The sequence below is a fragment of the Bos javanicus genome, chromosome 19 (assembly GCF_032452875.1).
Source record: "Bos javanicus breed banteng chromosome 19, ARS-OSU_banteng_1.0, whole genome shotgun sequence".
Classification (NCBI taxonomy): domain Eukaryota; kingdom Metazoa; phylum Chordata; class Mammalia; order Artiodactyla; family Bovidae; genus Bos; species Bos javanicus.
In genome coordinates, this window is record NC_083886.1 from 40,145,247 (window position 1) to 40,215,930 (window position 70,684).

The 70,684-nt window shown below is 47.4% G+C and overlaps 2 protein-coding genes and 1 pseudogene across 6 annotated transcripts; 1 reads left to right on the forward strand and 2 right to left on the reverse strand.

Annotated features, from left to right (window-relative positions):
- Positions 1-3,963: 3,963 nt before the first annotated feature.
- On the reverse strand, positions 3,964-21,614 carry TBKBP1 (TBK1 binding protein 1). 5 transcript variants are annotated; one of them, XM_061391546.1, is made up of 10 exons: positions 21,484-21,614; positions 19,341-19,600; positions 18,836-18,958; positions 18,494-18,598; positions 17,292-17,472; positions 16,120-16,295; positions 15,864-15,925; positions 7,427-7,545; positions 6,517-7,244; positions 3,964-5,511 (listed from the first exon to the last, which is right to left on the reverse strand). In XM_061391546.1, exons 2-10 carry the CDS (start codon positions 19,563-19,565, stop codon positions 5,383-5,385), a joined length of 1,848 nt encoding a protein of 615 aa, XP_061247530.1. In that variant the 5' UTR covers positions 19,566-19,600; positions 21,484-21,614; the 3' UTR covers positions 3,964-5,382. The 5 variants fall into 5 exon arrangements, with proteins under 5 accessions (XP_061247530.1, XP_061247532.1, XP_061247531.1 ...); XM_061391548.1 differs by lacking the exon at positions 21,484-21,614 and adding an exon at positions 20,942-21,019; XM_061391547.1 differs by lacking the exon at positions 21,484-21,614 and adding an exon at positions 19,988-20,895.
- Positions 21,615-29,476: 7,862 nt separating this feature from the next.
- On the reverse strand, positions 29,477-51,785 carry KPNB1 (karyopherin subunit beta 1). The gene is made up of 22 exons (XM_061391543.1): positions 51,699-51,785; positions 51,537-51,595; positions 49,292-49,474; positions 46,832-47,032; positions 45,624-45,776; positions 43,940-43,999; positions 43,290-43,379; positions 42,830-42,940; positions 41,740-41,841; positions 39,986-40,210; positions 38,905-39,096; positions 38,004-38,134; positions 37,310-37,457; positions 36,909-36,980; positions 35,573-35,717; positions 34,262-34,344; positions 33,670-33,777; positions 33,160-33,303; positions 32,943-33,048; positions 32,274-32,388; positions 31,613-31,774; positions 29,477-30,678 (listed from the first exon to the last, which is right to left on the reverse strand). Coding segments are annotated over exons 1-22 (2,631 nt in total). The 5' UTR covers positions 51,739-51,785; the 3' UTR covers positions 29,477-30,677.
- A 15,096-nt stretch (positions 51,786-66,881) lies between these two features.
- Positions 66,882-68,081, forward strand: LOC133232310 (large ribosomal subunit protein uL11-like; annotated as a pseudogene).
- Positions 68,082-70,684: the final 2,603 nt, after the last annotated feature.

Consider the following 70,684-nt stretch of genomic DNA (forward strand, 5'->3'; position numbering starts at 1 on the left):
GCCCCCTGCACTGCATATATTCTCTCCCTCCAAAATAGCATCTCTGGAGGGGGAGTGGGGGTAGTTCTCAGCTCATCCTTCACTCCTTCTCGCGGTGTGTTCACAGCTCTTGCGGCTGTCTCTCGCGACCTGGTTTCCCTGCCAGGCCCTTCTGTTCTGCTTCCACCCTCACTGTGGGCTCTTCCAGGTCCCAGGACCCTTTGGCGGAGGGTCCCATATCCCTCTACTTGGCCCGTCCGTTCACCGTTCACCATCTCCCGCCTCCAAGCTGTGACTGCCGCATCCTTCCCTGCCCTCTCCGGGACAGAAGTAAATTCATTGCATGTCAACTGGGCACCAAGTGTGTTCGTGGGGGGTCTGTGTGGTAGACCCTGGGGCAGTGGAGAAGTAAGTCAAAATAACAGTCCTGGCCCTTTTCTCCAAGGATCGCAGAGGACAGAGAGCTGACAATTGGCAATACCTCCAAGTAAAGGTGGACAGAGGCCTCTTCCAATGGAGCTGGGTGTGCTCGCTCCCTCCCACCTTATGACCCTAGGGCCAGGGTAACACCTCTGGTCTACCTCTCACCATTTCTAGAATCTACTCACAAGCTCCCTTGCTAGTGTTGGGATTATTTCTCAGGCAGAATGTTCTCTCGAGGTTGGCAGGAGACGTCTGGGCCCTGCTCTGGGAAACGCCTAGTCTGAGAGGGGAGGCAGGACGGACTGAAGAGAACAACGCAGCTGGGCAGAGCTGGGGTCAGCACAGCTGTGTGAGGGGCTCCAGGGAGAGGGTTCTCAGAGGAAAGGAGGGAGGTGGTGTGGGCTCCCAAGAAAGGGGCCAGGCTGGGGTGCTTGGGGCCAAGGGAGGGGGGTGGCTGGGACGGGGTGACTGCCCAATCTGCGGAGGGAGCAGCAAATATAAGTACATTTCCCCACCAGGGGCCGGCGAATGATGGGAGGGGGTGGCTGCCCTCTTGCCCTCAGCACTGGGAGTGTTGGAGCAAGGAAAGAGAACCTCAAAGGTCCCCCCAGGGAATCACCTTCCCCCTTGTTATTTCTGGCTCCATTTTCTTGGTCAAGAAGGGTGTCAGTGGTAATGCAAATGAGGAGGTGTTGGAGGTGCTGGCCGACACCCATCCTGTCCCCCTCCCAGCCCTCCTCTGCCCTCCCTTCCCCTAGGCCTGCACTCACAGCGGATTGGAACACAGGCCGGGCACGCCTGGGGCCTTTGCCCTCAGCTGAGTCGGCATGGAGGGGCAGGGTGACGCTGCGGGTTCTAGGGGCCTCTGCCTCTGCCACAAGGACAGGGAAGCTACCACGAGGGCCTTCAGCGGATGCCCACAGGCCTTCCCCTACCCCAACCCCTCCCGCCCTCAGTCCTGCCAGGCCCCCTTGGGTTATTAACATCTGCATAGACAGTCAATGCCTCAAACCAGGCTGCCAATAGGAAGGGCACAGCCCGGAGTCCTGTCCGCAGCACCCCCTTAACCAGGGCCCTCTGCAGAGGTCCATTAGATTTCAAAAGGCACTGAGGCAACCAGGAGGCACAGCTCTGAGTGCCAGAAATTTCTCTGGACTGAATCAACAGAGAGATTAGAGGAGGGGCAGGAACAGGATCATACTGGATCTCTCACGGTTCCCCTGAATGCGGTCTCTGCCCAGACTCCTGGTTCAACCCCTTCTCAGTAAGGACCGCCTCGCCCCGGGTGGTTCATCGCTGTGTCTAACCTCCATTCTTCCTGCAGTAGCCAAAGTGGCTCTGTTCTTTGCCCTGGCTAAGGGAGAAATGGGACTGGGGGAGCAAGCAACCCTGTCAAGATATCACTGACTGAAACCCCCACCCCTCTCTGTTCCTCCTCATTAGTCCTAATCAGCGGGGTGTGGTGTTTCTCATTAACACGGCTGACTCACCCACACACCCCTCCCATTTGCTAGCGATCAGCTTCCCACCCCCCCAACCCCCCCATCCCCCGCCTCTCACATACACACACACCAGCAGCAGCAGCAGCTTCTGATAGAAGCTCTTAATTCCTCAGCTGATCGCCTGGCACAGCTTCTACAGGGACCCAGGAGAGGGGCAGGGTGGCTGTAGGCTGGTAGCTCTGGCAGAGGAAATCAAAGATGAGGCCGGGAGGCCCACAGGGCAGCTGGTGGATGAAGGAGAGACAGAGGGCAGTGGGGCTGAAGCTGGGATGTTGGGTGCCGGCCTTTCCTCGGGCACTTGGAGGTGAGGCCACAGATGGCTTGGAGTCTGTGACTCCTCCCTGCCACCGACCCCCTCCTCCCCAAGTCCAGCTCCCCGTCTGTGCTGGTGAAAGTGAGTGGGTTCCCAGGTGTCATCTCCAGCCTCCATAGGGTCTTCCCCCGCTTTGCTCCTGTGCAAGTTGTCCCACCCTCCTCACCTCTCCAGGAGCCCAGAGATCCAGACCCCTCTGCCTCCCACTCTCTCAGGCCCTGGGGTCCCTGAATTACTCCCATAGAGTAACGAGCGTCCTCATGTCTGATCGCAGCCCAGATCCCATTGGGAAGAGAAGTATGAGTGTTGGCAGGGCTCCCCAGCCCCTAGTCCTCTCCTTTGGGCAGCCATTAAGTTAAAGGCTGCACGTCTAGAGGAACTGGGCTGGGGAAACACTAGCTTTTTCTTCCTTCCTCCCCTTCCCTTCCAGCCTCAAGCAGCTTCCCGTCCTGCATCTGAGCCCTTTCCCACGTCCCTAGAGATGGAGGAGACATGTTGCTGGAATCCGCACCTGACGTTGCCATACTCACCCCCCGCCCCGTGACAGGAGTGTCCAGGTTGTGGGTAGCTGGGTTTCCTCACCCCTTCAGACATATGCCCAAGGACCAGGTGAGGTTACACAAGCCATGCCCCACACAGCTCATTTCCAGGTCATCCTTTGCCCTTCTTTTCAATGGCTGGCATTTCTCTTTGCTTTGTGTCTTTTTACCACCCCTAATTTTCTCGTGTCCTTCTAGCAAATGCTTCCAGGGATCCAAACAAAACCCAGATACCTGGGTGCTGCCTTCATCCATGGCAGAAAGAAAACCTCTTCCATGAAGTGGGAGAAATCAGGGGAACTCATGTGCCAGAGATTCCAGAACCCTCTCTCACAGGGCTTGTAAGAAGCCATGTCCCATGGGGATGTCTATTCTTGCCTTCCCTGGCAGTCAGGACTTGGCTGCAGATGAAATCAGGGTTGGATAAGCTTTTAGCAGCTATAGTTGTCAACTGCAACAGAGGAGCAGGGAAGTCTCCCTGTGGGGGCTGCACATTGGCACGGAACGGGGAGGGATGTAAACCCCAGGTCTGGAGCTGGACCTTGGGTCTTCAGTGAGCAATGGCTCCTGCCTTTTGCTTTCAAGTGAATCCTTGGCCAAAAAGTGTCACATGGAAATGAAAGGCACCAAGATTTGATGAGTAAGTAGCTCAGGCCCTTTCCGCAGACAAGAGGGCATGGCCCAAGCTGGGGCAGAAGTCACGGGTTCACGACCTGGCTCTGACCTCCCAGGCTATGGTACTTTTCAAGGCAGCCACTGAGCCGCTCCCCGCTCTCTGACCCACAAGGACATGGAACCCAAATAAATGTTCCTTCCTTTTTGAGGCTCCAGTCTGGTTCCTGGCATGAGAAATCATTTGATGAAAAAGAAAAAAACAGTGCTACGGGTAAACGAATCCTCAGGCTACAGAACCTCTACCTGCCAGACCTGCTGGGAGGGAAAATTCACGAGTCCCTGACACCTGCTCAGGGCTGGTCACGAAGACGCCCTCTGCTGCTCCCCATCTGTTCCAAATAAAGTCCACATCACAAGTCACCTGTAGCCACTCGCATGCCTGCGTCTCCAGAACCACCTGGGAACATGAGGGCCCTAAGCATCCCCTACTTGCCCTCCTGTGGTTGTGGTTACTTGAGACAGTTTCCAAGACCTTCCGCCTATAAGGGTTCGTTCTCTCCCTCCCCCAGCCACAGAGAGCACAGACCAAGAGCAGATGGAACAGGTAAGTTTTATTTGGACTTTCAACTTGTTCAGAGAGCTCAGGGGCCCCACCTCCCCTTTCCAGTCCCCCTTCCCTGTTTCCCCTCCCTAGGGGGACACTCAAGGTACAATGCCATGTGTCCCTGGAGTCCTCGACCCCTTGCCCGCCCCGACACACCCCCACCCTCCCCTGCACTGAGGAGGAGGGGAGGGGTGTGAGGAGGTGGGGGACCTGGAAGCGTTGGATCAGAATGGTACATGCACTGACAGCAGCACCCACTGCCCCCGCCCGGGCTGAGGCCTGGGAGAGGCTTGCAGTGGAGGAGAGTGGATTCATCGTGGGGCAGCAGGCTCTTGCCTGGGAAGCTCCCCACCTCAGCCCTGGGGACCCCCTGGCCTCCTGCTTACCCATCCTTCTGAGGGTACGACTCTGAGGTAGATTTCACAGAGGGAATGTGGGTCGCTGGGGTGTGGGAAGGGGGTTAGCTCTTTTGAAGTTGATCTCCACAGCACCCTGGGCCCATCCTCAGGTTCTGGCCTGGGAGGCTGGGCTGATGACATCCACCCAGCTATCAGAGGCTGAGTCACACCTGGGCTCCAGGGCACCTGTGGTGTCGGGGCTTGAGTGGGGTCAGGTTGGGGGGACGCATCTGCCTTAACAACCTGCGCCTTGATGCTGGGGGCTCCAGAAGAAGGGCATGGGCCTGGGAGGCAGACACAGATGGTTCACCGGCCTGAGGGTCATGGTGCCTCAGGGCAGACTCTTGGGGCCAGATGCTCCGAGTCCTTTAGGGTCCTCCCTCTCCTCTCCCACCCTTCCTATTCCCCAGGGTGGGCTGAGGGGGAAAACAGGGCTGGCCTGCAGGGAACGGCAAGAAACAAGATGCCTCCTTCCCCCATTGGGGGGGCCCATGCCACGAGCTCCAACCTGGCCAGGGGATGGAGGAACCGGCATCAGTGTGCAGGGCAGGCTCTGGGACCCCACAGGGAGGCACTCCCGGGACAGAGCACAGCCTGAGAAAGGTGGCCATCTGGGTAGGGGCTGGGGGAGCTTCTGGAGTCTTCTGATACCCTCCTCTCTCCCAGGCCCAAGCACTAGACACCTTCTTGGATTCAACTGTTTGAGAACAGAAAGGCAGAAGGAGAGGCTGGGTAGGATACGCCCCTCCCCATCCCAGCCCTTCCCACCTCCCCAGCAGTAGCCAGGGAGCTGGGGAGAGCCTTGGCTGACCTCCCAGGAAGAGTCAGGGCTGAGTGGTGCCTGGACCAGGGAAGACGGCACACACATTGACTCAGTAGCTAGTGGAGGTATCTGGGGGTCGCAAGGGGCAGGGGCCCCCCACGAGATTCATGCAGCATTCAAAGTGAGTGAGTGTTTGGGGGTGATGGGAGAAGGAGGAGAAACTGCCAGTGGGTGGGGGGAGGCACCCTAGATCTTGCTGTTCTCCAGGTGGGAGTCAATGTGTTTGATGAGGGCATCATCTGGGTACCCGACTGGGAAACCCAGCTGGCAGAGGGGGCAGCTGAGAATATCGGAGCCCACTGTCTCCATCAGCAGCTGTGGGGAGAGAAAGGAGTTGTTTATGGTCCACATCCATCCTTCACAGTCCCCACTTTCCAGCTTGCCCTTTCCTAGGACTCAAGACAGGGAGCGCTGTGGCATGAGAAGGCGTCTGGGCACTTCTCCTACATCACCCCCTTCCTCCCCCTCCCTAATCACTTTCCACCAGTTAAGCACCCACTTTCCCAATCCTGGGCATGGTGTCCCCAGGTGGTGCTGAACAGGGAGGTAGGTATGCTCAGCCTGCCAGGATATCTGCAGCAATGAGGGGAGCCAAGACCCAGACATGCCCTCAGAATTACTCGGACACAGCTCCCTGGTAACTCAGAGCAACGGATAACCCTAACAATGTACAGCCCCGAAATAATTTTGTCTGACTCTGGAATGTATTTTGGTCCTTCCAGGTGGCAAGGGTTGGCTCTGACATCCAGGAAACTCACTATTTCTGTGAAACGATACAGCCCTGAGAAACGGTTGTCTTCTAGACAGACAGAAAAGGGCAGGGGCTCTGAGGCCTGATAAACAGAACTGAATGAGCAGGGCTGTCCCTGTCGGGACCCAAGACCAGTGTCAGCATGGCCTCCACCACCAATTAATAGATGTTTACTATTGGGCCAGGCACTGTGCAGAGTGCTTTGGGTTCACCGCCTCCCTCTTGAGAATTCTCTAATGGAATCAGATAATAAGTCATTGTCCTCATTTTCCAGATGAGAAAACTGAGGGCCGAAGAAGATAAAGAAGCTGCCCGAGGTCCCAAAGCTATTAAGTGTTGAAGTCCAGAATCAAAGCAAGGACTGTTGCTCTGAAGACTGGATCTTTAACCATGAAACTGAACAAGTTTTAGAGTGCGGTCCCAATTCAAGCCAAGAAAACGCCACTGGAGAGAGAGGGGGACGCGCCGTCCGGGGGAGGAGCGTGGAGTCAAAGGAAGGTAGCCCCGCCCATCATTCGGTGCGAAGCCGAGGGCGGGGCTCCCGGGTCGACTGGCCAGAGTGCACTTACGTTAATGGACGGCCAGGACTGCGCGTGCTCGGCGTGGGCATAGGCGGTGGCGGCCGGTGACTCGGGGACCGGGAAGCCCGCGCAGAACGAGGCGCAGCGGATGGCGCCGGCCTCCGGGCTGGGCGGACTGGCGGGCACGGCCCACTCCTCCTCCTCCGACGGCTGCTTCTCGAAGCGCAGGCGGATGCCCTCGAAGGCGCGCCGCGGACTGAGGGGCCGGCCGGGGCCGTAGAGCTCGCCGCCGTAGGCCCGCGGCTTGGGCAGCGTGGCCGCCTCGGCTTGCAGCCAGGGCGGGGAGGCGCCCGCGTAGCCCGCGCCCTCCGCCATCTCTGAGTAGCTGCGCCGGCCCTGGAAGCCAGCCTTCACGTGGTGGCTGGGCGGCTTGGCATAGGCTCGCTCGGCCAGCGTCCTCTCCCCGGGCGGCGGGGGCGGCGGAGGCCGGGGCTGCGGGGCCGGGCAGGTGGGGGGCCCGGGGGAGCGGCGCTGCGGGCTGGGGGACTGACACGGCGGCGGCACCGGCGAGCGCCGCTGCGGGACGGGCGACGGACAGGAGGGCGAGGCCGGAGAGCGGCGCTGCTGGGGCGAGGGGCAGGGGGGCCCAGGAGACCGGCGCTGGGGGACAGGGGACTGGCACGGGGGGCATGGGGGCGCCGCGCGGGCCGGCGGGGAGTGCGAGGGGCACTGGGGGGCCGGGGAGTGGCGCTGCGACAGCGGCGAGTGCCTCTGGCCTAGAAGAGAAGCGGAACACGTCAGGTGACAGGGGTGAGGATAGAGGACGTCAGGACTGGGGAGCCCGGGCCTTGCCAGCCACCAGTGCCCACCCACTCTCCTCCCGAGTGGAACAGGCCGGGGCACCGGGGAAGGAAGTGGAGGGTGGCCACTGCTGCCCTCTGCCCTCTGGTCCTCTCACCGCCACTCCGGGCCTGCTCCTGCAGCAGCGTCCTCAGAATCCTCCCCTGCAGCGAACTCAGCTCCCGAAGCCGGCCCAGCTCCTCTGTCAGCTCCGTGTAAGCCAGCGCCAAATTCACCCTGAAGGACACCCAGTCACCCGGGTCAAGGCTTGACCACAGCCTGCCCTGACCCTGAGGTCAGAGGGCAGAGAGTGGGTAAGAGGAGAAGGGAAGTGGGTTTACTGTCACAGCTGTGGAGGAAGAACGGCCTCTGCCCTGGCATCTGGCCCTCCCCTCCCAGACCCTCCTACCCCCACTGCAGAAATTCTCTTGGGCATTAAGGGCCACCTCAAAGGAGAACCTCTTCCAGGGGGTTCCCTACACCTTACCTGGGGCTAGGTCAGTGGTTCCCAAGACAATGGGTGGGGGCTGGAGCGCTCAGTGATTTCAAGGGCTCCCTGAATCTGTGTATTCACTGAGCACTGTCTGTGGCCTGAACACATCTCATACAGGTATGTGTGAATGTGTTTCTAATCTGTGCAGAAACTGTGGTGACAAAACACAGATTCATCCAAAAGCTGCACTGAATTTATAGTAGCTTTTGTTGCTATGAGTTTTCTCAAAGTACTCATACTAATAGTGAAGTACAATCTGCGTATGGGGGCGGGGGCCAGAGGAGTTCTCACCTTTGGAAGATTAGAGACCGCTGTTGCACAGCCTATGAAGAGCCCCATTCTGTAAGTGAAGACATGGCCTCCTGGCTTGGCAGAGGTGCCGACTGATACACTTGAACCCAAGTACGCCTAGGTCCACTGCTTTGCTCCTTTCAGCCTTGCAACTCCCAGGACCACCAGGGAGCCCTTTACCTGGAGATCTCTGTGAACAGCTATTGTGCCCAGCACACCTCCAGGGGGCACCACTCACGTTAAGCACCTAACAAGTTGCCTTCTTCTGGAACTTCACTTGGAGTTCCTCAGACACAGAGATTATCATCACTGTGTTCGTATTCCCAGCATCTTGTCCAGGATCTGGTACCCGGTAGCTGTTCAGTAAGTCAATATTGAATTGAGCCTCTTTTATCATTTTTCTTTCTTGTTCCCTTTTTTTTTTCCTCTTTTTTGCCAGGCCATGCAGCATACAAGATCTTAGTTCCCTGGCCAAGAATTGAACCTGTGCCTCTTACTGTGGAAGTGTGGAATCTTAACCACTGGACCACCAGGGAAGTCCCTCTTCCCTTTTTTCCCTCCCACTTCCTGCTCAGGCCTCCAGGGCACCCACCCTCATGGAGCTGGAACAGACTCAGCAAAGACTTCAACCACTTCCTTTTCTCTCCCTTTCTCTTTGGGTCCCTTTGACCCAGAATTGCTGAATGAAAGTTACCATTCTCAGCACTGCCCCTCCTCTCTCTCCCACCCTAGCCTGCACACCTCCAGGGAGCCCATCCTGACATCACAGGAGACTGTGCCATGGCCTTGGGTCACCGCCTTCATCTCTGATCTGGGCCTGGACAGAGCCTGGGAGGCAGGGGATATTGTTTCCCCAGATCTTGCCCCCTCACCCAATCCAGAAGGGACTCTGAACTTTGTGGAAGTTGGAGCTGGAGGGGAAATGGCAGAGAGAAGCTTGGCCACTCCAGAGGGATTTTGTCTCGGGGAGGCGGGGGGCGGGGGGGTTGCCCCAGTAGCTGGGAAGCAAGGAGAGGGCCGTGCTCTCATCTCATGGTAACGGGACATGTAAGAGAGGATACATGTGAATGGGAGGGAGCAAAGGGAGGTGTGAGACCAGTGTGATGAGTGAGGAACAGGGTGAGTGAGTGAGTGAGTGGGTGTGTGTGAGTGTGTGTGTGTGTGTCTGACCAACCCCGGAGAAGAGGACGGGAAGTCGTGAGGTTAGGGCTTCAGAGGGCAGGAAAAGCCGAGGTGCAGCGGATAGATGGTGACTGAACTCCCTCGCTCTCGCCTTGTTCTCTTACTAATCCTGGGGCAGAGCTGGGTGGAGGGGGAGCCCTCCCACAACAAAGCTATTTTTAACTCATCTGGGCCAAAGCCAAATTACTAAAAACAGGCTGGGATTCTGGGGAACAACCCCATTTCTTAGGGAGGGAGAGTGCCCTCTACCAGTCTGATGGTGGACAGGAACAGAGGGAAGGAGTCCTTTGGGGAGCCTTTGCCAAGGTGCTGCAGCCTCTGTCCCATCTTATCTCAGCCCTTGGGTGTCCTATGTCCCCCACCCTCCTCCTCTAGCACAGGTCTACGGGAAGGAATGGTATCACCTTCATCAGACTGAAAGGTCCAGTCTATGGCCCATAGTAAATTGGGGACTTCCCAGTGGAAGGCTCCCCACTTCAAACCAAGGGGATCTGAGGGTAAGAGCTGCATCTCTTCCCTCAGACTGGGGGCCTTCCAGACAATCATGCTAACCCCCCAGTGGTGAGGGCAGGAGGGGGCTCTGGGTAGGGCACAGATGGAACATCCCCTCTGACCGAGCAGCCAGTTTCTCTCCCCATCTGCTTTCACTGCGTATCTCAGGTGACAGATACAGGTCGTCGCCTTCACACCCTGCCTCAGAGATCTCACCTGCCACACTCAGTTGCCAGGCCCCATCTCTCCTCTTCCTGCCTTCCTCCTCTTGTCAGGAGCTACCCCAGTTTCCAGCCCCGAGTTCCTGGCACCCTCCTCGCAGCAAAATAGACAAGGCAGCAGGAAATGGAAGGGAGAAGGCTCTAGCCCAGGACGCCCAGCCCCTCCTCCAGCTCTGCCCCCGCCCCTGCCCCGCTGCCCCGTGTCCTGCAGGAGCTCCAGGCAGCCCTCGAAACTGCCTCTGAGACCCTGGGCAAGGTTAGGGGGACCAGACCTGATGCTCCAAGGCGCTGTGAGACCTTCTTCCTGCATTGGGTGACTACCTACCTCAAGATTCGCAGGCCCGGGCTGCTAAGTACGCTAACGACCCGAATGACTCACGTTAGAAAACACTGCCAATTCAGTGGAAAAAAAATCTCAACTTCACAACACAACCAACAGTTGCACGCGTGCACCTGAATATACATTCCGCTTCCTGGCCCACACCTGAGTGCTTTTTTCCACCATCACGGCTGTTTGGGAAGGCTGGGTCAGGTGAACAGCAGCAGATGCCTGCATCTGGGTGCTTCCTCATTGCTTAAATTATGGAGGAGAAGTTCCGTCTGAGTCTCTCAGAACTTGGGAAGCATCCAGAAAAGAATCATAATCTGTATGAGCCCTTATCAGAGGCCAGGCATTGTGCTAAGAACTTAATCTTCAGGACAACCCTGCAGTGTTGGCCGGCTTGTTACCTCCATGTTACAGATGAGAAAACCGAAGCTTACAGAGGTTAAGTCAGTTGACCAAAGTCATAAAACCTAGTAATAGTGGAGTTGCTGGAACGGGAGCTCTGGTCTCCAGGACGCTGAAGTCGAGGCTACTGACTACTCAGCTATCAACTGCCTTCCAAAAGGATCAGGGAAGGGGGAAAGGATAGGTGGGAAGGCAGCAGAAGGCTAAGAGGAGGAGAAAGAGGCTGGGGACGTCCAAAGTGGCCTGGGATCCCTGAGCATCACCAGCCCTGCCCGGGGAGGGGAGAGCAAGGTGCTCGTCACGTGTGGAAGTGGAAGAACAGAGTTTATATTAAGAGGCCAGCTCAAGGTCACAGAGCAGCAGTGGCACAAAGCAGAGACTCAAACAGGCTCTTGGCACCTCAGCCTGCTGAGCTGGCACCTTTGGAGAAGCCAGAGTGCAAATGGCAGTGCTGGCAGGCAAGAGGGCTCCGAGCCCCTGTACACGATTCCACCCTCTGTTGGCTTATCCTTTCATTCTTTCTTTCCACAAATAATTCAGGGAGTTCAAAAACTCATGTGGAAACAATCATCTTCACTGTTATTAATAAAGCAACAGAGATGAGAAAGGTTAGAGACCTAAGCATCTGCCTCTGTAGAAGGCCTCTTTCTGCCCCAAACCAGCTGGGAGACACACGGGCTTCTGAGTGCAGTGTCTTCCTGGTTCACTGCGTGCCCTGTGATGCGCTGGAGCCTCCATGAGGATGCAGATGTGGCAGGGTCAAGATTCAGGCTAGCACCGGGTCATGGGATTAGAACTAGGGACGGGCTCGAGGTCAGGATTAAGGCTGGAGTCAGGGTCTGATAAGATCATCTTCCGTCAGGACTAGAGACTGAGTTGGGGTCAGGATGAGGGATAGGGGTTACAGGCAGGGATGGGATCAGGATCAGAGCTGGTCATGTGATCAGAATCCCTGACTGACACAATCAGGAGGAAAACAGAAATTCAGCATTCCCAGCTCCTCCATCCTTGCCCATAGCTGCCCCCGCTGCCCCCCAGCCACCTCACCCTTGCGGGGGCATTTAAGGACCAAACTTTCCACTACCCACAGGCACACCCAGCACTAGTCTTCCCGCCCGGCCTGACCCTCAGGGAGGGGACCACAGGCACCGGGCCGTGGAGCGGACTTGAGGTTGCGGGCTGGGGGGAGGAGGAAGTCGCTTGCAACAACCCAGCGATCTACCACTTCCTTTCAGGCGCCTTGAGCCCCTTCACTCTCCTCGACCAGCTATGACTTGCGGTCCACAGAGCCCGGCTCTTCATGGCAGCCCCTGCCACGCTTCCAGCTCAGCCAGATCTTTGTGTCTAGAAAGCCTCCCCAGATGCAGCTAATGGAGCAGTTTCACAGCAGGGTTGGAATCAGAGTCCTCCTCCAGGCTGGGGGCCCACAGATCCCAGTTTGCCCAGGGCTGTCCTGGTTGACAGGAGTCACCTGGCAGAATTATTAATAGGCCCTCCTTTCACTTTCAAAAGTGATCAGTCAACAAATCGGGCTGCTCCTCGTGTAAGGACCTCCGACCTGTACAAGAATTTGAACCATAAAAATACCACAGAAGTGCTATTACCCCATCGTTTCAGGACCTGCTTGGTATTTGCACTTAGTTTCTCTGATTTGCTCAGGGGACAGCACTGTCACATGGTTTTTGGTGAGACTCAAATGAGATTTTACAGGTAAACTGCCTCGCACGGTGTCTGCTGGAATGAGGACTCGGGGAAACGCCTTGGAGATGGGAGGTGAAAAGGGGAAACCAGTTTTGATCCATTTAAGGAGATACCAGCTCAATGAGTTTGGTTTGAATGAGGGGAGGATGTGGTGTTCCTCATCGAGGGAGAGAGCGTGGGTAAGAGCTGCTCTCTGCCTCCGTGGCAAGGAGAGGGTCAGAGGTGGTTCAAAGCCCACCAACCCCTCAGACCACAGTTAGGTGGGCGTGGTGGGCCCCCGGCCTTCAGAACCCCTCCCCACCCTTGGGGAGCCCCGAGGCTGCAAGCGCTCAGGGCTTCAGTCCTGTGGGCCGGGCGTCCGGGCTGAAGGAAATTTGAAAGAAAGGAAGTAGGGAGGGTGAGAAGCGTGAAGGGGGAGGCCCTGGGCCCGCTGGCTCTGGGGCATGAGACTGAGCTCAGGGTACACGGGGGTCTCCGACTTCCGTCCTGACCCCCCTACACTGCCCTTGACCTCTGTGCAGAGTTTCCATCCTCTCTCTCTGAGTTCACACTTCTCCCCTACCACTAACCGCAAGCCCACGCAGAGGCTTGTGGGCGGAGAGAGGGGTGGGGGGGGGGTGGGCGGAAAAGCACCCAGGCTGCAAGCTTGAGCCCCCCATGTTGGGAAAAAGGCCTGTAGTTTCCCCCCTCATCGCTCATACTGAACCCCCATCTTCTCACAGGTGCTCCCCTCGTGGATGAGCCCCCTCCTTCACTGGTCCTGCACCCCCTCACTAAGCCCCTTCTAGAAGCCCCCTCTCCACAGTCGCCCTTCCACCCTCAGTGCTAGCCACACCCCCAAGAAGGCCGCACTTAGGATCTGAGACCCTGAGTAGGCCAGAGGAGGGGGCCATGGGTCTGCACTTCTCGCTTGGCTGGGACCCTTCTGGTCTCCACTCCCATCTCTTCCTTCATTATTGCCTTTAGCCCGTGGTCACTGAAGGTGGGTCACCTTCAGTGGCCCTTCCCCTGGGCACTGACCACCAGACGCTGCGCTGACCAAATGGCCGGGAAATCTTGCCCCGAGGTCAGATTTGGAGGGTGGCGATCTGGTCTGGGTGCCCATTGTCAGAGGAACACTGACGATGGTCTTGTGAACCAGGGGTTGGGATAGGGGAGACTGGAAACCTTGGGGCTGGGCCTGCCTCCAGGCCTGGCCCCTCAGCACCGGGTGGCCTCACAGAGGGGAGCTAATAGAGGCAGCGGCAGTGCGGGGAAGGCTATGTGAACAGCCAGGACTCCCACGGTAAACGTGACGACCACCCTGGAGGCATCTACGCCAAGGAGGGGAGCACCTCTTGGGATACAATGAGTTCCCACGGAGGCGTGGGCTGGACTCAGGAACCTTGGTGGCCCTCTCTTCCACCTTCACACCTCCATCCAGATAACCCACCTCGGCTATCCTCTCCTGGAAGGCCCACATGTAAAATTCCCACGCACCTGAAGGGTCAGGCAGAAGTAGAAGGAGGGGCTGGCGCGGGGAAAGGAGCTCAGAGCACGTGACAGAGGCCTCCCCAGGTGGGAGGACAGGGGAGGGAGCACTCGGGAAGCAGCTTATTACTAAAAGGAGCTGAGCTTATAAGAAAATAAAACTACCGGGGGAGTGAGGACTTCCTCTGAGAATTAACTCTTGCCAAGCTGGGGCTGTCCAGAGATGCTTGGCCTGAAAGGAACTGTCAAGCTGGGCAGGCAGGGCCTGGCTGGCTCCAGGGGCAGACGTCCGGGAGGCCGTGAGGCAGAGTCCAAACCATGGAGACCCGGGGGAGGAGCTGGAGGTCACCTCTGGTAGGACCAGCCCAGAGCAGAGCCCAGCTCCCTCTGGCTAAGGGACAGGGTGAGCATAGGTGCCCTGTAGGGGGGAGGAACAGGGGCTGTTCTGGCCAGGATGAGTGGCATGGATGGCACGACCTCCAGAGGCATCTGTGGGAGGGAGTCTCTCTTTCCCACTCACTTGGCCCCTGGGGACGTGCCACCTCTTCTCGGCCTCCCCCACATCACCTTCCTCTCACATTCCTCAGCAGTGATGGACCGCTGAGCCTGTGAGGGAAACCTGGGGCCAGCGAGGTGAAATCAGCAGAGCTGAGCCACTCAGCATCCCAGGAGGGGTCCCTGAGATCCGAAGCCTGGAGTTCAGACTCCAGCCAAAAAAAAAATCCTCTCTCTGGGTTCAACCTATTGAGGGAGGCTTCTCTACTGGTCTTCTGGGAGGGAGGTGGATTCAGTGAGCCATAAAGGGAGCTACAGTGTGACTTTAGGGGCAAGCTAGGATTCTAGAACATGTGTGTGTATGTGTGTTTTCCGGGTCTGGGCATACAGGCTAGGACAGGCTCTGAGCGCCAGCCACAAGCTAGGGTGGACCCTCTCTGCAGAGGCCCCTAACAGTGAGGAGTCCCACCCATTAGTCCCACAAACTAGGTTCTCACTCCCCAGCTATCACAGCTCCACCCAGGTCCTCACCCCAGGGTGCAGGGGGAGGTGAGCGTACCCCTGACTGACCAGAAGCAGGGAGGAAGGTGAGGAGGCCCAGGGGGTCCCAGAGCCGGGTGTGTGTGTGCTGGAGGGTCGGCTCCTGCCCTCTCCAGGCCTCAGTCTTCCCCACCAATGAAAGGAGGGAGTCTGCATCATACTCCTCATCTTGTAGGGGGAAGGCTTAGGCGGAAGGAGGTTTGTGCTCTATTTCTCAGAAAGTGGGAGAGGAGGAGTTCGGGTGCGGATGTGAGAGGCACCAGGCTCACTGCTGCCAGGCTGCGTGCACCCTCTCCCTGGCTGCCCAGTGCTGCCCCAGAGGCCCCGCTACTCGGCGCCCTGCTGACACAGCGCCCTTCCCACCTACTGCTGCTTCTCTTTAATGGCAGGATCCCCAAGGATCACCCCAGCCTAATATGTTCTAATTCCTGAGTTGCTGCTGCAGGAACTCAAGGAAGTCTGTCCTCTCCTAAGTCTTAGCTTTTTCTCTCCTGAGGTAGGAAACAAGATACCACAATCCTGAAGGAGACCATCATCTCCTTCCTCCTCGTCAGGGAGGAGCTGGTTAACCCAACTGGCTGGGCCTTGTTACTGGGATAGCAAATGAGTCCCAGAGAGACCCAAAACTCACCAGAGGACACAACACAGCAGCAAAGCTGCCGAGAAAGTCTCTCTCAACCCGACACCTCGACAAGACACAGGCCTGGGTGCCAGAGAAAGCAAAGGGAACCTCCTAGAACCTGAGCATGCCAGAACCTCGCCTCCTTCCCTGTGAAAGACGCAGAGCCACACAAGCAACCCAAAACACAGCCCTGACTGCTTGGAAGAGAGGTTCCCCCAAACAATGTGGAGGGGGAGGAGTGAACCAAAGAGGGAACCTGGAAAATGCCACCCCCTGGGTTGCAGAGGTTAAGAGGAAGAGGATTACAAAGTGACTTACTGATCATCCCCAACTCTTTTCACCCACGCCATGTCCCGCTCCGACTGGTTGGAGGCTAGATCCTAAGGGAAAGATGGAGCAGTCAGACCCCAACCTCACTGGCCTGGACCTCCCTTTTTTACCATTCCCAGGGCGGGTCTGTACTCAGTGAGAAAACCCCAGATCTCTGTAAGAGTTCTTTCCAGCAGCTCCCAGCACTCCACAGAGCTCCACAGGTGCCAGAGCAGGGGCCTGGGGTTGGTGCCCCCGCTTTTACCTGGGCCCGGGTCTCCTGCAGCTGCTTCAGCTCCCCCTGCAGCCGCTCACACTCGGCCTGGAGCTGCTCCTCCCGAAGCTGAGCCCCTCGGGCCTCTCCCTGGGCAGCCTCCAGAGCCTCTTCCAGCCGCCGCCGCTCCAGCTCACTCATACTCGGCGTGGCGCCTGGCCAGCCTGCTGCAGAGGAAAGGACAATGTCACGCTGGAACCAGCTGCTGGGTACCCTCCACCCACTCCCAGATTAACACAAAGTGAAACAGATGAAAACTGCAGCATGAGGGTTCCAAGAGAGACAGCCAGACGGCAGCCACCCCAGGATGACAGATAAACCTCTACTGAGAGCAGAGGGCAACGATGGGCTGAGTTGCATTTTCTAACCTTCCTGGAGGTCAGGGGAGAGACAAAATGGGCTTTGGAAGAGTTTCCCTGGTCGGACTCTCGTCCGCAAGCATCCTTAGGGGCCTCTCCTAATCGCAACCAAAGACAAGCAGGGGGACTCTGGGTGGGGCCGCCCTCTGCTGGCATATATAGGAATTGCAGGAGGAGGCTGTGAATGAAGGATTTAAGGGCGAGATGTCAGTTGGGAGAAGCTGGAGTAATAACGTGAGGTGAGGGCACAGTTGGTTAAGGAGGGATGAGGTGATTATGGGAGAAATTTAAGACAGTATAAGTTGAGCGCCGAAGAACTGATGCTTTTGAACTGTGGCGTTGGAGAAGATTCTTGAGAGAGTCCCTTGGACTCCAAGGAGCTCAAACCAGTCAATCTTAAAGGAAATCAGTCCTGAATATTCACTGGAAGGACTGATGCTGAAGCTGAAGCTCTAATACTTTGGCCACCTGATGCAAGAACGATTCATTGGAAAAGCCCCTCATGCTAGGAAAGACAGAAGGCAGGAGAAGAAGGGGACAACAAGAGGATGAGATGGTTGGATGGCATCACCGACTCGAAGGACATGAGTCTGAGCAAGCTCTGGGAGACGGTGAAGGACAGGGAAGCCTGGCATACTGTAGTCCATGGGGTCACAAAGAGTCGGACACAACTGAGTAACTGAACTGAATTGAATGCGGGGTTGACTAACAATCTGAAACCCTGGAGGTGTCCAATAGGGTTGAAATGGGGGGCTGGCTGGGGGGACTTTGGAGTATGGAAATCAGGGGTCACTGAGAGCTCACCGTGACTCAAGCTGGATCCCCCTCTCAGTGCCAAGTAGTGAAGGTCCAGATCAGCACAGGGCGGGGCAGGGGCGGGCGGGGGGCTCAGGCTGGGAAAGTCTACATCCCGGAGGCCTTGCTGCTGCCGCAGCTGCTGCTCCAAACCACAGATCTGCCGCAGGTGAGTCTCCACCAGGGCCCGCTATAGCGGGAGAAAAGAGGGTGAGGGTCTGCACCAGGCCAGGGCACCCCAATGGGCTCCCTAAACCCAGGACTTCCCCACGTCTGGGTATCCATCACCCCTCTAAACTGAGCAGAGGCCCCAGGTCACATATCCCAACTCCACTCTCCAAGTGGCCATGAGTACAAGGTCCCTCCCATCAACTGCAATGCAGATGTTTCTGCCCCTTGCAAGGTCACAGTTAATGCCTCTTCCCTGTCTCTAACACAGAGAAACACTTCTAAAAACACTCAGCCCCCTGTCTGTACACTGCCACCCCCTCAAGAGCATAAAAGCTTCCATTTGTATATGTGACGTAACTACTCTGGGCTTTGTGTACCTCATCTGTAATATGGGGCTAACCACACCTACCTCTGAGGTCAGTTTGTTACAAGGATTAAAATCAGTAAATATACCTGAAGAGATAAGAATTATGCCTGGCACACAGGTAAGTGCCATGTAAATACGGTTAAGTCAAAGCATTTTTACATGAATGTCCCATAACAGCTCAGCAAGGTTGTTATTATTTGCCCCACTTCTCAGAGGCAGGACAGAGGCTAAGTGACTTGACCCAGGTCATAGCTAGGAGTCAGTAAGAGACCACGTCTCCTGATTGACACCTGCCCACTTGCTCACCTGCATGGCCATACTGTGACGTAGAATCACACACAGGCCAAGGCCCATCCCAGCAGTCACAAACACCTCCAGTCCCCTCTGCCCTCACCCATACAGCCTTCCAGCACAGTGCTATAGGCAGAGGGTCAACCCAGCATGAGACCCAAACATACACACAGACTCACAGTGTTCTACAGGGCTACTCACATAGTCATCTTCTGTCACTGCATAGTCAGGATGTACACAGAGCTGCTCACAACTTGCATGACACCCACAACCCCACTCACCAGACGTGGACACTCACAGACAGACATGAACACGCGGAGTGCATACCACAAGCACACAGCCAAGGTCACACCCTCAAGCACCCAGGCTCCTTGGACCTCACCATCTCCCCCAGCTCCGTCTCCAGGTCACTCTTCTCTACGCAGAGCTTCTCGTAAGCCTGGATCATCTCCCCAAGCTGTTCTTCCTGCTCCTTGTTTTTCTGCAACTGGATGAGGCACAGAGAGGGTAGAGGGCAGCCAGAGTCAGGCCTACCTTGACTTGAGGGCAGAGCAGCACCCTGTGCCTCCCACCCCCACTGCCAGCACCCAGTGGAGGGGCAGGCGGACTTGAAGCTGGTACTGTGGAGGACCATGGCCATCTATGATCAAAGAGACGGAAGGCCAGAGGCTGGGGTTGGGGATTATCAGAGGTGGATTGGAACAAAGACTCGGGGAGGGCTCACCTCATGCTGGAACTGGTTGAGCCGTTGCTGCAGGCTGACTTTCTCCACCTCCAGCAGGGAACCATCCTTGATTTCATATAGAGAGAAACCGTGCTCCTCCCCAAAGTCACTGATCAGTGGGTACTGCAAATGAGGTAGGCCCTCAGAAGAGCTTCAGCCTAGCTGTGTCCCCATCCCATAACCTGACTCAGAGTTCTAGCCTCTCCCTCCCAGTTCCAGTGGGATCTGTTCATCCTAATTCCCATGGCCCAGGAAGCGGTTCCCACCAACCAGATCTTTTTTAGATCTAAGGTCTAGCGCTCCTAAGAGGATCCCTCCCGATCCCTTCCTGATTGGTGCTGGGCTCTCCGGAGTCCCCATCCATCTAGAGCAGCCACAACCCTCACGAGGGATCCTCGAGTGCCCAAGACCCCTCTTTCAGATCCCTGGAGTCTCTGCTGGATCTCCAGCAGCCCCCTCCCCTGCCACACACACAGTCAGACCCCCATCACACCCAGGTTCTGACCTTAATCTCGTAGACTTTGAGGCGGCGGCGGAGGGTGGCATTCTCCCTCTCCAGGCCCCCCAGCCTCTCCTTGATGTCTCCGTAGGCTGTGATCAGGGCAAAGTGGGAGGCAGAGCACATGTCCTCTCCCAGCGAGGGGTCTCCAGGGGCATCCAGCCACACCTCACTGGGCCCCAGGGCCTCCTGGGTCAGGATGCTGATGTCATCCTCAAACATGGACTCCATGGCAAGGGCCTGGGCCACAGCCCGCCCTGGGCCTCCTGGGAGAGCAGGAGCAACGGTGGGGAGGGGGCCTAGAGCTTGTCCCAACACCCCTTGTCCTGGCCTGAGGAGCTCTATGGCCAGCTGAGATGCAGCCTGGTCCTGCCCCTGTGTCTCACAGCTCCCTCCCAGACCCATCTTCTCTTCTCTGCTGCCCTGGGGAAGGGGCTGGGACCAGAAGCAAGTAAGACTTGCGGGGGACAGAGGGAGCGGTGACAAATAGGGACAAGTAAGCGAAGCCAGAAGCAGAGAAGGACTCTTTCTGGAACTCAGGGAGACCTGTGGACAGGAGAGCGCTGCCTTCCCAGCACAGGGGGCCCAGATGAGGCCTGCCTTGACTTGCTCCTCAGCCCCCTCCCCACCCCAGGCCTCACTTCCCCAAATACCTCTCTGACAAGCTCCTCATGCCAGGCCTCAGGCACCCCTGGCTCCTCCCTAAGGAAGGCCCGGTGCTTCTGGGAGGGTCAGCCCCACCACTGTCAGCACATCCTCTGCTGGGCCCCCGCCCAACTTCCTCCTGTAGGATCCCAGAGTTCAGGAAAAGGAAGCGCCTCCCCAACTCACACTGGGTTTGTGGCAACCCTCCAGGCCCTCCTCACCCCTGACCAGGGACCCACAGGAAGTCCTCGGCTGTGTCTGAGGGAACACAGAGGGGAAAGGGGCTCTGGGAGAGGCCTCGGGGCTCAGGTGAAGAGGGCAGACAAAGAACTCCTAAGCCCAGCCTGTGTGCCTGCACACAGGGAAGTGGGGAGCCCTGGGAGGGGACAGGAATGACTCAGGGCTCCCGAAAGAGTAGGCGAGGGGGGGCGTGTGTACTTCTCCTGGCCCTGTTTATGAATGTGTGTCTGTGGCTGGCATGTGTGGGGGGAGTGTGTGTGTCTGTGAATGAGTGTAGGTGTGTCATAGTCAATGAGCGCCTTAAGCGGGGATGCAGGCGGGGGTCGGATGTTGGGAGAAGTGACCGGGAGGCCGTGAGTGTTTGTGTGTGCACGCGTGCGTGAGCGTGTGTGAAGGGTGGGCACGTTCGGGGCCGTGTGTCACGTGAGGCACTATGGGAATGTCCGAGGTGTGCGCGCGCGCCGGAGCATGTGTGCGCGTAAGACAGGGGGCTCCCGAGGTGTGAATTGAGGCAGTGGGGTCCGCGACCTCCCAAAGCCGGGCAGCAAAAGCCTTGGATGGAGAGGGCTCGGGCCCAGGCCCCAACACCGCCCCGCATTAAGTGCCAGGGAAACGCGTGTGACCGGGTCTGAGTAAGAAGTGTGTGCGCGTGTTTGTAGGGCTGGCCCCACCTTTAACCCTCTCCTCTCCAAGCCTATCCCCTCTCCCCCAGCTCCGCTCACCAGCGCTCACCACACCCCCGACCCCCGGCCGGCCACCTCGAGCCCAACCCCACGAGCTGGGGCTCTGCCGCCTGGGCGATCGCGACCCGCGTTTGCTTCCTCTGCATTCTCTCCCTTCGGCCCAGCGGCCCCGCGCGAGCGCGACGACAGGCGGATGGGGAAGGGGTGCCTCCTCGGCCCGGGCCCCTTCTGCGGCCCCTTTAAGAGCCGCCCTTTAAACCCCTTTTGCTCGGCCGACAGAAATTGTCGCCCCTCCCCTCTCAGAGGCCGAGACCAGGCAGCCCCCTCCCCCACTGCCGCCGAGCCCCGGGCCCCTAGTCCACCTCCCGGGGCCGGGGAAGGGGCTCCGGAAGCGGTGCGGCCTGAGAAGCGGCAGAGGAGGGGGGAAAAAGAGAATGCGAACGGCCGACGCCGGACCCTTCCCCTCCCTGCTACCCTGGACCAGCTGCGGGCCAACCTCCTCTCCAGCCCACCCCGCGACCCCCGGGGGCCGACCCTAGGCGCCGCTCCCCTCCCCCCCGCCCAGCCCTGCCGGGACTCACAGCTGCTGCCGGTTCCTGCTGGTAATCGCAGCTTACCCCCTCCGCCTGCTCCCTCCCCAGACGGGCACCGGTGCCCCCACCCCCCTGGCACCGCGCTCCGCTCTCGCCCTGTCGCCGCCGCCGGGTCTCTCCCCACCCCCCACCCCTCCCCCCAGCCCCCCCTCCCTCGCTCCCGCCCCGCTCCTCCTCCGCCGCCGCCGCCGCCGCCGCCGCCGCCGCCTCCTCCTCCCCGGCTGCTCCGGGTTTCTCTGGCTGGGAAGGCGCCACGGACCCCGCCGCGGCCACCACCACGTGGCGAGGGGCGGCCGGCCCCCGCCGTGCGGCCCAGCCTGGCTGCGCGCCCGGCGCCCACCGGCTCCCTGCCGCGCGGCCCGCGCTCCGCGCCCCCTCCCCGACGCCTCCCCACGCAGTGTGGCGTGGCGGGTGTGTGGGGGCGTCTGCGGACAGCGTAGGGACTCGGGTGGTGCGTTGGGATTTGCTTTGAGGATGTATATTTTATGGGAAAGTGAGATTCTTTATTGGATTGTTTTGGTCTTTGCTCTTTTGAGAAGGAAAACATTAGACCTACTCTTCATTGCTCTTCGGGGAGGGGGCATTGTTCTGATAATAAATACAGTAACCGTAGGGTTCAGTCAGATTAGAGTTAAATCAGTAACTTTGGAAATGAGAATGAACTGAAGAGAGAAGTTTATTAGGAAGGAGAACAGCTTCCCTCTCTCACACACAACCCCCTCCCCCAACACACAGAGGCACCCACAGGCCAGCGAAATGAACAAACAGATTTCACCCTTTCCACAAAGAGTACTTGAGCACCTGCCAAACTGCTGGGCAGGAGTCACAAGTTTTTGTCCCTTCCCCACTGTGTGACCTTAGGCAAGTTACTTAACCCCTCTGAATTAAATTGGCGATAATTCCTGACCTGGACAACTGTAGAAGAGGAATGGGGATAGGAACTAAAGGTGATCTGTGACTTGTCTCCTCTCGAGTGTTAAAATCTTTTTGGTTATTCCCTGATGGATTTAAAAAACGTGGGCAGAGGCATGATCAGCCTGGCTGCAGTAGGGAATGATCTGGGAAATTCTGGAGGACTCTGGCTAACTCCTGACAAGCCAACCCTGGAAGCAGGGTATAGGGTAAGTCAGGGGCTTTGGATGGGTTCAGTATTTAGCTTGAAGCCTCACATCTGGAGAGAAGGTTCAGGCTGCTGGGAACCTGAGCCTACGTTTTTGGCTACTGGAGGAAGAGGTGGTGAATGTGGAAAGGACAGGAAAAAAGGTTTCTTGCTTGCTGTGAGCTTTGAGAAGCAGCAGCAGCAGCTCCCATTTTGCCCCACTGTAGGGAGAAGAGTGGACTGAAGGGTGAACTCCTCCCAGAAGAGCCAGCAGAGGCTCTGTACTCCTTCCTTTCAAAGAAAGGGATTCTGACTGGCTTTCTACCTCCTTTTCCTGCTGTTTTCCCTTCCAGTCTCTCCTGCTAGGCTTTTACAGTCCAGAACACTGGCTCTTTTCTGAGCCATGTGGGACAATCTACCTGCCCTTTAGATATGAAGGCTACCCAGCTGGGACCCCACTAATCCAGACTGTACAGGTTCTCTTCCAAAACTCTTAGAAGACCAGGCAAAAGACTGGAGGCTGGGCTTAAATGTAGTCGGTTGCCTGAGGTCTTAATGACCATGCACTGGGCCATTAGCTGGACCTGAAACTGACTGGCAGACCTCTCACTGGAAAGGGTAATGGGCCCAGGTATAGTCTAAGCACACACTCTACAGGATTAGTTGTCAGCTCCTGATGCTTCTGAGCTGGTCAAGGTTCAGCCCTGAGTCACGTGGCAGGGCCAGCCCAGTGATTTATCTGGGATTCTAAGCAGTTGGTAGCAAAAGCCCAACAGATATTATGCCTGGTTCAGGTGCCCCCAAAATACCTCCTTGGAATCTAGACCTAATTTCATAGCATCCCCCCATTTCTGGCTCTGTTGTTTGTATTGGACAGACATTGAGAACAGGAACTGCATTTTATCCGTCCTTATCCCCAGCTGCCCTGATAGTACCTGCTCACTGTACACTTATTCAAGGATTTCTTGAACACCTGTTGTCTCTCCTACCCTCATGGAGCTTATGTTCTAGTAGAGGAGTCAGATGGGAAAAAAAATTTAATAAATGAAACAATTATAAATTGTGATAAAGAGTAAGAAGACACAAGGGGCAACAATAAAGAATAATTTTTTGGAGGGTGGGAATCTGCTTTAGATAAAGTAGTCAGAGAAGGTCCTCTGATGAGGTAATGTTTAAGCTAAACTTTAAAGGGTAGGAAGGAGTGTTCCTGGTTGAATAAGTGGGTGAAGTTGTGTGACTTTGGATGTTACCTCTCTCACCTGAGAAAACTGGTGATTGGTCTGAATCCCTTCTAAGAACCCATATTATCAGGGTTCATCACGATAGAGACAGAAAAAGGTAAAACCCAAGGTCCTGGGGAAAGTGGGGGGTGAGAGGAAAGGCGGGACTGTGGTGGATGGCTGAGTTACTGATGGGAGAGACAGAAGCAGGGCCCAAGTCACCCCAACATGTTTTCTCCTTGGAAATCAGGGTGGGGACTGTCTCCCACTCCCAGGACTCTTGCTCTGGAGAAACACTATTTTTCCTGTCCCATTCTTGCCTGAAATGGAGGCGGTGGTGTTAGCAGCTGGCAAAAAGATTGAATCAAAATAAAATGCAGATGACTCAAATAGAATCAGGCAGGCAGAAAAATTGATTAGACACATGTGACAATGCTGGATTCGGTTGCCACCTTAGCCCTCCCGTTCTAGACCCTAGAAGATTAGGGTTTGCTCCAGAACCATCCTGGGATTCCAACTGTAGCTGATAGTCTTCCATCATATCAGGGGTTTGTTTGCACAGTGGTGGCAAGACTCATTCCTTCACCAGATCCCCGTTTCTGTGGAGGTAACGTACATCCTCCAATCAAATCTGCAAGGTTTGGGTGCAAAGTTTATAACTATTTTGTGCTTCATATTTTTCACAACTATGTGCATTTCTGCTGTCTCCCAATTAAAAATTAGTCTATAGGCATACCTTGTTTTATTGTACTTCATTTTATTGCACTTCCCAGATACTGTTTTTCACAAATTGGAAGTCTGTGGCAACCCTGCATCGATCAAGTGTATTGGCACCAATTTTCCCACAGCGTTATTTTTAAATGAAGGTACGTACATTCTTTTTCAGACATATTGCTGTTGCACACTTAATTGACTACAGTATAATGTAACTTTTATGCACAGGGAAACCAAAAAATTGGTATGACTTCGTTTATCAAGATGATCGTCTCTTTATCAGGACGGTCTATTAACAGAATCCACAATACCGTTGAGGGAGGTATACCTCTACTGAATTTTTGAATACTATGTGCTGTCCAGCAGACGTGAGCTCCATGGGAAGGAGGTTTTATTTGCTTCATTCACCACTGTATCCCTGGAGCCTGGCACATAATTCAGTGATAGTTATTGATCAGTTAATTAATGCATGTTGAGATCCTGTGCTTAGAACTTTCTATTTTCCTTCATTGGGATCCCTATTTTGCAGACGAGGAGTCTCCCGATCAGAAAAGAAGAATTTGCACAAGGTTATACTCTAAGGACTTAGAATATTTCGAAGGGCAGGGCTCAGAAAGTAGGAGGCATTGCTCATTGGAATGAAGAGCTAATTCACAGGAAGCCATTTCTTAATTCTTTTCTTCAGGATGGTGACAGGCTGCCCCTCTGCATCCAGAGCTCAGGCCCGGCTCCAAAGCTGAGACGTACTTTGCTTTCAAACAAGAAGGTATGTTCCATACCAAGAGTTAAGCTCAGGAACTTACGGCCTAGGAGCATTTGGGAGAGGGAACAGCTCAGGCCTCCTACCCAGGCTGCACTGCCCATGATTGGCTGATGGCACAGGGGTAATTCAGAGGTGGAATGCACTTTCGGGCCACCATGCACCAATATCCACCCTGCTCCCCGGCCCTGGTTCCCCAAAGCTTCTATCTCAGAGGGCAAGTGAAACAGAGAAGTACAAGGAGAAGGTTCAAACTCCAGCTGGGAGTAAGGTTGGCTTTAGGAAGTATGTCACACACCTCCTGCCTCCATCCTTGAGCTGAGGTTGACAGTTGACAAATGGTTCACAGTGGACCTCAGAATCAAGGCAAAATGACTTCATCGTTTAATTCCGAAACCCCTTTCATCCATGTCTCTCCCTGCTTGTTACCTGTAAGCTTGCTGGGAGCAGTGGCTCATCTGCTTATTCTTGAGCCGCGCACAGCAGTCTGCAACAGTCCAGCGGGACAAGCGCAGCATGGGGAGTCAGCACTGCTTCGCTTACCAGTCTTTGGGCAAGGTTCTTGCCCCTTCTGCACTTCTTTTCTCCTCTGTGAACTGGGACTAAAATGGTGTCTTTGTTATAGGGTTGATGACGGTTACTTGTATTAGTTTATTTAAGATGCTTATTACAAGCCTGGCATCTTGTTAAGTGCGTAAAATGAACACTGTATGACTAACTATTGACTAATCCTGCTCCCATTTCTCTAACCCAAGGTTGAGAGGCTAGCCTGAAGTCATCCAGCAAATGAGGGTAAGAGCCAGAAGCCCAAGCCTCTGCCCTTCAAAGGCTAAGTGATGCCATTTCAGAGACTCCCTCAGTCATTAGTTCAACAAATATTTATAAAGGTCTACTATACTTCAGACACTGCCCTAGGCTGAGGAAAACAGTCAAGGTCACCAGATTTGGGAGCCTTCATTATAGTTGGCAAATCTGGCAATAAATAAGCAACAGATGTACCTTTACATAGTGCTGTGAAGGAAACGGATGGCCCATCTTAAATACATACAGTATGGGTCCTTGTTTTATATCACTAAGATGGACAGGATCGTCTAGGACAAATCAGAGAAAAGCTTGCCTTTTGGCATCTGACTGGCCAGGGTTTGAACTCTAGCTCCATTGTGACCTTGGTCTGATAAATTACCCTTTCTGCCCCTCAAGCCTGTATATTCTCCCATACAGCATTCTGCTAAGGTTGTGAGAATTAAGGTATAATAAAACATAAAAAATCTCAGCGTTTACAATTTTTCACACCAGAGAGGTCAGGCTGGAATCCTTGACGAGGCCAGGTGCAACTAACCTTGTACTTTTATGTCCTTTCTCAGCGTTAGTTGAGAAGGGAGTTCAATAGGAATGGGGAATTATCTGGAGGACTGTTGGGAAGATCCTTCGGGGACGCAGCTCCTCCTCATTAGATAATGAACAGATACCATTCTTTGCTCCAAGTATACTTTCAATGGAGAAATGTTCTTGCCATCACTCAAAATTTAATGCAGTCTAGTAAGAATTACAAGTTATCCTCTAAAACCCAGTAATCTCCAAAGTTGGGTACAGAAAAAAAATATTAGAACTCCTACTTATATTTATTTTTCATATGATTGCTTTTTAATGTTTTTGTGTCTTATGATCACACAATGTACAGGTACAGTAGCACAGGCATATCATCTATCAACACATAGGGTGTGCATGGTCAAAACTTTCTTACTGACGGGTGTGCGGTCAGAAATGGTGAAAGGCCACGTGGAGGCTAAGGTAGGAAACGAAGGTCAGCCCTCATTTTACTCGCCCAACATAAAGTAAGAAAGTGCACTTTTCCATAAAGTAGCCTGCAGGCATCTCACTGCACTAATAAACCGCAGGGTGAAAGAAAGGACCGTTTCTTAATCTCAAGTTAGTGTTCTTTCCTCTGTAAGTTTCGGGTCTAGGGGGGCAGAGGTGGGGAAAGAGTGTAAGCAGAAATTAAGTACACGCTGCAAACTAAAAAATCCAACTTTTGGATAAGCCATTAGACAGACCAGATCATTAGCCTGAAAAGTATGCACAAGACAGGACAGGCTCCAGCAGTTTCAGATTTCTCTGGACAGGAAACCTCCTCCACGTAGTTCTTTCTCACTGCCTCATTTGTAGCAAACTGTTCCTCACTCATTTCCCACTGTACTACAGTAGAGCTTGTCCTTAGATGTGGCCTTCCTCTCCCCAACTCACACATCTATCACCATACATACCAGCTTCTTTCAAACAGCTCATTTCACCTCCAAAAAGGTGACACCATCTAGAACCAAAAATGAAGCAGCAAAATGTTGAAAATAAAAATAAAGCGGACTTTATTTAGAAGATAAAGGTGGTGGTATCAGTTTTGGTTAATGAAGTTGGGCTCAAGTGTTTTAACAGGTCTTTTACTGCCATCACAGACTGGCATGCCAAGGGCATTCTGAATGCCAATTACAGATTGAAGTTGTCTAAAAATCCAAGATGCTATCAAAAGCTGATGGAGTTTGAATTTTTCTTCAACTTGGACCAACACACTTTTATATAAGAGTGACTAGATTACTTGGTTCTGAAAATGAAACTACTACACTGAGCAATTCCCCTCCTCCACAAGTCCCTAAGGCAGTGTTGCAGTTGCCTCTGACAGCCAAAATCTCAACATTTCAACAGAAGGGAGCTGGGAGGAACTGGGGAAATGAAAAGCAAAATTAATAAATGTAATTGATACAGGCAGCTGCCACTTGTGGCAAACCAAAGCCTAGTCTGATGCCCATTTTCTTCACATTTCACTGACATCTTACCAGACAGTAATGACATTCTTGAAGGAATGTGCCAAGACTAGAGTGGGGAAGGCCCAGACAGTGAGTGGACAGAATGCATTTTGCATCCAGTTGCCTTAGGTGTTACAGTTGATTAAGGACAAATACCCAGTGGGAAGACCTACTAGCCAAAGGTAACTAGAAAAGAGGAGGATAATAAATGCATAACCAGTGCAAAGAAAACTGCGAGGCACCAAGACCACAAACCAACCAGCCCACTTTCCTCCTCTCCATCACTGAACGGATCTGGGAGAAAGCATTAGTAACAGCACTTGTCAACTGCTTCCCTGGAACAAAACATGACAAAACACACGGAAGGTTTTGTTTTCGTTATGGTTCTCGGTGTACTTTATTCTCCTGCTGTCTAGCTAAGCAGCCCACACAGGACAGAAATGGGTAGCACTGAGGAATGATCAGATTTTTTTTCTCCCCAATATTCCTGCCCCCTCCCTAAGCCCTGACCAACCCTTATCAGGAATGGTTAGTAGATCATCCTTTCCCTCAAGGAACAACTAAATTTTAAACAAGGCATTAGAAGGCCAGGTCTCTTCATAGGGCTTAGGAGCTGGTGTGAGCTTTTTATTCACAATGGAGCATCTTTCCTTCAGACACCTGGATTTTTTTTTTTTTTTTGTACACTGGTTCATAGATCGGCACTTGACTTTGAACCTGGCACCAAAAGGCACAATATCTGATACCCTGTACAAGAGCTATTAGAGATGCTGCCATATGGATGGGCTAAACTGAGCCAATCCCACTTATGAATGGAAGGCCTGAACAGGGAGTTGGCAGAGAGAAAAAAAGTAAGCCCGTATTTTTTGCTAGAATGGAAGTAAAAGTGGGAAGTTAAGGTCTTATTTTTTAATCCTCCAAATACCAGGAAGCAATTTAAAATCTTCCTTGGTGCTTTTGAAAGCAGCATGTTCAAAACGCCAGCAAAAACTCCTAATAATTGCAAAACCAAAAGGGGATCAAAGCTCACCAACATCCCTCCTTATTGCTGAAAGAGGCTAAAACCAAAATTCAAGGTGCCCTGTTCCTTTGTAAAAGGGAAAAAAATTGTCTGATTTATCATTATCACAGCACATCACACTTTAAACAAAAATATTAAAGCGTGTGACCAGGGTAATGTTTTGACACCATTTTATTAATCTTCAACTTCAGTGGAAAAATATAACCTTTTCAAGTGCCATTTTCATCACAAGAGTTCTAATGTATATATGTGTGTGTGTATATATACACACACACACATATGTATTCTTTTGATCACTTGGTTTTGATGTGCAGCAAGAGACCAATACCTCATTATAATCAATCAAATAAATGAGAACAGAAGGCCAAGCAGTTTCCAAATGGTTATTTTATCAGATTGTTTATAAACATTAAATTTATCCTTGTTTGCAATCCAAAATAGTTACCTGAAGTTTGCTGTTTGTATGTGTTTTGTTTTTAGTCTGTTTTCTAAACTCTTTGGCACAATTTTCTGGGGGCGTTCAGACTACCACAATACACGTCAGGAGGGAACTTTTCTTTTGTGCTGCCAATTCTGAGTATTTAAATTTTGGTTTGTTTGGGTTGTGGCTTTCTTTTGAAGTCTGCATTCTTTATTTGTAACAATGTATTTTTATTTTTTCTATATCCTCTAACTCCAGAGTTTGTTTTTTCTCCCCCCACCCCCCCCCCCACTTCTACATTCACAGTTGAACCATATTATTAGGAAAGGCGCCTTGATGAAAAGATCAGGATGGGAGCTCTGACCATTCGTCAGTGTTTTCCCTAAAATTAAAAAAAAAAGAAAAAGAAAAAACCCAAAAAACAAAACCTAAAGAGCGTCTTTCCTTTTTTTTTCTTCTCTTACATCTCTTGTGCTGCATCAGTAGACCGAACTTCAGTTAGTTTTATGAAATGCAACATCTAACCCCTTTTTTTTTTCTGGGAAAAGGAAACTGCAATGACTTGAAGTTGAGAATGTGGATACCGCCTCATTCACACACACTCATTCTCAGACTGTAAAGAATCCCGCACCCTCCTTTTAGCCGGCACGCATACAGTACCAGTACCGTGTGGCAAAGGTACACCAAAGGTGGGCTTGAGGCTCAGGCTCCATCTTTCTCATCAGTAGCAAAGGCCAGGCTGCCTTTTACAACAAAGCACCACAGCTGAACCCAGTCCCTCCTCCTCTCCCAAACTAGTCATTCCACTCGGCACCGGCCAAAAGACAGAAAAGCTAGTTCTAGCCTCTCCTGGGAAGAGAGCTTCCTTTTTATAAGCAAGTAAATCCACTGTTTTTCTCTTTTCCAAGATGGCCGACGTTATGGTTTTCTAGGAAGTCAGTGCTTACTTAGCTCACTAACAGCACTGCTGTTGGTGGCTGCAGCTGCTGCTGTGGCAGGATTTTCAATATGGTGTGTTTTCAAGCCTCACTCACTCATTCTCTCATTTCCCAAACATTCAGCATCCGTGCACACTCCTCACTTCCGGGTTTTTCAAAAGATTGGAGATTTCCAGTGGGGGTCTCAGGTTATCATCCCAATGGTAACAGATCTAAAAACAGATGGAAAAAAGGTCAATTTTTGAGATTGCATATAGCCAATAGAGCCAAACATCTCACTGATTCCTACAGTTAAGTGCTCAAAGACCTGAAGTGAATGTCAACTTTTCAAGGACTGATTATATTTTTATTAGTTCCCTATATGCCATCTACCTGCTTTCATTAGCACTTACAAAGGGTGGGAAACTATAAAGATAAAACTCAAAATGGCCAATTTTACTGAGGTATGTGTGTATGTGCTAAGTCACTTCAGTCGTGTCTGACTCTGTGACCCCATGGACTGTAGCCCACCAGGCTACTCTGTCCATGGAATTCTCCAGGCAAGAATACTGGAGTGGGTTGCCATGCCCTCCTCCAGGGGGTCTTCCCAACTTAGGGATCGAACCCATATCCTTAGCGTCTCCTGCATGCAGGTGGGTTCTTTACCACTAGTGCCACCCGGGAAGCCCTGAGATCTGCGATGTAAGATAACTGAGTATCTGAGGGAAAAACAAAGCTATATTTCAAAGCAGAGGTCAGACAACTCCAACTTTGGATATCTTTTGTAAAAGAAAGCCATGTCTAAAAGCACTTCAATAAAGAAAGAAAAGAACATGAGGAAAGAAATAGCAGAAAAAAAAAAGATTTACGGGAAAAGGCTATTATCGATGACTTTATTAAGGTTCCAAAATGATTTGGGGACTTCACTGAATTCTAGTCATATAAATTCTGTCCTTTATCACCAAATACTTGGCTCAAAGAAAGATGGGCTGCCTGACCCTTCCACTAGTTCAAGGCTGAGGAACAAAGTCCTGGCTCAGAAGCACTTATATGGGAAATAATACAAAACAAAACACCAAAAGATAGTCCTTGTCAGGAAAGCCTAAAGAAAATGTACCTCCTCCCCAAGAAAGCACAAGAAAGAGGGCAGTGGAAACAAGCTCTTACCAAGCTTGGTTCTTCAGTTTCCTCAGTTCTTTTGTTGCCCATGTAGCAAGGGTTTTCGCTTTGTTAGTCTTCGATCTCCGTCCTTCAGTTAACAGTTCATGGATCATTGGCCTAGCTTCTACTAATTTCAGTACATCCTTCCCAAATGCTGTACACAAGTCCCTGTGCAAAATAAACACACCTAAAAATGAGCTCTTGGCCCGACAACAAGATCATGTTTAAAACCATCCAAAACTAGCTATAGGTTTCTTGGTATTTACCTACTTTTTAAAGCCAGAAGAAATTTTCAACATAAGTAAGTCTAATACCTGCCCTCAACAGATTATAAAAATGAGATGTAAAAAAAAAATAGAATGACCTTACCCAAGGTTCCACAGCTAATTCATGGTAAAATCAGAACTAGACTCCAAGTCTTTGAGCTCCTCAAAACCAATGTTCTGTCTTCTAATGATGCCTCAGAAACCCTCAGTAGAGGAGGCCAAACAGAGGTAATTTGTTGACCAACATCAGAATATGAGATGGACATAGATCTGATGTTGCTTCTATACTTCTTTGAGAGCTCACTTCTTAGAGTTTGGTGGGAGAAATTATTCTTTTTAACATGTCTTCTCATTTTCTGTGAGAAATTCTATTCAGCTATCAGAAGCAGGGTATAACCTACCCTATCAGTCCAGCAGCACAAGCTACTACTCCGTCTGTATGATCCTCATCTCCAGCAATGTGGTCAATGAAAGACAGAATAAATTCTACTCGGGGCTGTACCAGCATCACATCCGCTATAAGAGAAAGAGAAGGTCTAATGAGGTTGCCCTCCACCTGGCAGGCATACACCCTGTTTCAAAATTCCCAAATACCCTACCCCCATCATGGAGGCTTTGGTCCAGAGAACTAGTCGTACACAGTTACACCAAACTATTTTTCCTCATTCTTCAAGTCAACAGACGAGGTAGATACTCCTTAACAAACACAAGTATGTATACGTATATGTAGAAGGACAAGTGGAATCTTTCCTTTAAGCCTATGATATCAGAAGTGTGAAGTACAACATTTCCCCAGTCAATACAAAAAACATCAGGTGACAGAGGAAATCTAATCCCCCAATCCTTCAATTCAGATGACTGGATGGGGGGAGGGGCAGCATGCTGAGGAAGCAGTGGTCAGAACTAAAAGTCTATAACCTCCCCCAAAGCTACTCTCTTCATTAGAGCACTGTTCCTCCTCCCCTTCTTTTAAGCAGTAAGTGCTAGTTTACAAGTAAGCCATGCAATGAACACACAGTCCATCTGGCTAACTGCACACTAGACTAAGTCAACTGGAATGTATACTCAACGGTGTACGTTCTCCTGGTCTCCCTTCAATCCCTGGACAATTCCGGTATAGGCTTCCAAGCAGCCTTCCCGTAGCTCATTCAGATAATCCACCATGTCATAGTCTGACTGCAAGAGAAAAAGAACAGAATCACTGTATTTGATGGTCTTTGGTTGTACATTTGTCAAAAGTCCCGCTCCTCCAATCAGGGCTGGATTTAGAGATACCTTTAAGCTTACCTTGTCCACTTGGGCCTGGGAGGCCTGCTGAAGAGTATTCAAAACAACCTCTAGGTATTTTTTAAACTCTCCACCAATAGCAAGGGCAATATCACCAAACACTGACAGAATCTGTGGCTTCACAGACCTGTGGACATTTTCATTCTGACAAGGAGGAAAAAAAAACAGTTCTGTCCAAAGACTCAAAGAGCTTTTTTTTAACAATAAGCAACTAATATATTGGGTATAGACCTGTAAGTGACATACACAAAAATCAGCAGTGGTCATCTCTAGATAGAGGGAGAGATTATAATATTTACTTTTCCTTTGCACTTAACAGGTTCCCACCTGCGCCTCTCAGGTTCCATACATTGAGCATGCATTCCTTTATTTCCTTAGGTTAAAATCATCTTGTGAAAATGAACAACTCCCTTCATAAGCCCACAGCCAACATTCTGGAACATACCAAACTCTCTGTCACAGATCTTGATGTTTAATCATCTTTCTAAGATTGTGTGTATAGACACTCACCCCCAAGTTCTCCAGTAAGAGCTGCATCACCTCATCACAGAAAGGTAAGATGTTGGATTGCAGGGCACGGCATAAGTCTCCCACTAAGCCCACAGCCGCCAAACAAACCTGCAAAGAATCAAGTCGATCATCTCTGAAACAGAAAAGGCTGCCTGCAGGGGTAAGGCATGATTTTTACCTAGTTACTGATCCTTTACCACATGAACCTAGAGTCAAAGAAGGAAAGACCCTTCTTCCCTGAGCTTAGTTCATTTTAACAACCAATATGGCAGAAAGAGAACTAGGGTTATTTAAACTACCATTAAGAAAGGACAAAAAAGACAATATTCACCAGAGATGGTGGTGGCAGAGACAGGTGGTTTATTGAAAACAAACCCTTTCTGAGGGTGCTAGTCTGGTATGTCTAATATCCAGTTTCTTACTGACTACTTTTAGTTCAGACACTTATGGCAACAAAGTAGCTCAACCCTGATACATGGGATGACACATGGGGAAGCGCCACCTGGGTTACAGGATCCAGATTTCTGCACTGTAATGCCTACTAGGTATAAATGAAGACATAAACATATTATTTTTGAAAAGCACAGCTTACCTGGTACTCAGCGTAATTTTTCAATCCAATGCCCAAGAAGGGTTTAAAGGCCTCCATGTACTTTAGGAATTCACCACCCAACACTGTAAAAAAACCCAATCTATTAGCACCACAGGATCACAGAAGTGAGCAAAAATAACCATCTTAGCGCTCCCAAAATGTACGCACTCCAGTCAAAAGGCTGGGTAAAATGCAAGTTAAATAGCAATTTTATCATAAAGACATTATTGCTATCTTGGACAAGCCAAATTCATTACTGCTGGAGATAATGCCAAATCTCCAGAGTGAGATTTCACTCTGGTTGGAACTACAAAGTGGTATGGCTCTCAAGGAATGTCAAGGTTAATTATGAATTGGCTGAGTTAGTGATATTGACTTCCACTTCTTCATCTGATTGTAACATGAACTCTTTGGAAGCCAGTTTGTTTTTTTGGCCTCACCATGTGGCTTGTGGGATTTCAGTTCCCTGACCAAGGATTGAACATGGGCCACGGCAGTGAAAGCACCAAATCCTAACCACTAGGCCACGAGGGGTTCCCAGAAGCCAGCTTAATAAAACAGGATCTTTAAGCAATTCTATCAAGGACTTATGTAACAAGCCAGTCAGAAAAGCTGTCTGGGTTTCATATTCAATTCAGCTACTCTGGGAACAAAAATTAACTTCTGCACCCTGCCAGGGTGGTCACAAGGGGCCAGACGGACTGGACATAGGCTCCTTATGCTAGAAATGAGTCTGCCTTAATAATACACCTTATAGACCACCACTGAAGATGCACTCCTGGTTTCTGAAGTCAGATATGGTTTCCCCAAAGCAATTCTGAATAGTTAAGATATGTAACAATCAGAGAATCAATTAATTCCTAGAACTCAGTGTTTCACTCCATTCCATACTAGGCACCATATTGTCTCAACCTAGATCCAAAGCATTAAAACCCAAACCAGAAGGTACCAAGTGCCAGAAAAGAAAACATAAACCTTTGCTCCTCCATCCTTTACAGGCATCAAGGCTCAATAAAGCAAGTGAAGTTTCAGGGGGAAAAGGAACCCGAGGAACATGAGGTAGATAACAGTTCCCTCTACCCACCAAAGAGCTGCCAGCCTGACTTGCAAATTGGCTCCCATTCACTTCAGGGAGAGTGGCAAGGCAGTTATACACAAATTTATACTTATGTTCAATCCAACTTTGAACTGACTCGATACCACGTAAGTGAAAAGACAGGACTATGCTTTTTGCAGTCAAAAATTCTTCATGGCTACTGAAACTCTCTTGCATTCTAAAGAAATTTTCTTGCCTGATTGTGGCTCACTGACCTTCCACCAATGTGCTAACTGCCATTAGGGCATCCTCTTGCACTCCCCCAGACCCAGCTGTGCTTTGGAACATCCTTAACAGGGAGGCCATGACCACATCAGAGATCTGCAAAGCATCTTGATGTTGCACCTTCCGGAGAACATTCTGTAAAATGAATAAAAGTTCAGAATCTGTTGATTCCAAACCCTCCAAACAGCACACCATACTGTGTCTTTTTTTTTTTTTTTAATCAGTTAAGTCTCTAGAACTTTTTTGGGGAGAAAAGCTTTTTTTGCTCTGAAGTTTTGAAAGTGCAAATCAACTGCAAGAAAACATACATCTAAATAACTCATCTATTTCCCAATTCAGAACAAACACAGAGGATCTTCCATCACATGTGATAAATCTGCCTCCATATTTAGCTGTATTGAAATGGCAGTTAAATTATTTCAGCTTTGAAGGACATGTCATATGCAAATTGCTACTCATAAAACAATAAAGCAACCCTTTCTATGGCCTAACCCATTTACAGATTGTGGTCAAGAAAGTCTTGATAAAGCCAATCTGATTTTTCCCAATTCAACATTCCTCAAACCTCCCTCCTTACGCTTTGTTTCAACTAATGTCACTGGATCAGGAAAGACCTGTTAACAGTCATGTTTTAAAAAATTAAGTCTGGCGTAAGGAGACTTAAGGAGAAGGGAGTCATAGGTAAGATGATCTAGTTAGCATCACTCAATTCTATAACCTAGTACGTGCCCTAAGCACTAGACAAGTTCCAAGGTTTCCCTATTCTTAGGTAAAAAAGGGAGTAACTCTTCAGCCATGCCATCACACTGGAGTAACATTTTCCCAGTCTCTCCTCAGAAAAAAAAGTCTAGTGTGATTATCAGTAAATTATACATTTATAATCTGTATAGTACAATTATAATACAGTTTCCAATAGCAGTTGCTTCAAAAGATGATGGCAAAAACACAAGGCTCTGTTTTTAGCTCAGTGAACCATAGCTGGGAACCAAATCTGACCAGGCTACTTGAACAACCTGATGAAAACCAAAACGAAAGGCTGTTAATACAAAAAACTTCATGTTTGGGAGGACCATCACAAATGGGAGGAGTTTCCTTTCCTACATTGTACAAAAGGTAAATTGCATTGTATTGTACAAAAGGCAAATTTTACGGACAGACAAGAAAAGGAAAATGGGAAACTCTCCTAATCGGACGAATGTCTTTTGAGAAGCGCCTCTGACCATCACCACCCACAACATCATCTTCAGAGTTCTGTGTGTGCGTGAACTTGTCATCCTGAGACACAATCTTTCCCTGGTGCTATGAAGTGATAAGGCACCATCATACCTGAAGAGTTGCGCAGAGTAAAGACTGAAGGTCATTGAACTGGATCCTATCAGATGTGCTCTGGATATGTGACTACAAAGAAAAGAAGATCGTGTTCTGAATAAACACCTTCTAAAAGGCTCTAAACGCCCTCCCAAAAATGTTTCCATTTTTGGTGGATAAATAATCTCTACTAGTTCTAATGGAAAGTAAATAAAAAACTTATGTATATATATGGTGTAACACATATATGAATAAACTGTAGCAAGCAATGCAATTGGAAGTTGCAACATTTTTTGTATGAGCCTTATGTCTTTCTAACAACGTATATACTTAAACACTGAAAACAAGAGAACAGTCTTGAAAATAGAGCTATGTGTAAAGTACCACACCCTTCCCATCAGGAAGGTGTTCAGTCTCACCTCCATCTGGAGCACCTGTTGCAGTCGTTCCATGATGACCAGAGTAGTTTTCTGAACCGCAGGGTAACAATCCTTGGCACTGTTTTTCACAATTTCCATTAGCGATTCATATGCAGAACTCCTCAGGTTGTTCTGGTGTCCATCAGGTCTATAAGGAACAAAGCAAAAAACCCTCAAAGTCTTAACTGAGAAAGGACAGAGAGTCATTCTTATGTAGACATTATCTCACTGAAAATAACCCCAAAACCAATATGGCTGCAGACCTGATCTGAATTTGGCAAACAATACAGCCTGGAACCAAAATTTCAATCTCTGAGCCAGTGATTATGTTCAATATGGTTTCCAGACCTAATAATTAGAATGGCCCTTTTAGGAAGGGGCTAAAATTATATGAAAAATAGTCAAAAATGTTGAAGAACCCATGTGGACAATAGAGTAGTTTGCACAAAAAGCTATGAAAAAGATATCTTGGGAATTCCCTGGTGGACCAGTGGTTAGGACTCCACACTCTCACTGCCAAGGGTTCAGGTTCAATCCCTGGTTGGGGAACTAAAATCCCATAAGCCAGGCAGTGAAGCTCCAGGATTCTTTTCATTTCTCCTATCGCAATGTTTTTATATTAGACAGCCCACAAAAAGAGTGTTAAAGGAGTTGGATGCAAAAACACCACTCATTTCTGTATAGTATCAGTTACCTGTCTGTGGTCTCTAAGAGCTTCTGAACTATGAGTTCAAAAGAAGAAGATAAGCAATAGGTAGCTGGTTCTTCCTGATCATCAGCTACATCTGCAGCTTCATAAGCAGCTTCAGCCAGACTGGAGAAAGCCTTAAACCCAGACAGAGTAAACATTAAATTAGTCCCGAAAAGAACCCCATTCCAGGATCACCTCATTTTCCCTTAATACCCTGGGCAGTGTTACTTTTCAACTGATTTAAGAATAAATCAATGGCAGTGAATCTTTAATTCTTCCTGTCAAGGTCATCTCAAGACAACATCTATAAGTATCCTTAAAATTAAATAAATGTATCTATATTTATATTTTATTTCTCCTGCCCACAGGAGAAACATTCTCTAAACAGTACAGTATTCTCACCTACCATGAATGCCTGCCACTTCATTTCTTCTCTTTCCACTCACAGAAAGCCTTTCAACCCCACTCCTTCCTTATTTGAACTTCCTCCCCCAAATCCCAAAGTTTCCTAGCGAATTATACTCAGCCTATACTGACTCAGCACTTGGGCCGCCTACCTTCCTTCCCTCATGCCCCCTTCTCAGCAATGGTACTTTTCATAGCCAGCAACTCTCTACCTTAAAATTTTTTGTCCCCAAGCCACTGAAGAAAAGAAAGAAAACCAAGTCCAGAGAGTTTTCCCACTGGGTTAGCATGACTGTTCTAAACCAGTCACCATGAGTCAACAGCTCCCTCTGGGTCATGCAGCTTACATCTCCCCCACATTTTAATTGATGAAATTAGGAAGGAGATGCTATTCAAAAGAGCCTTCTAGTGAGGTAGATCCATTTCTCTCCCACACCTCCTACTTCCTTGCCAATGGCTTAGTCAAGCTCCTTATCTCAACAGGAAGAAAATGCCTCACCCAGCACACATTTGAAGCCACTCTGGGTTCAGCACTGAGGCCCTCAATCAGACACTGCAGCAGGGGAGTCAAGTAGACATCATTGATGGCGGCTTCAGGGAGCAGTTCACAGATTCTGCCCACTGTCCATGCGGTTGTATCTCGAACAACCACACTGGGGTCTTTCATTAATTCTATTAAGGTGGGCATAGCCTGTAAACATAACAGTTATTGGCAAAGCAAAACAAATATAGCCTGTAAACATAACAGTTATTGGCAAAGCAAAACAAAGATTGAAATTCATGCTGACCAACACCTCAGAAGAGGAAATACTGATGGATGGGTTTTAACTCAGTTATCAAAACAGTTTTGTCATTTTATAAGATATGCTTGTCAAATATTCAACAATATAACAAATACTGGAAACACAGAAAGTCCCTCTCTCTTCATCAAATCTCAGTACAGTTTTATTAAGACTTTGGTATGAATACGTTCTGCCATCTTTACTGAATTATTCAGGCAGAGATCCCAGGATGCAGCTGAAATGGCATTTAGCTATTCCTGAAAGGTTGCGTTCTATATACTAAACAACTAAAATGCACTCTTGTGTCACTTGCTGTAGCAAAATAAATAACAAAACTTTCATTAAGATTTTTCATTACATGTCATTTTGTCCTGAGGACTGAATACTCACATCATCAAAAACCATGGAAAATTATTTGTGTTATAATATTTAGTGAAGAAAAAAGAAACCAACAAAAAACAAGTTGTAAAAGTATTCATACAGTTAAGACCTCCATTCTAGTACGCACACATAGAAAAAACCTTCAAGGATAAATACAAGGCATTAATAATGTTATCCTTGGGCAAGAGAATTAAAGGTAACCTTTTTGGGGGCCTTTTCTCCATTTTTCAAGTCATATGGTTTTTGTAATAAAAGTTAAGTAAGAAATACATTTTATGCCTCACTGACAGCAAATAGCTATCTAGAAGTGACTTTTGTGGAAGACTATTTACAGCTTTGTTCTTAAAGACAAATCTTCAAGTAAAAGGTTAAACAATAAACGTCCCATTTTCCACCCCTACGCTCCCTCAGCTTCACCTGTATAACTAGTGGTTTGAGTTGATTGGGCTCTGGTCCTTCCAAGATGCAGCCAAAAGCCATCACTGCTGCATCCCGGTACCGCCAGTCAGGGTTCTTGATGTGTTCTTTGATGAAGGGAAGGACATGTGGGACAATGTCATCTTCACAGCAGGTGGCCAGAAGCATGAGGCACACCCCTGCGGCTTTGCAGGGGTTCCAGTCGTCATCGTCGTCATTTTCATCCTGGTGAAAGAATGTGGCGGTAGTTCAGTTCTTGATCAAAGAAGCTCATCAACTCAAAAGGTCCTCTGATTATAGTACTCCCAATTATCATTACAGCTTAAGCTTTGGGGAAGTAAATAAAATAGAAAACCTTCCTATCTTTATCTCCTCCACAAAAACTCGTCAACACAACCTCTGTTAAACAAGATGCAGACAGAGGGAAGGTTATTTCTCACGACTATACAACAAGACAAACAAACTCCCACTACATGGAATACAGATGCAATTTCAAATACATCGAGTAAAAGGCAGAACAGAAGAAAGCTAAATGACTAGTAATATAAAGCTCAAAATCAGTCAAGACCTATGGAGATAAAGGTGAGGGAAGAGGAAGAAGGCATTGGTAGGCAGAGCCTTCTGGTATGCCAGTAATTGTTATATTTCAAAAATTAAAAAAAGATTACATTAAAAAAAAAAAAAAAAGATTACATTTGGATCTCCCTTGAAACTGGAAATCAAGGTGTTTTTTATTGTGGCCATTCACACCAGAGTAATTTAAGACAATTATACTTATCCAGTGTCGGAAAATTACATACCTAAAGAATGGTTTGTTCCCAAATGAGAAGCATAGCAAAAATATATAAAAGCAAAAATACTAAGATCAAAAGATAAAAATAGCAACTGTAAAACTGAAAGATGAGATGAAACTTTAAGGGCACACCCTGTCCATTTCAAAGGAATATATCTCTACTTATCTTTTGAGACTGCTATATTAAGAGTCATGAAATTCCCTAAAAACAAATTATATTCCTGTATACACAGAAATTTTGCAGTGCTCAGTTACAGCATTATTTCCTCAGAGCACTGCCAGCTCTTTGGTACAGTTCACATGTACCAGAACAGGTGAAGTGACAGAATCTTTCTAAACACCATACCAAAACAAAAGGAACACCATAAAGCCAAAAAGGAACACCAGAAACTAAGAACACTTCTTAGAAGGTAACTTCTCAGGGCGTCCCTGGTGGCCCAGTGGTTAAGAACCTACCTTGTAATGCAGGGGACACCCTTCAATCCCTGGTCCGGGGAGATCCCACGGGCTGTGGGGTAACCTAGCCCATGCGCTACAACAAGGGCAGCACCCTAGAGCCCACGTGCCCTAGAGCCTGTGCTCCGCAACAAGGGAAGGCACTGCAGTGAGAAGCCAGCTCACCAAAACTAGAGAGTAGCCGCACTCTCCACAACTAGAGAAAGCCTGCGCGCAGCAACAAAGACCCAGCAGAGCCAAAAATAAATAGTTTTTTAAAAAACAGATAATTTCTCTATTTACTCATTAAACCCACATTCTTCATGAAGTCTTGTTACTTTTATCTGGTCAAACTACTCAGAGCCTAAAGGACCTTAGAGATCCAGTTCAGCTCTTTGAAGTCATGGATAACAGAACATCAAGTTGTTTCAGAATTGTGGAGCTCCTTCATGCCAACTGTTCCACAGCAAACCAACCACTACCACGGCTTCACAGTTCACTTGACTAGATTTGGAGGGTAACTCACCTGTTTAGTTAGTGTCTGTGTGAGGATTGGAACCAGGTACTGTAGTGCTCCCTTGGCATAAAATTTGCTGGTGTGCTCAGGGGGCCGTCCTTGTTCTGCTGCCTGAAGAGAAACATAGCAAATTCGGATGGCAGCAAACAAACGATGAAGGTGTACCATATAAAGGCACACAGCGAGAGCTGCCCACGGGTCTGCACAGAGACACAGGGACACGGAGACTGCCCTGGCGGTCCAATGGTTAAGGCTCCACGCTTCCACTGTAGGTGGCATGGGTTCCATCCCTGGTTAGGGAAGATCCTGCATGCCTTGAGGTGCGCTCCATCCCCCCGCCAAGACATGTGAAGCACATGGTAACATGCAGTGTGAGTGGTCTTTGGAGGCATTCATTTTGTCTAGCTACTTCAGTGAGATTCTTTTAGGCCATACATAGAATGGACTTTAAAGGATCAAGGCAATCTTAAGAATTACATTCTTTTCGGATTCATTTCAATATTTGGCAAAACTAATACAATACTGTAAAGTTTAAAAATAAAATAAAATAAAATAAATAAATTCAAAAAAAAAAAAAAAGAATTATTCTTTTTTCACTAATTGACCTTTGGATAAAGAGATGCACTAAGCTCCCATAAGGAGGCCAAAAGTAAGACGGTGCTTTCTGAAGGACATAAAGACAATTAACGTTGGAAACAAAGCCAGAATTTTAATTTGCAAGTGCAGAACTAACCCCTTTCTCCATATCTAATTTCTTCACCAGAGTTGGTAAGCTATCAATTATACATCCCATCCTTGCATTAGGACTTCCAAAAGAAAATAATTCAGCATCAGATAGCATCTGGTTAAAATATGACTGCCTGCTGCCCCCTTGTGTTCACAGGACTAATATTTACAACAAATCCCAACTGGTAAAAATAGATGCCTCATGGCTTTGGCTAGTGAAAAAAAACAAACCCAAAATCTCTACAAATGGAGATACCTTCTAACCCCAGTCAGAATAAAGCTCTCCCAGAGGAGAAAAGTAACATCCACCAAAAAGATAAGTCCCAAAACCCAGTCAGAATAACAGCTCCCACCACATCAACCCTCAGCTCACCTCTGAAGCTTCAATGGCCAAATCCATTTCCTCATCGCAGACGTTGGACCAGAATTCTATCCCTTGTAGGGCCACCTCATCAATGTCACTTTTCATTGCTTCAATTGTGATCTTAAGAGAGAAAACAAGATACCCCAGGTTCCAAATAAGTGCTGGTTCAAGTTCGACCCCTCCTACAACCACAGATATTCAAGTTTCAAAAATGTAGATTTATGAAAGCTAGGTCTGAAATGAAAGGCAGGAAGAAGAAACAGAGTTTTAAAATACACTCTTTTTATGAGTACAAAGTTAGCACAAGTTTTCTTGGCACACTGCTGATGAACTCAAATCTAATACTCAAGGAATTTCCTTGATTTCACAACATTAAATAAAAAATTACAGAACCAACAGAACAGCATCTAAGAATAAGGGGCTTTTGCAATTAGCTATATGGTCAACTGCATAAAACAGAAGTACTTACTGCAAAAAGAGCAGGACCCATATATGTCTCCATGTATTGATAATATAAGGACATTATCTTCACCAGATTCTGTAAGGCAGCCACTCGTACCTGTGCAAACATCAAATTAAACCGTTTACTTCTTAGTTTAATAACAATGCAATCTGACAAAGGTAAATGAGTAACTGCTTCACTTAAGTGGGTCAATAATCTATAGGGTCAACTGATGCATATTTGGGTAATATCTTCCTCTCCTTCTTTTTTACTTTAAAGGTGTCTGTGGAACCCTTGGCAGGACTACTCACTATTGCCCTCAGACTGGATGTTACTTTCACCTGCTTCAAGGGTCAAGGTTTAGGTTCCTGAAGTAGAAAAGCTGTTTCAAAGGCTATAACAGAAAACGGGCCCTTGAACCCTACAGCAATTAAGTAGCAAGGCTGATCACAAACCATTTCTCCCTTAAATCTTTTTTAAGAGGGTGGCAACTTCCATCATGTTAGCTTTCCAAAGACTATTCTTCCCTCTTCTCCAACATATTGAATAAAAATTCTTTTATTAATAAAAGTATTAGTCAAACGCTATTTCTGAAGTCACCAGATTCCAATATTTCAAACTACTATGCTAGAGTGAGCATTTCCTAGGAAAGATAGAAGACATGACCTCACACTTACCCTCGTATCTGGACACTGTGTGGCTTCACAGACTACCTGCATAATAAAGTGCCTTTCGGACTGCAGAAGAACAAAAATAAAGAGAATTAGAAGTTTGCAGGTTTTCCTGGACACAGCAATGGGACTATGAGGACTCTAGTGTTTGTCCTGGTGTCTACTATTTGACCTGCCCTCTAAGGAGGTCCCTAATCGTTTAATCCCTCAAATGATCTTCACTAAAACAAGACTTGAAGAAGGAAGCAGATAAGAAAATGTAGGTCACAGGATTTAAATAAAGATGGTTAAAACAAAAAAAAATCATACATCAGGAAAATTCCTTTCCTTGCATTTAAAAGAGAATTCTTAATTTAAACAAACCCAGATCAAATATGGTAAAATATAGAAGACTAATGAATTTTGTTTGCTACCATCCTCTTTTGATATCTACAAGGAAAAACCCAGTTTTCCAAGCAATTAGAACTGCAGTTTGCTTTGGTTTCTTAGACATCCCAACTTTGTCCAATCTAAGGCCCCCCCAAAAAACCAGAAAGCCCAACTAAAGAGTTAAGAAATATACATAATGCTTTCAGACCATATCATCCAGCAATTCCACTTCTGGATAATATATCCAAAAGAACAGAAAACAACTTCTCAAAGACATATTTGTATACCCATACACATGGCAGCACTATTCACAATAGCCAGAAGGCAGAAGGAAGCAAACCAAATGCCCATCAACAAACAAATACAATGGAATATTATTCAGTTTTAAAAAGGATATTCTGACACATGCTGTAATAGGAATGAGCCCAAGACATAATGCTAAATGAAATGAGCCAGTCACAAAGACAAATCAAATCCTGTATGACTCTGCTAATATAAATTATCTATAGTAAACAGACTCATAGGAACAGAAAAGTAGAAAAGTTGGTTGCCTGTGACTGGAAAGGGGAAAACAGGGAATTAACACGTTTCAGTTTTGAAAGATGAAAAAAGTTCTGGAGATTGGCTGCAAAACAACGTGCACACACTGAACACTACTGAGCTATACATTTAAAAACAGTTAAGATGGTCAACTTAATTTTATTGTACATTTTAACACAACTAAAAATAAATAATAGAGGGAAATCAGTTCAGTTCAGTCGCTCAGTCGTGTCCGACTCTTTGCGACCCCAAGAATCGCAGCACGCCAGGCTTCCCTGCCCATCACCAACTCCCGGAGTTCACTCAAACTCACGTCCATCGAGTTGGTGATGCCATCCAGCCATCTCATCCTCTGTCGTCCCCTTCTCCTCCTGCCCCCAATCCCTCCCAGCATCAGAGTCTTTTCCAATGAGTCAACTCTTCAAAATAGAATTTATATATTAATTTCCAAAAGCACCTTCCTATGGAAGTACGAAACAGCCTAATTTCCATAATTAAAAAAAAGAACAAACCCCAAGCATACTCACACTTTGGACTACAAAAGGGAAAACCTAAGCCTAGAAACATTTTAGATCACATTATTCCCAAAAGCCAAAGAGAAATGGCAAACACCTACTCCATGGCCATGTTTCACAAAACACAAATCTTAACTAGACTGGAAATAAATACTTCTAAACAAGATAGTACTTTCTGAATCATAACCTTAAAACAACACAAAACTTTCATTTAATTCCCCTGCCTCATCCTCTGAACCTATACTTTTTAATCAAAAGACACTTACCTCTTTGTCAAAGTTTGCTTTGGTGAACTCCAGTGAGTTCAGGAGTGCATTAGTAGCTGCTAGCTTCACATTATTACTAGGCTCTTCTTTCCTCATCCCCTGGATTATGGCAGTCAGAATCTCATTGGATTTATCCTGTAGCTGCTCTGGGTCCTGAAACAAGCAGAAGTGCAGTGAATATAATAATTGAGCTCATGACTAATCAGCAGTCCTTCTATTCAAGAGAGTATCATGAGACTTTCTCTGATCTTTCCCCAAACATTTCCATTTAAGGACAAACTACCTACAAAATATCCCAGGGTCTGACAGTCCAAACTTGAACTGGAACAAGTTCAACTCATCAACTTCATCTCCTGACTTCTTAGCATAATGACTCTGGGCATGAGGCAATGCTGGCTCCCCCTGCCCACCGTTCTGTGCACGTGGAGATGGCAGTGTGGTGTTTCTTCCAGGCCATCTGTACCAACTGAAGTAAAGCTTCAGAACATGAGGACCAAGGATCAACACCTGGGCACATCTACGGAGTCAGGTGCTGTGGACTCCTTTGCTTCATCAGATCTGTATATCAAAACTGATACCAATGGAGAAGGAAATGGCAACCCACTTCAGTATTCCTGCCTGGAGAATCCTACGGACAGAGGAGCCTGGCGGGCTACAGCCCATGGGATCGCAAGAGTCGGACACGACTTAGCATCTAAACCAAATAAAATCTGAAGAAATAGAAAAAAAAACAAAAAACAAAAAAAACCCGATACCAGAAGTGGTAATCTCAGCAGCAAGAGTCCTAGAAGTGCTGCATTTAACATACTGTGTCATGGCTCCAGTGGTTAAACCAGTAACAGCAAAAGCTGGCAAACTGTTTCTGTAAAATAGTCATCGAAAAAGTAACACGGCATCCCTGCTACATTGAGGATGTTCAGAAAGGGATTAGGTCAAGGAGAGGAAGCAGATTCTATGCCTCTCCAAACAGGGATTTTCATCTTGAGTTTGTGACCCTTAAAAGTCTCTTTCCTTTAGGGCATGATTAGCAATAGGAGGATAAATTAACTATCCAAATATAGAAGTCTAACAAATAAAGTAGCCCTACTTTCAAAACACATTGCAGTAGCTTGTTTTTTTTTTTTTCATGATGATAAAGAATAATTCTAATACCATGCATGTTACAACTAGAGGGAATCAGCAGTACATAAGTTAGATACAGTACTTACTATATCTTGGCAAATGTAACCAATAGCTTCCAATGTCGACTCTTTCATGTGCTCTGTGCTGTTGGGGTTTGTGACATTGGCCACCAGCTGAGGAATGAGTTCTGGCCACTGGTTCACTGGGATCTCTGCACAAGCAATACCAGCCACACACTGCGAGGCAGAACTAGGCCGGTACGTTTCTGTGCCCAAAGTCTGCAAAACCTGTGCGGGGGCACACACACACAAAGACAGAAGATATCAATTCGTAATACTATTGAAAACATTGTGCCTACCAGCACACATCTTCTATCAGTCTCTGAACTATCTTTAATATAGCAAAGCAGGAAAAGGCATACATAGCATAGGCCAACTGCTGGGAATGAAGCTGGCCTCAACACCAAGAGCAGCAGCATCAGCATTGCCCCAGAGCCTAGAAATGAAACCAACCACCCCCTATTTCCAAATAGAATCTCCAAAGCCAGAGACCTCACCTCAATTTTCAACACAAGGTAAGAAAGTAGCAAAGGCACAAGTATAGACAAAGAATGAAGCCACAATGACCCAGAGTTAATCATTACCATGATCAGCTAATTCAGTCAATGAACTCACTAAGACTCACCCGTCCACTCAAAAAGGCAAACAGTTAACTGTTCCTGGCATGAACACAGGACAAAGAGTAGCTGCCAGACATTCAGGCCAGCTCTGCTGACTGGGTCAGGTCACTTAGTATCCTGCTTTGTAGCTAATAATAATGAACTCCCTCCTATCTTTCCCCCTTACATGGTATATCATCAGCTCAGAAACAGTCTGACTGATTGTAAATGAAGGTTTTGCTCTCTAGGCCTACCAGAGCTAGACTGGACTTTAACAAAATCTGTGTGTCAAAGACATGGGTAGGGAGCAGGAATGAGATGAACTGTCCAAAAGGGCAGGGGGTGAACAGGTATTAATCCAAGTCAGACTAAGAAATCATTAGGTGCCTTCACATTGTATTGCACCAGCTCCTAGTACATATGGAACGCATACTGAATCCCAGTCTCTGTGTTTATCTTTTCTCCTTTAAGTTGCTTCCAAAAGACCATTATTAATATTACCTCAGGTGATTTAAAAACTAAATGTCTAACTCTTGAGTACTAAAAGTTATTTAACCAAGGGTGACCCTAATGGTAATACTCAATTATCAGAAATAAGAGGAGTAAGAAATTAGCTCTCAACTCTGTCCAAGACCCAGATTTCAAAAAAAGAAATAACCACCAGCACTGAGAGTATTACCAGATGTGCTATGAAAAGGAAAAAAAGCCCTAAATAACTGCTATTACCTTTCATGCACAAAAGCTCAATAATGCTGATAGAAATTCTTACTCAAAATTTTAAAAAAATTCTGGGGTTAAGATTGATGTGCCCCACCCCCAATTACAGTTCTGATCATGTCTTCTCCCATTTACCACTGTGTAATTTGAGGAGAATGAGAAATTGAATAGTAAATATCAAGATTTCCAGTCATTAATGGGATGAACTTCATTGATATCAAATTACTGAGAAGAAGATTAAAATGTTATTGTATAAGCAAACTCAAGTGGATAGAAATAGCTCTACATATTCCAAAGAAGATTCAAAATAAGTTGGCTTTTGTAACCCAGTTTTTTGTCATCAGTTCCTCCATGCAAGACTGGAGAAAGAGGTACATAATTAGAAACAAGTTACTGCTGCAAAGGGCACTAATTTACCTAATGCTGACACCCAGAACCAGGAAACAGAAAATATGATATGCAGAACCATGACCAGCACAAGTACAGACGCAGGAATCCTCCCAGTGGCTTCCCATCAAATAGCAGGGCCCATCTGACTGCACAGATTCTTGACTTACTACTCTTTGCACCTTATTCATGTAAGACAGGCCACTAAAGATCTAATTTTTAAAAAGCATATATATACATATATTCTGATACTCTGCTGTGGCAAGAATTATGGATTTCTAATTCAACAAAAAACTCAAAAGAACCCCATAATGCACAGACAGCAACAAAGGACATTCAATTTTCCTTAAAAAAAAAAACAAAACAAAACACCCATTTGCTAACTCTTTTAAACACTGACAAAAAGCCAGATACTTCTAAAAGTTTCTCATAATTTGCTAAATAGATAAAAACAAGATTAAAGTCATAACCTTATTTCATAAACTCTTTGGGCTTGAAAGGCCCAAGAGATCATTTAATTCCCTTCCTGACCACACAGTGCCATGCCTAACCCACCAAACATTGAGAATTATCTACAGTAGATGTTCAAGAAAAGCTCCATGCTAGTTAACTAAGGAAGAATCACTTGGAAAAAGACTGTATGAGAAAGACTTAAATACAACTTTCATCTTCAAATTTAAGTCCCCCAATCAATTATTACACTGTCAGCCCTATCCCAAGTAGATGACAAAAGAACCCACATTCCCTAGGTTAATATGACCAAAGGGAGATGAAAGTTACTTACATAATTCTTGACTTCCCGTCGAGCATTAGCATCAATAGCTAGCCACCTCTGCTGATATTGTGCCTTAATATCTGGATCTTTAGATGTCAAAGAGTTCTTGATTTGTAGACCAGCTGCAACTCTGGCAACTTGACTGTTTCCTGGATTTGCCAGCACTCTGGACAGTTCCACAAGGAAAGTGGGCTGTTAAGAGATGTGAATAAAATACCTCTTAGGAATTTCACCAACTGAGAATAGCACCAAAAAAACTGGGGAAAACCTAAAAATTTTAGGACATAACATAATGTCTCAGAAAAATGCCAAAATATTTACTTCAAGATTCCTAAAAAAACATTACTTGGTACATAAAGAAGTCATCCATCTTCTCACACAGACTCAGCACTTAACAAGGAGTTACAGCTTAGTGCCCAAATCTTCACATTAGATCCCCCAGAATTAAAACAAGTTTGACAAACTGGTAGTCAGAGGATTCTTCTACATGCCTAGAATAGTATCTGGTACCTCAGTAAATTATACTTATTAACTTAATGTTATGATAGGGTAGAAAGTAAAGTTGTTTAATTTAGATTTTAAAAAACCTTAGCCCAAAAAGAATGGTATTCAAGGGTAGCTTTTGATCCCATGAAAGCATGCATAAGAGAGGGAAGTACTTCTAAATCTAAAATAGACTTAGGAGGCTTATCTTTAGTTTTAAGTGCTTCAGCAAGAGGATAACAATGTAAAACATATATATAAGGAAAAAGCAATAACAAATATTTAAAAATAGGGGGCAACTGAAAGGATAAAAATGTCAAAGGAAAATGACTTTATGGTTACCACACTAAAGGTTCCTATTCATTTTGGTCTTGAGTTGTTTAAACACAGTGGATTTTTAAATCCACTCAACCTTTTGTACTGCAGAGGTCCCCAAAACTACTCCTTTGGTTTAAGTATCTTAATACACATTACTCTTCCCCACAAAATGCTTTCTCCAATGGAAAAGTTAACAGGAAAACCCAAAAGCAGACAGTTTCTTACCACTAACAAGTTCCTTAATCACAGTGGAAGATAATTCTTAAAACTTTCATTAATTAAAGAATGTTAGAAACGTTGGGAACAAGACAAAATAAATGTTAGAAATAAGAAAAGGCTTCTTGCAAATTTAGCAAAACCAGAAAACAGAAATATATATACCAAAGGTTTCATACTAGTGGATAAAAATCTTTTCTATGCAAAGTTAAGGATAAAAAGATGAGCAACAAAAACTAGCATACACAAGGGGGGGGAACCCACAAAACACAAAAAAGCCTCGCTTGTATAAAATATAAATACTCCTTGTCACTGTTTTTGCTTGTGTTATTTTACATAGATAACACAAAAGAACACATCTGGTTACAGTGTTATTTACCTTAAACCATGTCTAGTATCACTGAGCCTTTTCTCTGCTCCCCATCCCCCCAGCAGGAGGGAATACACTGGCACACAGGCTGTTTCAACCAATCCATCTAACAATTCTTATAGAGAGGTCCAGTCTCTAGTGGGCTTAACATTCATTTTTCCCTGTACCCCTTAAATTCGAAAATATGATAAACGAGGAACTTTCCTCTGTGATTTCCTCTGGAAACAGGCCCGATCTCAAGGATAGGCCTCAGCCTGTTATCTGGGTGCAGATTTAGTCTCTACTGATTGAGGGGAAGGGGGGACCTGGGAGAGGAATAACCAGTCAAGAAAGGGAGAAACATTGCCGGAATGGGTTAAGAGGCATTCAGGTGCAGGCCTGGCCATGAACATAGATCAAGGGAGACTGGAAAGGTAGAGCTCTGCAAGTACGTAGAAAATCATAGGGGCCAAGGGACAGGAAGGAGAGAGCCGGTCCTGATCCGAACAGGGCGGGCAGCGGGGCTCGGAGCTTCCACATGGCCCCTAGGCCCGGCTCCCCCACCCCCACCCTTGCTGAACACGCAGCGCGGCGCAACCTAACTTCCCCTCCCTCCCTCTTTCTCCCTCCTGCTGCACCGCCGCCCTCAGGCCGCGCGCCGATTGGGCGGCAGTCACCCCGGCGCGCCGCGCCATTGGCTAGATGCCGGGGCCCGGGGCGGGACACACCCACCGGCTTCCCGATGGCGGGGTTAGGTTGGACCGGGGGGGGGGGAGGGGGACGGGATGGGGCGGGGTGGGTTCCCGAGGCCTGGGCCTCCGGGAGGGCGGGAAGGCCCGCACGCAGGGGATGGGGAGACGGGATGGGGGACCGTGGGGTGGCACGCACCAGGTTCTCCACGGCCGCACGCTCCAGGAACTTCTGCGCCGCTTCCAGTTCCAGCCGATCTGGGGGGAAGGAAAGTGGGAAAAGGGCCAGGGTCAGAGGGGCCAGGGTTTCCCCTCCCCCCACCCAATCACCTCAGCCCGACCCCCGGCCCCCGCGTCCTACCAGGAGACACGGTCTTCTCGAGGATGGTGATCAGCTCCATGGCGAAGGTGGTGGCGGCAGCGACTCCTCCTAAGACGACGGCCCGGCCTCTCGGGCGGCGGCTCTTAACTGGGGATGGGGGTTGGGGGTCGGGTGGGAAGGGAGGGTGGGGTGGGGGGCGGGGGTCACCACAAGCCCATTCACCGGCTCCCTCTTGGTAGTCGCTCCAGCTCCCCTTCCTTCCTCCTTTCCTTCCTCCCTCTTCCTAATTTGCTGCTGGCGGCGGCGGCAGCTGCTCCTCTGACGGCGGGGGAGGGACCCCGGGGGCAGCTCAGAGCGCGGCTGGTGCTCGGGTGGCGGAGGGAGAAAGAAGGGAAGGGAGGCGGTAAGTGAACGGCGGCTCGCAGGGAGGGAGAGAGAGGGAGGGAGGAAGGCGGAGGGATATTCGGCCGGACCTCTCCGCGGCGGCACCGCGCTCCATGTCGATTGGTTGCCGCCGTGGCCACGCGGAATCCCCAATTGGCCAGGCGGTCAGCGTTGAAGGGCCGCCCTGCGCCCATTTGCCCGCTGGTTTCAAGGCCCGGGGTTGGCTGGGCGGGCAGCAGAATGGGGCGCGCGGATTGGCCGAGAGGAGGGACATTGGGGTGAGGCCGGCTAGAGCCGGCCACTGATTGGATTGGCCTGCTAAAGGCCTTGAGCTCGGGCCGGCTGGCCGCTGGGAGGAGGATGGACCGAAGGTAAGACTCCGGACCCGCGTGATTGGCTGGGATACTAGACGTTGATAGGATAAGGCACCCGACAAAACTGGGGAGAGGAGTTAGGGGTCGGGGCCGCGGAAAGGCGGGATGCGACCCACCGCTTTAGAAGCCTGGCGCGGGGCACGACGGGACGCCCCCGGAAAGAGGCGGAGCCGTGTCCAGGCTGCGGTTGAGAAAGCGGCGTCACTCGGAGGGGCGTGTTGAGGGTTTCGCGGGCTCGAGCGGGGGAGGGGGGACCGTTAAAGCCCTGCACCGCGCCCACAGGAAGCTGCTTTAATGGCTAGGCCTACTTGGTACCAGGCTCTTTGCTGGGAAGGACCTTGAAGACCGTGCGGTTCAACTTGCAATTTGCTGATGTGGAAACTGAAGCCCAGAGAGGGTATGCAACCTGTCCAAGGTTACTCAGCCGATTAGTCGCCTGATTGGGACTGGATTCGAGCACGAACTGTCCTTATCCTTACAGGCCACTCCAAGGAGGTGAATGCTAATACCGTCCCTTTAGACCTACTTCTAGATTGAGGCCTGTGCTGTTACAAGGTCAAGCTTAACGTGGATTAGATATTGGGATTCCTCCTAGATCCGCATCCATAGCTATCAGGTACTTGAAGGAATAGAAATGTTTCATCCTGCGAAGGTGCTCCTATTGTAAAGTTCTGGTTCCGTGAACCAGAAAGAATGTGTGTACAGGCATAAAGTTCTTAGCCTTTTTTAGTTACAGCCCTGAAAGAAACTAATGAAAACTTTTCCCTAGCAAAATGCACATAAAGAAAAGGTGCGTACAGTTTCTTGACTTCCTTTACATTGGTGTTGAGGCTCTGGGTGAAGAATTTCCTGAATTGTTACATTTGCACCGTTTTGGCCTAGGGTTAATTGGATGTAGCTAGCTTATAGAGCTCTTTACCATATAACTTGAGCCTGTGGGATAATTTCCCCTACTGTAGCCATACTAGGAAAACCTAAGAGCAACACCGTCCTTGCTGAGAAGTTCCAGCCAAGAGTTAGGACGTTTCCTGCTAGCCTAGCGGTTAGAATTAAATGCTTTCACTGCCACGGCCTGGGTTCAATCCTGGTCGGGAGAACTGGACACTCCACAGGCGGTGTAGGGCAGCCAAAAAAGAATCAGGAAAATTAGCTAGCTACCTTTAACCCTTAAGAATGAAGAAGAGGTCTTTCTCTGCCAGAAATAACACATTTCTGCAACTGGAAGTATGGGGACACCTCCCTTACCCATCCTGTGACTAGTTAATTTCTGATGATTTAGCAGTCCTGATCTCAGCCTTTTGCTTCATCAATCAGCTGATGCAGAACTGCCCTGTGGGTGTAACTTTATTAGGAATCAGTGAAGGTTAAGTGAGATGACATCTGTGAAAACCTTTGAGTTGTCTTTGTGAGGATTACCCATGTTACAAATGATCCACAGTTCTGTTCCGCCGACTTTTTCCTGGCCTTTTACCAGTTTGCCCCTCTGCTCAGCATCAGTCATGATTCATGATACTACCAGTGAGGGCAAACGGATTTTCAGGTAGCTGGAATAAAATGCCAAGAAGATAAATGTTTTGTAGCAAAGTTCCAGTCAAACATAAGACCCTCAACATAACCAGCTGATTTTTTTGTTGAACTAAGATAGGTGCTATGTAGTCCCTGTCAAAAGCACTCAGCACTATCATGCATTCAGCAGATTTACTGAGGCACTTAGCACTCATTTACTGCCTGAGTTCATGAACCACCTCTGCCACTTCTTAGCTTGTGTGATTTACTTTGCTTATATGTAAAATGGGGCTAATAATTGTACCTGCTTCATAGAGCTTTTGGGAGGTCTTAGTGGGTTGGTAAGTCCTAGGATCACTGCCAGCATAATATATGTTATATATACATTAGCTATTGTTTATTTAGTGTGTATTTTGTAGTAAGCAAGTGGTTCTTGGTCCTTGGCCTGTTAGGAAAGGCCTATTAGTTTAATCAGTTAATCTCATAAATAAATGTAAAGTTGTGAAAGTGAGAGATATCAAAGAATGACCCAGCCAGGAGGCTCAAGGAAAGAAAGTTCACCTGAGAAAGGGAAGAGAGTTACTCAGATGAAGAAGGGAGGAACTCTGTGTGCAAACACCCTGTAGTGGGAGGGAGCTTGGGGATTATAAGGAGCTGCAAGAAGGCCAGTATGCCCAAAACATCGGGAACGGGGGATGGCGACAAAGCTAGTGTGCAGAGTAGGGGAAGACCATCTGAGACCCTTGAATGCCATGCAGATGCTTTTGTCTATATCCTAAGACCAAAGGCAGCTACTCAAAGGTTTTAAAAAGGTTGGTGATTGTAATGTAGAAGAGCAGATGCAAGGAAACCAATTAGAAGGCCATTGTAATAATCCTGATACAAGATGTTACTTGTAAAATGGAGAAGGGTGGAAATAATAGTGGAAATAGAAATGGTACTGAACTTGGAAACTGATTGAAGATTTCTGGGTGGTGATGCCACATGCAGTGTTAATCAAGTAGGAGGAATTGGCGGCAGTGTGGTTTAGTAGAATGTGGAGAGGTCCACAGGCGCTTCAGGTTGTACCTCTTGCTCTGAATGGAGTACATGGGTTTTAATAGGCTATTCTCTATAACTTTTTGAATATCAGGAATATTCATATCCAATAAACAAATTCTGAAATGAAAGAGAGAAACTGGATTTCAGTCTTACTCTTCCATTTCCTGCTGTCTAATTTTGAGCAAGTTACTTAATTCCTTAGACCTGTGAAATGGGAGACTGGCACACCACTGGCTGGACTGAGCATGAATGGGAGCTGTGGAGTGCTCGGTGCAAGTATCTCATCCTGGAATATGTTCACCAACATGTGTTAAACAAGTGAATTGGTGAATGGATGGGATCAGATGGCACTCCAGGCTCAGTCTCCCCACTAACCCATAGAGCTTATATGTGAGGCGACTGGCTGCGAAGGGAGAAGCTGTCAGACAGTGACCTGATGCCTTTTCCTCCTAAGCAAAGCTGGCTGACCTGAGAGGGGCACATGCATTATATCCTTTCGGCCCTTGAGAAGTGACGGTCTAGCTTTGTTAAAGGCACTTTATAACATGTTACACTTCATCCTCTCTTCCAGCGTTCTCCACACTAGCACCCATGTGTACCGTTGGACTGATCGAGGCAGCTGTATCTCTTCGTCCTTCAGAAGTGCTCTCCGTCCTAGGCCTGTGCCTGCTTGGCGTTCCCTCCTCATCTCTCCCAGTCCTCAAGTCACGCACAAGTTTGTGTCTTTGACCATTCATTCCAATACATGAATTTCTTAGATGTACCCCGCACCTCCCAGGTTATTTCAGATGTGACATGGGGATGTGATGTCCATAAGAAACGTGCAACCCAGATGTGGTCGTGGAGCTAAAATATCAGAGGAGGAGGAGAATTTTTTTCTGGCTTATGAGAATACTTAGTAGACAAAGGGTCTTTGAGCTGAACCTTGAAGGATTGGAGAACTTCATAAATAGATTGCAATGAAGCCTTCTCTAAGATAGTGCACATTTATATCTTCCCTTATTAACTGTGATCTTGGAAATGCTTATTTGATGCCTCTGTGTCTCAGTTTTCTCATCTGTAAAATGGGGATAATAGTTTTAGCCAGGGTTGGCTTATGGGTGTGAGACCTGTACAGTCACACGTGTGCCTAGAAATGTTGGCCCCTCACTATGGTTTAATGCTCCCCTGTCACCATGTTGAAGTTCTTAATAATTTTTTAACGAGGGACCCTGCAGATTGTGTCCTGATCTTGCTTTATAGGATTATTGGAAAGTCCTAAGAAGTTTAATACTTGTGAATTTCTTAGAACAGTGAGGGCCTGGCATATGATGAGGTTTCAGTAAGCGCTAGCTATTACTGTTACTATTATCCTCTGAACTCTTGTAACAATATACCTCACAGTGTACCTTATAATTTTTTAGCATATAAATAACCAACAGAGGGCTTCCCTGGTGGTCCAGTGGCTAAGAATCTGCCTTGCAATGCAGGGGACACTGGTTTGATCCCTGGTTCAGGAGGATCCCATGTGCTGAGGGGCAGCTAAGCCTGTGTGCCACAACTACCAAGCCTAGGCTCTGGAGTGCTCCAGCCACAACTGCTGAAGCCCATGTGCATAGAACCCGTGCTTCTCAACAGACAACAAGAGAAGCTGTCGCATCGAGAAACTTGCACACTGCAACTGGAGAATAGCCCCCCGCTCACCACAATTTGAGAAAAGCCTGTGCATGCCAGTGAAGACCTAGCACAGCCGTAAATAAAAGTAAATATTTTTAAAAGTAAATAATCAGCAGGGATTTGGGGGGGCGGGGCAGGCGGGGATGGGGGGAGCGAAATCTTCCCTGATCTGGGATCAAACCTGTGCCCTCTGCAGCAGAACTGTGGAGTCTTCACTACTGGACCACCAGGGGACTCCAACCACCAACAGATACTTTCCAGTGCCTGTTCTATAACGGTACTGGATGGGTCACAGAGATGAATAGGACAGTATTTCCTCCACTAGTTGATGGAACAAGGCATGTATGTTAAGCATACCTAGTTAGTAATAAGTAATATGTCATATGATGAGTATAGAAATTTTTAAAAATAGATTTTTGGGTTCCACCTTCAGAGAATCTTATTAGTAGCTCTGGTATGGGACTTAAGAATCAGTTCCCCAGGTGATATTTTTTGGGGGGGAGCGTAAGGGGAACTGTGTTGGGTCGTCCTTGTGGCATGCAGGCTTTTCTGTAATTGTGGCATTTGGGGGCTTTTCTCTAGATAACAGCATGCAGGCTTATCACCCGCAGCATGTGGATCTTGGTTCCCCACTCAAGATCAAACCTGTGTCCCCTCCCTACATTAGAAGGTGGATTCTTAACCATTGGACCATCAGGGAAGACCCTTCCCAGATGCTTTTAATGAATAGTCAAGTTTTGAACCATGGGCACTAACGCCAAGGAGGTGATGGTGGAGTAGAGGCAAAAAGCTTGGCACTGGAGTTGGTCAGGCTGGGGTTCACCTTCTACCATCTACTAGTTTTGTTACTTTGCATAGTTACTTAGCTTCTCAGTTTCCTCATTTGTATACATTAAAAACATTACTTTAAAGATGAAGTTTTAGGGACTTCCTTGGTGATTCAGTGGCTAAGACTGAGCACTGGGAGCTCAGAGTCTAGTGCACGGAGCTATTAATAGATTCCACAAGTTCATATTCGGAAACTAAAGATCCTGCATGCCCAGTGCAGCCAAATAAATATTTTTAAATAAGTAAAGTTTAAATTTTAAAATGGTTGAAAAATCTGAGCATATAGTGGACACTTAATTATGTGCTTTTTCCTTTAGAAGTGCGGAGATGGTATCCCAGGAAGAAGCAGTCACAGAGGACTTCCTGGAGGAGAGGATAATCCACCTCCATAAAAGCAGTATGGTTTTGATGGGGAGAAAGTGTGATTACACACTTTAGCAATAGCCAAGATATTAGGTGAATATTAGAGGAACGCTAAGTCACAAAATAATTGATGGGATTTACTGACTGATTAAATAGGAGAGAGAATGCAAGGCGAATCCTCAGTCTTCAGCCTTAAGTATTTTTGAGAGTAGTCACTTTAAAAACAAGATCCTATATGGGAGCCAAGTTGGTGCAGGAAGGTGGGGTAGAGGATGGGGGAGGGGTCATGTATCCAGTTTCAGAAATATTTAGTCTTTAAGGTCATAAGGGGACAACCAAGGGAAACTACATTCTCTCTCTTTCTTTCTGTCTCTGTCTCTCTATCGCGCGCACACACACACCTGGGCCCGTGGTATTGGAAGCACAAAGTCCTAACCTCTGGGTCGCCAGGTGATTCCCAGAGACTGTATATTCTTGATTGGGATCTGGGAGAAAGGCTGGAGCTTGGGAAATAAGTTAGAAATCAATAGATCAGAAACAATCATCGAGCTCCCAAGAATAAGTTATGTCTTGGAGGACATAGGAAACAAAAGCAATAAAGAGATCTGGGGACTGGAAATGGTGTTAAAAACTAGTGGGCACTAAATGTGAGAGGGAGAAGAGAAGGAACAGCAGAAGTAGAAAAAGAATGGGGAGGGGAGTGTCCTTAGCTGTGGTGATCTGAAGGTCTTCTCTAAAGGATGTCCAGATACTATCCCTGGAGCCCAGGAAAATGCTACTTTACCTGGTAGGAGGTACTTTGCAGCTGTGGTTAATTGTGGGAACTGGATTGTCTCAGTGGACCCACTGTAATCACAATCCTTAGAAGAAGGAGATAGGAGGATGAGTGTCAGAAAAGGAGATGTGATGGCAGAGGTAAAGGCCTGAGTGATGTGGGGCCGTGAGCCAGGGAATGTCAGCAGCCTCTGAAAGCTGGAGGAAGCAAGGAACAGATTCTCCCTAGAGCTTCCCAAAAGAAAACAGTTCTTTTTTAAAAAGTCTTTATTGAATGTGTTACAGTATTGCTTTTATTTTACCTTTTGGCTTTTTGACTGCCAGGGTTGAGGGATCTAAGCTCCCCCACCCCCTGCACTGGCAGGTGAAATGTTAATCACTCGAGCACCAGCAGCCCCAGGAACACAAATCTGCTGACTCACTGAACCTTCTTTCAGCACTGGAAAAGAATGAATTTGTGTTGCTGTAAGCCGCTAAGTTTGTAATTTGTTACAGCAGTGATAGGAACCTAATGCAGGGGCTAACGGAAGACAACCTGAATTCCCAGCAGTGACGGAGTGGTTAAATAAGTTACAGTACGTTACTGTGGTGGACTGTTGTAATTGTAGTTAGCCATGAAAAAGTATGCCATTAAAGATCATCTAATAATATGGGCAATGTTCATAATAGATTGCTAAGTACAGAAAGCAAGTAAAAATATTGTAGCTATTTATGTGAAAAATTCAAGAGGTACACTTAAGAGTTAACACATTTTTTGCACTGAACGTAGGCATGGTATACCTCAGTAAAAAAGTTCTGCAAGTATTATATAGATGTCCTGTTTTGTTCCAAGAAGAGAAGTGTATTAAACCTGTATTAAACCAGTGTATCTGAATAGGAAAAAGACTGAGACTGTATAAACCATATGTTAATAATGGCTAACTCTGGTTGGCAGATTACAGATGATTTTTATATTCATTTTTTATTTCTGTGAATTCCAGTTTTTCTTCAGTGAACAGGTATTATTTTTGTGATGAAAAATTAGTTTTTAAAAATCAAGGAAAATGGGTAGGGGGAAAGTCTGAAGAAAGATTTGTATGCTCAAGGGCAAGGGCCCTGGAACGCCTGGCACAACCAGGCCACTATCAACAATTTTCTGCAAAATAGGTGATTTAAAAAAAAAATTGTATCCCTTCCACCCCCAACAGAAAGGGATTCAGTCCTGGGGACGAAGAAGGAAGAAGAACAAAGGCAAGTATTCAGAGGTAAAAGCTTCCTGGATCCTGAGCCGGGGCCTCCGAGAGATGGTGGGCCGTAGAGCAGACTGTCTCCAGGAAGTGGGGCCTTGCCCTTGCCCTCTCCCGTGCTGACCAGAGAGCGACCTGGAGACAGACCACGCACCCTCAGCTGCTTTCTCCTTTCATTTTCAGTCCTCCATTATTTCCTTCCTGTTTTTGTTATAACTATTTCTGTATGACTGTGCTGGGACTTTCTCTAGTTGCAGTGAGCAGAGGCTACTCCTCATTGCGGTGCACGGGCTTCTCATGGTGGTAGCTTCCCTTGTTGCAGAGTATGGGCTCTGGGTGATGGGTTTCAGTAGTTGCGGTTCCCAGGCTCCAGAGCATGGGCTCAATAGTTGTGGCGCACAGGCTTAGTTGCCCGGCAGCCTGTGGGATCTTCCCAGGCCAGGGGTCTCCTGCATTGGCAGGCAGTTCTTTACCGCTGAGCCACTAGGGGAGACTCCTTTGTTCTTTTCCTAGTTATCAAAATAATACATGCTTCTCAATGGAGAAATTTGAAAAGGCATGAAGAGTTAAGCAGAAATCACCTGTAATCCCAAATTATAATACCAGTGAAATATTGGCGTATTTCTCAACATAGTTCAGTTTTAAATGAAAATCAAAGTATTACTATGTAACATTTTTGTAAACCCTGCTCCTCCCCCCAAAAAAGTACTTCTGAGAATTTTTAATTGCTCGATATCATTGTCAAATTGTGTTAAAAAGTAGTATATGAACTAAACATATTTGAACTGACTCGAATTGGGTTTTCATGCTTGGAATGCAGATGGAGAGGTAAGTAAAGGCTTTTAATGTTGACTTAAGCTTTTTACAAATGTACCAATAAAATAAGGTAAAAATTGAAAATCACTCAGTATGCCCAGTGAATCACAAACCCTGAGGCTCACTGAGGCTGCTCCTCCTGGCCAGGTGTTACAGGGAATCCTGTGTTCTGGGCCAGCACCCTTCTAATGTTCTGTTCTTTTTTTCTTTATTTGGTTGAGTACATACTCAATTTTGATTATATGCTTCATTGTTTTAAGAAAAGGCGAACTGTCTTGTGTGTCTCCTTTATTCTTACAGGTTTCTGATACCAGATGTGTGGGAGTCTCCCTGCCCCCGCCCACCCCCCCCCCAGCAATTCTCTGACAGTGATGGTCAATTTAACTCAGTTCTGACGCTGTCTACCTGGAGATAGAGTCAGCTCCCTCAGGTTAAGGGTGCGCTACTTCCCAGGTGGCGCAGTGATAAAGAATCTGCCTGTCACTACAGGAGACGCAGGAGACATGGGTTCAATTGCCTGATCAGGAAAATCCCCTGGAGTAGGAATGGCAATCTACTCCAGTATTCATGGGCAGAGTGGGAAATTCTGCGGACAGAGGAGCCTGGCGGGCTACAGTCCATGGGGTCACAAGGAGTCAAGACACGACTGAGCACAGCACAGCAACTCACGAGATCACCTCCTACTTCAAATGTCGATCATAAGTAGTAGGCCCCCAGGTTACCCACAACTTCTGACTTGGCTACAAATCTGAGACTTCCATGACCCCTCCTTGGGATCTCTAAATTTGCTGGAGAGACTCACAGAACTCAGGGCAACACTTAAATTTACCAGTGCATTAAAGGATATGATAAAGGATACAGATGGGGCTTCCCTAGTGGTTCACAGGTTCAATCCCTGATCCTGGAAGATCCCACATGCCGCAGAAGACCCTACATCCTACATCCCACCTAAGCCCCTGCACCACAACTGTTGAGCCTGTGATCTAGAGTGTGGGAACCACAACTCTGTTGCAAACCTGTGGTCTGCAACAAGAGAAGCCACTGAAATGAGAAGCCCTGGCAACCACACCTAGAGTAGCCCTCACTCTCTGCAAACTAGAGAAAAGCCCATGCAACAACAAAGACCCAGCACAGCCAAAACTAAATAAAATTATTTTTTTAGGAACTTCCCTGGTGGTCCAGTGGCTAAGACTCCATGCTTCCAATGCAGGGCCCAGGTTCTACCCTGCGTCAGGGAACTAGATCCACATGCCGCAGCTGAAGGTAGTACACGCCACAACTAAGACCCAGTGCAGCGAAATAAAAAAAATTTTTTTTTAAGGATACAGATTAAGAGATCCATACATAGGGGGAGGTCTGGGAGGGTCTGAACACAGGAGCTGTTAGAGTGTATTCACTTCTCTGGAAGCTCCCAAACCCCTTACTATTAGGATTTTTATAGGGGCTTCCTCATGTAGACCGCGCTTTGCTGATAGCTCAGTTGGTAAAGAATCCACCTGCAATCCAGGAGACCCTGATTCAATTCCTGGGTCAGGAAGATCCGCTGGAGAAGGGATAGTCTACCCATTCCAGTATTCTGGCCTGGAGAGTTCCACGAACTGTATAGTCCGTGGAATCACAGAGAGTCGTACACAACTGAGCAACTTTCACGTAGACATGATCAACTGTTAACTCCATTTCCATCCCCTCTCCCCTATTTAGAGAAGTTGAAGGTAAGAGGCAGGGCTGAAAATTCCGAGCTTCTAATTATGTTTTGGTCTTTCTGGTGACCAGTCACCATCCAGAACAAAAAATGTTCCCAATGTAAGCACTTCAGATTTACAAGGGTTTTCAGGATCCCTGCGTCAGGGGTGGAGTATAGTATCTTTTGTCCTCTATTAGACTATAACTAAAGGTTTATCAACCTTGGAGCCGTTAATATTTTGGGCCAAATAATTCTCTGTTGTGGGGGTGCAGTCTTGTGCACTGCAGGATCTTTTAGCTAACTTACAGTATTGCACCCCCATCCCCATCTCTGACCATCAGATATCTCTCCAGGGCTTCCCCGGTAACTCAGTGGTAAAGAATCCACCTGTCAGTACAGGAGACATGGGTTTGATCCTGGTCCTGGAGGATCCCACATGCCACGGGACGGACAACTGGGTGCATGAGCCACATTTACTGAGCCAGCACTGTAGAGCCCGTGAGCAGCAACTACTGAACCCCAGTTCCACAACAAGAGAAAACCACAATAATGAGAAGCCCAAGCACCGCAACCAGAGAGTAGCCCCCACTTGCCGCAACTGGAGAAGACGCAGCAACGAAGACTCAGCACAACCATAAATAAATAAAATCTTGAAATGTCTGCAGACCTTGCTAATTGTCCCCTGGTAGCAAAAATTGCTCTTCTACCCCCGCAGTTGTGAACCACTGCTCCTTGACGTCTAATAAATGCCTGTATTCCATATAGTTTAAGTTTATTGTCCAAACAGTATCATTGCCTCATGAGGGTAATAGCTAATCTTTATATAAAGCCTTTGCTCTTTGTAGTATTCTAAGATCATTACATGTATTAACTCATTTAATCTTCAGAACAACCCTGTGAAGTAGGAACTGTTATTCCCTTTTTACAGTCAAGAAAGCAAGACTCAAAAGTAGTTTGGTTAATTGCTCAAGGTCACCCACCTGCAAAGTAACATCTGGGATTTGCCTACCCAGGCAGTGCAGCTGCAGATTCTGGACTCAAACCATTTTGCTATCTACTGCTTTTAAATACAAAAGAAACTAACTTAAAAAAAAGCCAAGCATTCTGCCTGCAGAATTTGCATAGGCGAACACAAGCTAAAAATAAAATTCCTATTTTGCCTTTTTCACTAAACATAGCAAAGCATTTGCCATGTTGCTAAAATCTGATAAATTATTTGAATGGCTGCATCATATTCTGTCAGGAAGATAGACAATAACGTGACCAGTCCTTTCTTATTGGGCATTGTGGTCTTTGCTGATACTTCATTTGAAACATTATAGTCAATTTTTAAAGTATAACTTGCAAGCAATAAAGTGCATCCGTTTTAAGGGTATGGCTTGAAAAGTTTTGACAAATGTTGGAACCAGCACAAGATACAGGACATTTTCATCACCTTTGTTCCTCTCTCTAGTGGTGTGATGAAGCTGACTGGTACCCTAGTACCAGCTCAGGAGAACCAATTTTATGTGCATCTCTTCTCAGGTCTACATTTAGTGATATCACATTCAGATCAAATCAGTCGCTCAGTCGTGTCCGACTCTTTGCGACCCCATGAATTGCAGCACGCCAGCCCTCCCTGTCCATCACCATCTCCCGGAGTGCACTGAGACTCCCGTCCATCGAGTCAGTGATGCCATCCAGCCATCTCGTCCTCTGTCGTCCCCTTCTCCTCCTGCCCCCAGTCCCTCCCAGCATCAGAGTCTTTTCCAATGAGTCAACTCTTTGTATAGGGTGGCCAAAGTACTGGAGTTTCAGCTTTAGCATCATTCCTTCCAAAGAAATCCCAGGGCTGATCTCCTTCAGAATGCACTGGTTGGATCTCCTTGCAGTCCAAGGAATTCTCAAGAGTCTTCTCCAGCACCACAGTTCAAAAGCATCAATTCTTCAGCACTCAGCCTTCTTCACAGTCCAACTCTCACATCCATACATGACCACAGGAAGAACCATAGCCTTGACTGGACGAACCTTTGTTGGCAAAGTAATGTCTCTGCTTTTGAATATGCTATCTAGGTTGGTCATAACTTTCCTTCCAAGGAGTAAGCGTCTTTTAATTTCATGGCTGCAGTCACCATCTGCAGTGATTTTGAAGCCCAGAAAAATAAAGTCTGACGCTGTTTCCACTGTTTCCCCATCTATTTCCCATGAAGTGGTGGCACCGGATGCCATGATCTTCATTTTCTGAATGTTGAGCTTTAAGCCAACTTTTTCACTCTCCACTTTGACTTTCATCAAAAGGCTTTTGAGTTCCACTTTTGAGCTACTAATGATATCACATTAGTAGCTCAAAAGTGGCCATGATGGGAATATTTACACCACAGAAATTGGTAGAGTGCCACAAATCAGGGCTTTAACATTTTTTTTTAGAACCAGTTTACCTGGTTCTAAATTGTGCCTCTTTGCAGTCAACTCTCCCATATTCAACCACAGTCTGCTTTCTGGCATCTTTTGCATTTTTATAGATTTCTTTAAATGAAATCATGCAGCACGTACTCCTGTGCCTACCTTCTTTTGCTCAACTTTTTTCTTATTTTGGGGATTCATCAGCATTGTGGCACATAGCAACAGTTCATTCCTTTCTATTGTCTTCCATTATATGGATATAGAACTTGGCCAGAAATTTTGTTGTGGTTTCCGCAAGAAACAGCAGGTGAGACAGGGTAACACAGGCTTAGGATTGGCTAGTTTAATGATTGCAGTGGACCTTAGGGCATAGGAACTGGCTTTAGTTGTCTGGTATCTGGCCCTGGGGTGACTAGAACAAAGGAATAGTGACTTTAATTGTGAGCTTGATGAATTAGGTGGTTTGGAGTAAGGGTTTTGGATTGGCAGAATGACTTACTATCTGAGAATTGGTTAGCATTCAGAGGGGCAGTCCTAGGCTGGAAAGGCCCCAAGATGTCAAAGCATCAGTAAATACAGAAAAAATATAAAACCATGATTAATACACCTTGAAAGGTGTATTATCTGAACTCAGGGATGCTAAGCACAGGTGAAATACACAACTGCATAGTGTATAGTGAAACCTGGCCCCTTTGCCACACTTGGCCCTAAGATTCTCCTAACCAGATTAATACTCTTCAGTCAGTATATTGGATCCTTTGGGAAAACTGATCATCTCATGAAGAAATACCTGCAGATATTGTATTAGTCTCCTGTTGTTCAGTCACTCAGTCATGTCTGACTCTCTGATCCAGTGGACTGCAGCACTCCAGGCTTCCCTGTCCACCATCTCCTGGAGTTTGCTCAAACTCATGTCCATTGAGTCAGTGATACCATCCAACCACCTCATCCTCTGTCGTCCCCTTCTCCTTCTGCCTTCAATCTTCAGTGCTCAACCTTCTAGCTCTCACATCCATACATGGCTACAGGAAAAATCATAGCTCTGACTATACGGCCTTTGTAGGCAAAGTAATGTCTCTCCTTGTTAATACACTGTCTAGGTTTGTCACTGCTTTCCTTCCAAGGAGCATGCATCTTTTAATTTCATGACTGCAGTCACCATCCACAGTGATTTTGGAACCCAAGAAAATAAAGTCTGTCACTGTTCCTATTGTTTCCCCATCTATTTGCCATGAAGTGATGGAACTAGATGCCATGATCTTAGTTTTTTGAATGTTGAGTTTTAAGCCAGCTTTTTCACTCCTGTTTCACCTTCATTAGGAGGCTCTCTAATTCCTCTTCACTTTCTGCCTTTAGGCTGGTGTCATCTGCATATCTGAGGTTACTGATAATTTTCTCCCAGAAATCTTGATTCCAACTTGTGCTTTAGTCTCCTAAGGGTGCTATAACAAAATCTTGGTAGCTTAAAACCAAAGAAATTTATTCTCTCTCAGTTCTGGAAGTCAGAAGTCCAAAATCAATGAAGTCTGAAAACGTGCCAGGGTCATGTTCCCTCCAGAGGCTCTAGGGAGCGTTTCTTTCGTTGCCTCTTCCAGATTTTGGTGGCTCTAGGCATTCCTTGGGTGGCGGCAGCATCACTCCAGTCTGCCTCCATCTTTGCCTAACTTTGTCCTCTCTCTCTCTTCTGGGTGTCTCCTATAGACACTTGTTACTGGGTTTAGGGCCCACCCAGAGTATCCAAGGTGGTCTTAAAATCCTTAATTGCAAAGACTCTTTTTTTCCAAATGAAGTCACATTCACAGATTATGGGGATTAGGATGTGGATATGTCTTTTGGGGAACCACTGTTCAGCCACTGTAAGAGCTGAGAGTCCAAAGTGAAAGTCAGCTCACTGCAGTAAGGTCCAGCAACTGAGAAGCCCTGTCTCATGAACACAGTGTCCAGAAAGTTTTAGTGCCTCAGATGAAAATGGGAATGGATGTCAAGGATCACCAGATAGTTGAAGAAAGTCTCTAACATGAAAGACAAAGACCAAACAAATAAGAACAAAGGAACTTGGAGAATATAGAAACAGCACAGAGACCAGAACAAAACAAAATATAACTTAAAAGATGATAAATGTTCTCAGATATGGAGATGTTGTTACATCCATGAAATAAAAACATGGGTATTAAAAAATTAGGAAAAAAATTAGGGAATAAAACACCTTAAAAATTTGATAACCAATAACTGCAATCAAGGAGTTACAGGACTTTCATGGTGGTCCAATGGCTAAGACTGTGCTCCCAGTGTAGGGGGCCCAGGTTCAACTTCTAGTCAGGGAACTAGATCCCACATGCAATAGTTGAGATCCCACCTGCTGCAACTAAGACCTGGGGCTAATAAATACTAAAAAAAAAACACCCCAAACCCACAAAGGGTTAAAAGATAAAATTGAGAAGATATCCTTTAAAAAAAAAAACTGGGTGAAACAACTGACAAAGGATTAATCTCCAAAATATATAAGCAGGTCATGCAACTCAATACCAGAAAAACAAATAACCCAATCAAAAAGTGGATAGAAGACCTAAACAGACATTTCTCCAAAGACATACAGATGGCTAATAAACACATGAAAAGATGCTCAACATCATTAGAGAAATGCAAATTAAAACTATAATTAGGTATCATGTCACATTGGTGATAATGGCCATGATCAAAAAACCTACAAACAATAACTTTCGGCTTTTGGCTCAGAGGAGGCAAAGGTGCAAATTTCTTTGGTCCTCCCGGATCCGGATTCATCCGACACCAGCTGCCTCCACCATGTTATTTAAGTGCGACCCCAACGAGATCAAAGCTGTATACCTGAAGTGCACTGGTGGGGAAGTCGGTGCCCCCAAGATGGGTCCCCTGGGCCTGTCTCCAAAAAAGGTCGGTGATGACATCACCAAGGCAACTGGTGATTGGAAGGGTCTGAGGATTACAGTGAAACTGACCATTCAGACAGGCCCAGATTGAGGCGGTACCTTCTGTTTCTGCCCTGATCATCAAAGCCCTCAAGGAACCACCAAGAGACAGAAGGAAGCAGAAAAACATTAAGCACAGTGGAAACATCACTTTTGATGATATCATCAACATTGCCCAGCATATGCGGCATCAGTCTCTAGCTAGAGAACTTTCTGGAACCATTAAAGAGATCCTGGGGACTGCCCAGTCTATGGACTGCAGTGTTGCTGGCCGCCACCTCATGACATCATAGATAACATCAATAGTGGTGCGGTGGAGTGCCCAGCTAGTTAAGAACGGCAAAGGAAAAAGAAAAATAAAGGATTATTTGACAACCAAAAAAAAAGTCTACAAACAATAAATGCTGGAGACTGTGGAGAAGAGGGACCCTTTTGCACTATTGGTGGGAATGCAAACTCGGATAGTAAAGCGTCTTCCTGCAATGCGGGAGACCTGGGTTCGATCCCTGGGTCAGGAAGATCCCCTGGAGAAGGAAACAGCAACCCAGTCCTGTATTCTTGCCTGGAAAATTCCATAGACTGAGGAGACTGGTAGGCTACAGTCCATGGGGTTGCAAAGAGTCAGACACGACTGAGTGATTTCACTTTCACAGAGAATAATATGGAGATTCTGTAAAAAAAAAAAAAGCAAAAAACTAGCAGTAAAAGTATATGATCCAGCAATCCCTCTACTGGGCATATACCCTGAGGAAACCACAAGTGAAAAAGACATACGTGCCTGGTGTTCATTGCAGTACTATTTACAATAGCTAGGACATGAAATAAATAAGTGAAATGAGCAGGGTGACAATATACAGCCTTGATGCACTTCTTTCCCAATTTAGAACCCGTCTGTTGTTCCATGTATGACTGAGTGACTGAACTGAACTGAAGACATAAAAGCAATCTAGATGTCCTTTGACAGATGAATGGATAAAGAAGTTGTGGTACATATACACAAGGAAATATTACTTAGCTAAAAAAGGAATGCATTTGAGTTGGTTCTGATGAAGTGGACAAACCTAGAGCCTATTATACAAAGTGCAGTAAGTCAGAGAAAAACATCATATATTAACATATTATATATGGAATCTAGAAAGATAGTACTGGTAAACCTTTTGCAGGGCAGCAGTGGAGACATGGAGAACAGAGCTGTAGACGTGGGGAAGAAGAGGCTGGGACGAATGGGGAGAGTAGCATGGGAACATATGCATTGTAAACATATGATTGTAACATGTAAACATATCATTGTAAACATATGATATGTAAAGTAGATAGCTAGTGGGCATTGGATGACTCCGGGAGCTCAAACCAGTGCTCGGTGACAACCTAGAGGAGTGGGATGGGGTGGGAGGGAAGTTCAAGAGGGAAGGGACATACATATACCTGTGGCTGATTCATATTGATGTATGGCAGAAACACAGTATTGTAAAGGACTTATCCTTATATTAAATAAAGACAAAAAAGCTGGGGAATTCCCTGGCAGTCCAGTAGTTAGGACACTTTCACTACCAAGGGCCCGAGTTTGATCCCTTGTTGGGGAACTAAGATCCTACAAGCTGCACAATGTGTCCAAAGGGAAAAAAAAAAAAAAGCTGGAAAATGGGCATGAAAGGTTTTTTAAAACTGGAAATAACCCACAAGGGTTAACATTCATCTTAGGAGTTACAGAGAAATAGAGCAGATGATGAAAAGTGGAGGGAAAGCAATCATCAAAGGGATAATTCAAGAAATCAAGTCAGGGGACTTTCCTAAGAGTCCAGTGGTTAAGAATCCACCTTCCAATGCAGAGGGCATGGGTTCCATCCCTGCTCGGGGAACAAAGATTCCACATGCCATGGGGTAACTAACCCTGAGTGCCTGCCGCAACTACAGAGCCCATGTTTCCTGGAGCCTGTGCGCCACAACTGAGACCTGACACAGCTGAAAAAGGAAAATTAAAAGTCAAATCAGGACTGAATGAATTATATCTCCAGAATGAGAAGCCCACTGAGTGCCCAACATCAGTCAGTTCAGTCATTCAGCCATGTCTGACTCTGTGATCCCATGGACTGCACCCTGCCAGGCTTCCTTGTCCATCACTATCTCCCAGAGTTTGCTCAAACTCAAGTCCATTGAGCCAGTGATGCCATCCAACCATCTCATCCTCTGTTGCCCTCTTCTTCTCCTGCCCTCAATCTTTCCCAGCACCAGGGTCTTTTCCAATGAGTCAGCTCTTTGTATCAGGTAGCCAATGCATTGGAGCTTCAGCTTTAGCATCAATCCTTCCAGTGAATATTCAGGGTTGATTTCCTTTAGGATTGACTGGTTTGGTCTCTTTGCAGTCCAAAAGACTCTCAAGAGTCTTCTCCAGCACCACAGTTCGAAGGCATCAGTTCTTTGGCGCTCAGCCTTTTTTTATTGTCCAGCTCTCACATCTGTACATGACTACTGGAAAAATCATTGCTTTGAATATACGGACCTTTGTGAGCAAAGTGATGTCAACAGTGGATGGAAAAGAAATCAGATATTTAAGCTTGTTGAGTAAATAAAGAAAGGTTACTAAAACCTTCTGAGGGAAAAAGCATTCAAACAACAGTTTTCAGAATGGTACCATGCTTCCTGTCAGGCATTCTGGAAGACAGCAGAGGAATGCTTTCAAATTATTTATGACCTATAACTTTATGAATTAGTCAAATTGTTAATTCAGTAATGTAAGCATGTTTTTAGACATGCGAAATCTTAAAAAATTTTACTTCCTACCTATGTACCCCTTCTCAGGAAACGACTGGAGAATGTGGTATGCCAAAATGAGACAATAAATCAAGAAACAAGAAGACATGTGATCCTGGAAACAGGATATTCAACAGAGGTGAGAAGTGAAGAGAATTCTCACGATAATGATGAAATCCTAGGGTGACATAACCTGGCTGCAGGCCTTCCAGAGTAATCAGTCAGCACTGGGGCAGGAGGACAGAAGGCCCCAGAAGGGATGTCTCCAAGAAATTAGATGAAATTAACATAG

Excerpts from the sequence above, each read along its gene's own strand:
- TBKBP1 (XM_061391544.1), bottom strand. The coding sequence starts at position 19,739 with ATGGGTCTGGGAGGGAGCTGTGAGACACAGGGGCAGGACCAGGCTGCA. Across the intron at positions 7,546-15,863 it reads AAAAGAGTTGGGGATGATCA|GGTGAATTTGGCGCTGGCTT; the intron begins GTAAGTCACTTT and ends GGTGTCCTTCAG. Across the intron at positions 5,512-6,516 it reads AGTCCTGGCCGTCCATTAAC|CTGCTGATGGAGACAGTGGG; the intron begins GTAAGTGCACTC and ends CTCTCCCCACAG.
- KPNB1 (XM_061391543.1), bottom strand. The coding sequence starts at position 51,738 with ATGGAGCTGATCACCATCCTCGAGAAGACCGTGTCTCCTG. Across the intron at positions 49,475-51,536 it reads GTGCGGCCGTGGAGAACCTG|CCCACTTTCCTTGTGGAACT; the intron begins GTGCGTGCCACC and ends ATCTCTTAACAG. Across the intron at positions 33,304-33,669 it reads TCTTACTGGAGAACTTGGGG|AATGAAAATGTCCACAGGTC; the intron begins GTGAGTGTCTAT and ends CCTCCTTGTCAG.